This window comes from Bidens hawaiensis, unplaced genomic scaffold (assembly GCF_021521415.1).
Source record: "Bidens hawaiensis isolate Kalapana, Puna unplaced genomic scaffold, B.hawaiensis_p1.1 tig00002236_1, whole genome shotgun sequence".
In the NCBI taxonomy this organism is placed as follows: domain Eukaryota; kingdom Viridiplantae; phylum Streptophyta; class Magnoliopsida; order Asterales; family Asteraceae; genus Bidens; species Bidens hawaiensis.
Window position 1 is genome coordinate 2,907,388 of NW_027491119.1, and position 72,089 is coordinate 2,979,476.

Consider the following 72,089-nt stretch of genomic DNA (forward strand, 5'->3'; position numbering starts at 1 on the left):
GTTCCCACAAAGGCAAGCATTAAACAAGTTGCGGTGATGAAACTTTAACGTGTTGGATTTCTCTTAAGTATTCTAAATACTTTTGGAAGTTTCCTTTGTGATAATCTTGTTAATTAAATAATTATACTTAGTTATAAGGTCGACTTTAGATGATTATATAAAACAAAAAATATTTTGTTTTGTTGTATTGCCACTTGTTATAAAATAAGTTAATTATTTAAGCAAATATTGATGATGTCATAAAGAGAAGCACACAAAATTCAACTTTATGTGATACAATAGAGATTTGACTTTAAGCTTAACTAAAGGTTTATGTTAATAGGATTCATGTTACCCTTTTATTAGACACAACAATTAACTGTTTAATTATGTTTTCGTTGTCGCATATCTGGTATTGATCGAAAACCATAACCCTCACCGAACAACTTTAGACACAAGACCGCAACAAGTAGTTTCTACTCGTGTTGTGCTACATGTTTCATCTGATATATTAAACGAGCTAGGATATAATCTAGATAATGGTTTGTTCTTGATTTATTCGTTTTGTTTGTTTGTCGTGATATACGGTACAGATGTAGGCAAATAATGGTGTCGAACAAACAGTAAATACAAATTGTTTTGTTTGAACTTGCGTAGATTTATCCAAAGAGTTTGTATACTTAATAGTCATGTGAACTAACCCTTAGTTATAAGAGAGATTCTAGTTGGATTATATTTTTTTAACTGAGGTATTATAACCACTTTAACTACTCTACTGACAATGGACTCACGACGTGTCTAGTTTCACTCAAGGTTATTAATTATTACGCTCTAGCTTCACTCATGGCTATGAACGATTACACTATATATATATGTATATATATATATATCTGGAACCTACATGCTGATGCTCACGATTTCGATAGCCATACTAGTGATTTGGAGGAGATCTCTCGAAAAGTCTTTAGTGCGCATTTCGGTCAACTCTCCATCATCTTCCTTTGGCTGAGCGGCATGTATTTCCACGGTGCTCGTTTTTCCAATTATGAAGCATGGCTAAGCGATCCGACTCACATTGGGCCTAGTGCCCAGGTGGTTTGGCCGATAGTGGGACAAGAAATCTTGAATGGTGATGTGGGCGGGGGCTTCCAAGGAATACAAATAACCTCTGGTTTTTTTCAGATTTGGCGAGCATCTGGAATAACTAGCGAATTACAACTCTATTGTACCGCAATTGGTGCATTGATCTTTGCAGCGTTAATGCTTTTTGCTGGTTGGTTTCATTATCATAAAGCTGCTCCAAAACTGGCTTGGTTTCAAGATGTAGAATCTATGTTGAATCACTATTTAGCGGGGCTACTAGGACTTGGGTCTCTCTCTTGGGCGGGACATCAAGTACATGTATCTTTACCTATTAACCAATTTCTAAACGCTGGAGTAGATCCTAAAGAAATACCACTTTCTCATGAATTTATCTTGAATCGAGATATGTTGGCTCAACTTTATCCCAGTTTTGCCGAGGGAGCAACCCCATTTTTCACCTTGAATTGGTCAAAATACGGGGACTTTCTTACTTTTCGTGGTATACAGATATATTTGATAACTCAAAAAAAGTTAAAAACTTTTAGGAACTCTTAAAAACAAAATATTTTTTTAACTTTTTTTATATATTAACATTATTTGAGACTTATTTTATCATATTTATAAAAAAATTTTGATTAAATAAATATATCACAAGTTATACATGTGTAAAATTTATGTGATAAAAATTTACATATGTGTAAAAAAACATAGATATGCGAAAAAAAACTAATTTTCATAATTGTAATCGTAAATACATATGTCAAAAGTGATAAAACTACACTTAAATAACATTAACATACAAAATTTTTTATAAAAAACGTTAGTTATTAAGAGTTCGTTCAAGTTCTTAAATAATTTAAGAGTTCTCAAATGATACTGATCTTTTATATATATATATATATAACTTTTACGAAGGTAAACTAAAAAATAAAAGGGGATTCTTTGGTAAAAAAAGGAAAAAAAAAAGAATATATTTTGTAACGTGTAACATTTCATTTTCATGCATACCTCTTGTTACAAAAATATAAACGTTACCAAACAAAAACCATCACTTCCAAACTAGATGAATGAGAGGCCAAGGAATCTAATGGTCACACTTAAGTGAAACTAACCCTAGACTGCTTTATTATTCCCAAATTGCCACTGGTAACTGTTATAAAAAGACTTGCATAAAATGTGTTAGGGCTTTTATCAGTTTATATAGCTCATTAGCTTGTGAGGCCAGATTTGGTTGTGTATGCCAGTTATTCTTTATAAATGGTTATTGAACGTGTGTTAGTTGTTAGTGCTCAAAGTTATCTCAAAATCATATATTAGCTCTTAGTTAGGACCTTGCGAGTGGCGACAAGAAGAAATCATTATTTATATGATCTGATCCATACCGAAAATTTGGATGTCGAGTTAAGAAACATTCAAACATTAATAATAATAATAATAATAATAATCATAATAATATCCCCCGACCCCGCCACCATGTAAATGAGCTGAATGTTCAGTGTACTGTTTAACAGAAAGTTCATTAATATTCATGAACATAAACAATTTTTTTCATTAAACGTACAAACATGAATAGATGTTTCGTACGCTCGTTTACGCTCATGAACATTTGTTTGTGTTTGTCCATTTACGTTCGCTTATATTCGTAAATTTACATTCGTTTATGCTGATTTATATCCTTAAATGTCTGTAAATGTCATTTAAAGTTGTTTATTGCTAATATTATTTAAAAATATGTTTCATTTCCATGTTTTAGAACCTTTGTTTATCAATGATAAGCTCTAATGCTCTATATTATAAAATTTTAAATCATCACTTAGCAAGCTATGTGTTAGTTCCTATTTATTTACATCCGTCTATGTTCTTAAACTGTTATTATAAACAAACAAACAGACAAACGCTAACGAGCAAAGATCGTTTTTCACAACAACGAACATGAAGAAAAACACGTTCGCTTAATTGTTCGTAATCGTTGGTATAATGGTAGAGTTATAAATTATAATCCTCATCATATTATTTAGTGATCAATTTGACAAAGGGTATTTTGGGAAATAAGGTAGAAACAACACAAGAAACAAGAAGGTAAATAAAGAAATAGTTAATGCCGGATATTTAAATGGTGACTCAACGTTCCGAGTCCGTTAAAGCATTTATAAGCCGACAAACGAAGACCGCCTGTTTGTTTGTTGGCTTCCTTCTGATTCTATTATCTTTGGTTTAGAAAACGGCTCGGCTCGGCTTGCTCGCTTCAAGCCGTGGAAACTTCGGATCCTTAAAACTATCTATCCATTTACCATATATTCAAGTGGTTAAGATGTTTCATTTAATATGTTTAAAAAAAAAACAAAAAAAAAACACTAACATGTTTATTTCATTCAATCATTAACGTCTTTAACACAATGACGGACAGTGTTGTAAAAATTCCGATTATGCATCGATTAATTCTCGATTAATCACTGGTTTCCATTTCACTGATAAATTTTGGGCTAGTCGGCTAATTAATCGGTCAACGATCAAATCCAACTAAAATTGGCGGTTTTCGGCTAGATTCTGACAAAAATCAGCGGTTTCCGGCGAGATTTCGACCAAAGTCAGCGGTTTCCAGCGATATTCCAACAAAAACTAGCGGTTTTAAGCGGGGATTCTAGCCAATTTCCGGCCAAGATATGTTTGTGTATGTATAAAATTGAAAATTACATATAAAAATGTGTTCGTGTATATATAAAACTGAAAAATATACATTAAAATCTGATCCGATTAATCGCTAATCACCACCCCACCGCTCGACTACTGACTAGCGATTTTTACAACACTGATGACGGATCAAGGAAAATTTTTCTCACGAGGGTTCATTGTCAAAATTGAAATTCAGGATTATAAGATACATATACCTCTAAAGAAAATTCAAACGGCATGGCCGACCGCTACACCATAAGTGTAAGTCCGCCCCAACTTCAACATACCTTGAATTTCAAGTCTTTTTTATATAACTATTTATTATACGATACTAGGTTAGAATCTTATCATGGCTGATTGGTTCTTTTTAAAACGATATCTGGATATAAAATATGATTGAAAGTGGGTTGGTTAGATGGTCATTAGTTTCTCCATTTTAAACCCGGTTTGTATTAAATAGAAATCAATTTTCTTAGATAGTATATCACAAAAGATGACAGGTGATAAATGAGTTGAGAAGCGAGAAAAGTAGGTTGGGCTCACATAAGTGTGACATGTGAGGTAGATATTTACTTATTTATTAAGTATACATTGTTTTTTTTTTTTTTTGTCAAACAAATTGCTATAGGCGTGTCTTAAAAGAAACTTAATTTGGTACGTTCTTAACTGACAACTATATTGCTTTTACATACATTTTAAAATTTTGGTCGTTAGATTTGAACTTGATGTGTTTCGATACAAATCAGGTAACTTCTTTACATATAGATTCTTCGATGAAGATAAGAATATCGTTATCTTTAAGTGATCAAAGACCATGAGGAAGCCTAGTGTGGGTAGCCATTTCCTTGACGAATCAACAACCAATGTCACCAACGGATCATCGCAGGCTTATGTAAGTTTTAAATATTGTAGTGTCTGGATATCTTGCTAAATCGTGTTAAACGCTTTTAAAGTGAAATATTTCGATGAAGCGTCAGAAAGTTCAATCACATAAATTGGAAGAAACACAACAATGAATATTTACATTTTCTGTTTGTCTATAATATTTACGAAGGATTGATACATAATTATTCCTTTTGTCACTATTATAACCAGTTTAGATGATTAATTACTACAACAAATATTCAATGTATATTATATTGGTTTAGTAATTAATTATGAGTCTTCGATTCGGGTATATAGTATATACCTAGTTGTTGTGAGCCAAGCCAAAAGGTATAATAAAACAAAAAATTGCAAATAATGGAGGAATATATTTAATATTTGTAATATTATTACACACACCATTTCATCAACATTATATATAGTTAAACACACATGCAACCATGAAACTACTTTCCCAACTCCTTCCAAAAACAAACAAATATTTTATATAAAATCAAGTACAAGTTTTCCTCTTTAGCATATTTTGTATAATGACAATCGTAGCATCCGAAACTACGAAATCCGCAACCACTGACACCGCTGCCACCACCAAAACTACCATGAAAACTATGAGAAAATTTGTTGGGGTTCGTCAACGCCCATCGGGAAGATGGGTGGCTGAAATCAAAGACTCATCCCAAAAGGTGAGGTTATGGCTCGGGACTTATGACACCCCTGAAGAAGCGGCTCAAGCATATGACGAGGCAGCTCGAGCCTTAAGAGGTGAACACACAAGAACCAACTTTGCACCTATGAGAGGTGCACTTAGCTTTTCTTCACTAAAAGCTAGGCTAAGCAAGAACTTACAAAGCATCATGGCTCGCACCAACGAAAATAAGTCGTCACCAAAAAGTAGGGTTAGCGATCATTTCACTTTCGCTAGCATATTCAACTTCAAAGGCAATTACCAATATCGAAACCATAACAACGTTGTCAGTGAAATAGAAAAGGCAGTGCAACCTAGTGTGGTCGTGCCATCACAAGTTGTGTCGGACCATGATGTTGCTACAACGTATAATTCATCATGGGAAAACTCAAGTGTGTCGGATTGTAGCAATGAATGGGCAGGGTTTTCGACTATACAACATGGTTTGGACTCAGACGGGTCTGATATCGGTGAAGGTGGCTATTTTGGAGACCAAATGATTGGAGAATGGATAGGTAGCCCTGACACTAGCGATGGTGGTTCGAGAAGTAAAAGGTTTAAGGTTTCTTCGTCGGTTTTGGTTCCTCCAAAGTTTAGTGATCCGATTAACGAGCCGCCTTTTCCATGGTGAGATCGAGTTTGTAATGAAACTAATGGGAAAGTCATGGAAATATGTCATGCACCCTCTTGTGTTACATTCATCATTTCATATGTTGTTTGTCTATGTAAAAAGATGAAATACAACTATGTTTTTTTTTTACCTCTTGATAATATAAATCAAATATTTTAGTAGGCTATTTCAAATTTGAAATTAAAATATATATTGTCAATGGTATAATATAAAGAACTTTGTAATGTTACCCATGTCACCTTTTTAAATATCACATTTTTGTCAACGGATTACAATGAGACAATAATGTAATTATTTATATAGGTTAATTGTTAACCGGCTTCATCATGAACACTAACAAACGAGATTTAGAGAGAAAGAATAATGAACTTCGAAGATGAATACAACTAGAGGTAAGCAAATATGGTATTTCCAGAAACCGGAACAGGGTAGAAACCGGTCCAGGTATGGTCAACAAAAGTCAAGAACCGAGTTAGGAACCAGGTCTGGTATTTGACCGGGTATCCTGGGTTATTATCGGGTTTTGGCCGGGTTAGCTTTGGATTTCGACTGGGTAGAGGTGGAGCCCGTTCCAGTGAGTCTGGGTACATTTTTTCTTAAAAGCTTAAACCTAGTTCGTACCTGTGAGTCGGGTAGAACCGGGTCCGAGTTTTTTCCCACCTTTAAATATTGCCTTCAATAAGTTGTAATATACTAATATAGGTTCGGAAAGCCCATTAAGCTCCACGCCACAAAGGCACAAACACTGCTACAAGCCCGTATCCTTCTTACTTGCCACTAAGCCCATTAGCTTCCATTAATCATCAAATAAGTCCATAACTCCATATGCAAAATACAAAAAACAAGCATAATCATACTTGTGGATACAAATTGAAAGTGTACAAGTTATGAATATGAAACGAATTGTTTTCAGTTTTACACAAAGTTACCATGTTACTAGACTTGTGGGCTTTCTTGTTTATGGGCTTCGAGATTGTTGGGTTGCTGCTATATATGGGCTTAAGAAGTACATAAGAGATTGTTTACAAATTGTTTTGTTTAAATCCATAGTATAGTAACAATCATTTGTACGGTTCTATTTATAAAACTAGGATTGACCCCGTGTGATATACGGGCAGTTAAAAAAATAAAATAAAGTGGAATGTTGTGAATCTATAACAATTAAGAAAATGAGAAAGCTAACATCAATTCATCTTAGTTGAGTTGGTAAGTCACAAACATTTTAAAAACAAGGTAGTGAGTTCAATTCCCATTGATCACATATTTTTCATTTTAACCTTCATGAAGAGGAAGTTGTAAAAATGGAAAATACTAACAAAATCCTATCGAGTAATTTTCAAAATCATTTAGTGTTTTAAGTACTGTACTATATAGAAATGGCCCAACTCTTGTAATTGCCCTTTCGTCTTAGCGAGATGGAAACCTTCATAACGCGTTGTTGTCTCGATCATAATCATAAAAAATGCAAAACTACGCCAATATCGGGTCTTAATCGTAACGGGAACTTCTTTTTAATATAAATAATATTCATGTAATTATATATTATATTGTATAAACAGTATAATATATTGTATATGTCTTAATCGTAACGGGAACTTCTTTTCAATATAAATAATATTCATGTAATTATATATTATATTGTATAAACAGTATAATATATTATATTGTATATACGATATAACAATTGTATAACTAATAGGTTCGTTTAGGATCGCAAGCCTAATAATACTCGATGAGTAAAACTCGGGTTCGAACTCGCTTATAAATTGAGTTGGCCGTAAATTTAAACTTGACATAACATAAATGATATTATAGTGATTATTTGAAAATTTATTTATTTTTTAATTTAAGTTATATAAGGGTACAATATAATTAAAAGTAGTGTCCGTGCAGAGTGCACGACTCTCAGCCGACATCGTTTATGCACCGTCACCCAAAATCCAAAGCCCCTAGAAACTCACGTACATATATAATCAAGGGAAAATTTTCAAAATAGCCTCTTTTATAGAGAGAGTCCTCAAAATAGCTTTTTTTTTTTCAAAATCTTTTAGAATTTTGGACTGGCAAGACGCTTTGGGAAAAGATAAAAATAAAGAGGGAGCATGCCAAATTTCGAAAGAAAGTCAGGTAGGAGACGAGATTTCGGGAAATAATGAAGGTAAAATCCAAATTATTTTGTAATCTTGGAGCAAAAGTTCAAATTTTTCCAAATCTTTTCAAAAAAACCATCTTGAGAGACTGTTTTTTTATGTTTCCTGCATTTCCCGTCCATATTTTCAAATTCTTGGAAAAAGAGATTTTGAAATCTCGTCTTGAGAGACGTATTTAGGATGAATTTGTTCTTAACATACGAGATTCTTTTCTTTCTTCCAACCTTCATGCTACACACACACTTATACATACATACACATACATATATATATAAACATATATATATATATATATAAATTCCGTATATATATGTATGTATGTATATACATATATGTATAGGGTAAGGTTAAAATGAAAACTCATTTGAGTTGTGAAAATCCTATGTAACATCTTTTTTTTTTGTTACATGTAATATATGTTGTAACATTTAATACAAAATATCGAAACATCAAAAAAAAAATGTTTTGCTATTTTTTAACATTTTTTTATTATTTTTATATATGTTTTCAGAAGAGAGAAAAAATTATATTTATATTTACATTTTTTATTCACTTTAATCGTGGACCACAAGATTTAATCATTAATTAAAAACATGTGGTTGAGAATGGGTTTCTAGAGTTTTCACAACTCAAGTGGATTTTCATTTTATACTTAGCCTATATGTATATATGTATGCATATATAGGAGAAGTATAGTTTGAAAACCCTCTTGAGTTGAGAAAACCCGTGAAAACCCTATGTAACATCGTTTTTTTTTTGTAACATGTAATATATGTTGTAACATTTAATACAAAACATCGAAAAACATAAAAAAAATGTTTTGCTATTTTTTTTACATTTTTTTAGTAATTTATATATATGTTTTCAGGAGAAAGAAAGTGTAAGAAAAATTTAACATTTTTTATTAACTTTAATTGTGGACCACAAGATTTAATCTTTAATTAAAAACATGTGGTTGAGAATGTGTTTCTAGAGTTTTCACAACTCAAGTGGGTTTTTATTTTAACATAACACTGCATATATATATATATATATATATATATATATAGATATATGTATGCATACATATATATATAGATATATGTATGCATACATACATATATACATACATAGATAATTTTGTATATATATGTATGTATGTGTGTATATACGGAATTTATATATATATATATATATATATATGTATTTGTATGTATAAGTGTGTGTGTGTGTAGCATGAAGGTTGAAAGAAAGAAAAGAATCTCGTATGTTAAAAACAAATTCATCCTAAATGCGTCTCTCAATACGAGATTTCAAAATCCCTTTTTCCAAAAATTTGAAAATATGGACGGAAAATGTAGGAAACATAAAAAAACAGTCTCTCAATACGGTTTTTTGAATAAAAAAAATTTGGAAAAATTTGAACTTTTGCTCCAAGATTACAAAATAATTTTGACTTTACCTTCATTATTTTCCGAAATCTCGTCTCTTACCTGACTTTCTTTCGAAATTTGGCCTGCTCCCTCTTTATTTTTATCTTTTCCCAAAGTGTCTTGTCAGTCCAAATTCTAAAAGGCCTTGAGAAAAAAATAGCTATTTTGGGAACTCTTTCTCTAAAATGGGCTATTTTGAGAATTTTTCCTATAATCAATATTGCTAGTTTTTGACTTTGTAGTCTTTTTTACATCGTGTTACCTCCTTTTTTTCTTTTCTTTTTTTTTTTGAAATGATGACTTTCTTGTATAACTAGTATTGTTGTTTGTTATCATTAGGTGTTGTTATCGGTAGTTGAATACTTTTTCTGTTATCAGGACCGGCTCTGAAAAAACAAAAAAAGTTTGGGCCGAAGGCGAAAATTTTTTTGGCAAAAACTTTTTAAGCCTTAAATAAAATGAGTATTTTGTTGTGTTTAAACAATTTAATATTGATATGGGCTTACTTTGCTATAATTTACGGCGTGTAAAAAACTTTTGTATAAAAATAGAATTAAACATATCTCATATGAGCCTAGAACTTATAACATTTTGCTTGGAAGTAGTACCCCTTTGCCACTAGATCAAGCTAGTGGTTATGTAACTGAGTTTAAACACCAATTATACATATTGTTTTTAGTAAAAATACATATAATTTAAAAAAGTTTCGGGCATGTATAGCAGTGTGTCGGGCATGTGGCCGTCGACCACCCACCACATCTTATGGTCGGCCCTGTCTGGTATCCCACTTATATACTATGCATGCTATTTACACCTTATACTTTAAACGTTGATGTTTTGTAGACGGTGTGTCGTTCAGTGAAGTCTCTTTATTTTCTGTGATAGTCTGATAGATGAAATATTTACTCATATATCACTCTTCATGAGTCATACTATGAGTGAGGTCTTACAACTTACATGTATGTTTGCTTGTTTGTAACTTACAATATACATTATTATTACTAAAAAAACTAGTTTGGTACCAGTCCAAATATTAAAAACATTGATGACTACTGCTAAGGTGAGTGTTACTACTACCACCATAACTTCTACTATTATTGTATTATTTTTTAATTTCCATTTTGTGACAACATACCTAATCGATGGTTTTGGTTTTTATATTTTAGTTTCGGTTATTATAATTCATTTGTATGTTTGCTAACTATAATTGTTTGGAATAGTTATATTGCTTTGAGCATTCACATCGTATTCTCTATCTCTATCTATATAATTTAATCAAAACATATTTTCCTTTCAAACTTAGTTTAATTTTTAAAGGCCCTCTAACATCCTATTATTTATATCTATTTTTGGCATTCTCACATTAGTTTATTTTATTATTATTTTTCATACACTCATAATAATTTACAGAAATGTAGAAGTAAATAAAAAAAATTAAAAAAAAATTCATACTAACTTTTTTTCATACTATTTCAGAAATTGGATATTGAAGTAAATTAAGTGTTTTTATTGTATTTTAAAGATAAATCAATTTCAGTGAATGGGATATGAATGCTCACATGATAATCTTTTGAGCTAAGCAGACTATTTCAGGTTTTTTCACATTAAGATTGTTATATGAGTAATTTACTCTAAATCTTCTATATAGTTTTTATATTTCAACACATATTATCAACATGTGAAAGAAAGTTTTCTTTTTCTTATTGTTAACATATAAAAAAAAGCTAAATAATATAATTTATTAAGCATTTAAAAAATGTTCAGAATGATGCATCTAGAATATAAATACCAGCCTCATTTGAAGGAATTTAAAAGAAAATAATGTTATTAATAGACATTTAATATTTAATCATTTTTAAACATTTAAAATTAAGTTGAGTGGTCCCCACTACTTGTCCTTGACTCAGAGTCTTATAGGTGAATTTTGAAAAGTCTCAAACTATCACGATAGAACAACCACCTCCAACGGTCTGATCTCCTATTTGTCAATCGTTATTGACCGTACGATCATTTTATGAAAGACAACTAATTACCAACTACTGTTTACCCCTTCAACTTTTCAGAAGTACCCCTAAAAGTTAAAACCTTTTAGGTAAAATCATGTGACTTCTTATTGTTTAATTACATTGTTCAAATAAGAGTTTTATTAGTGTAAGTAAATTTAATTATTTTTGGTATATTGACATTGATAACAAAACTTAGTAGACTTTTTATTTTTTTTGAAAATCTATCATATAATAATAATTATGCAAAAACTAATTAGCTAACACAGGCTTGGGTTCTCCAGTTGAGACTCAAGTTCGAATTCCACTTGTGTCGCTTTTCGGTGGATATTGACAATGAAGGATTTGAGCTAGGCCTTGTGCAAAGATTGTTAGTTCGAACGTTGAGCCCACTCGGGATTGTCGTCCCACCGTGTGTTACGCCAGAGAGCTCTGCTCTTGTGGTGGCACAACGATTGTCAAGTGGCAGTCGGCGATATGGTTTACCGGGGAACGCCCAAGCCAAATTCTGAAGTCAGCGTGGACCCGGTTAAGACAACATAGTCTGGTCAAAATGGGGCATTGGGGCTCTTCAAATTTAAAGAGTGTGACAGCTTAAATAAAGAAAGTCGTCGTTCTAAAAAAACATGGAAGAAAAGGTAACTAGTAAATTCACTAATAAAGTAGTTGTTCATTAGTTGATTCTTTTAAATTAATGTTTCAGAAACTGATTAACAAACGAACAAACAGTAATTTGTAAAGTCTCACTAATACAGTAGGATATGAGAAACGAACATGAGAACAACCATTTTTATATCCTGAGTTAGAAATATTGCTTTTAATATGTAAGCTGTTTGCATCTTACCTTTCTCAGACCCTGCAATAACTTTGCTATTTGTGAGATTTACTGAGTACGATAATGATGATGATGATGAATACCCTGAGCTTTAAAAACACCTTTTAGTAGTATAAGAGCATTCCCTATGGATTCTCTAAATTATTTGAGGAGGTTCTCTATTTTTTAAAGATGGTTAAAAGTGATTATGAGAAGATGAGAGAGAAAATGTTAATGCTCATGGTTAAATTTGGAGAAAAACACTGTTCATCTCTATAATTTGTTAATGTTTTTGAAAATGGTTGTGAGTGAATGAGAGATAAAATGTAATGATAAAAGTATAAAAAATATTATTTAATTGAAAATGAGAGAGAAAAGATGTTGTTTTTAGTTAATTTTAGAGATAAAGATGGAGAATGGACTAAGAATGCTCTAAAACATAAATATAAATAACATAAATTTCTTATGAGAAAAAAAATATACTAATGATAGTAGTAAACTATCTATTATTAACTGTAGCGGTAAAAGGAGAAAGAAAAAAACATAAATATTTCAAAAATCATCGAGAATGTAAATGTTCAATAAACAAATATTTAATTAAATTTGTATGCTAAGATCATATTACACTCATTCATCCAATCTATTACCATGTGAACACAATGTTTAACCAATCAAATTCACATACTGTAACACCCCGACCAAAGGCGGATTATACATCGGGGCGCCACATATTGCTTCATTACTCGCGACACTATTGGTGTCAATATTTATTAATACACATTTTATCGCGCACGCGCAGCGGGGAAAATAAAGAACATAAATCAAACATAAATCAATATATTATAAATTATAACATTCAAACAACATTAACTTGTCTTGATACATTTTAATTCTAGGTCCAAAAGTAAAAAAAAACGTCCTACGTGTCCACAAGCTCCAAAACAGCTACTGCAAACCTGAACATGTGTTAAAATAAACGTCAAACACTTGCGTGTTGGTGAGAAATCAAGTTTAATAGATAATCATAGATAATCACAGTAAATCTGCGCGCAACACGTGTATGTCTAGAGTTTAACAAGGGTGTAATCAGATTGTGATCAAGCCTAAGATAGTTCATAGATCATAGTTCAATCCATGCTCCCAATTGAGCATAAAAACGAGAAAACATCTGTGCAAGTGTAAACAAAGAAAACCGTAAACGATAGGTCTCCCGTGTTCAACTAATGGTACCAACGGAACTGCGGAATAGGCCGAACAAAGCGGTTAATGATACACACATACAAATAAACAGCCAAGTAAACGTCCTCAACACATGGGATACTGCGCGACTAAAGTTCATAAACAAGTTTAAGACTCAAGTTTTGTATGAACACATGAACATCCCAAAGCATTTAAAATAAAAAGGGATTAGATACGAGATAACTCACATGATAAACGATGCGGTGATAGATAAAGCAAGAACCAACTTTAAACAAGCACAAGTTAACCTATAAATAAGATTATTGTTTTAATGATTTGTTTTAAGTCTTGATTATAAGTTAGCATCATTAATAAGTAAATTATAATATATATTACCGGAAAAGCAGGAAGAACAGGAAGGACGACGGAGGCAGAGAGGAAGACGGCAGAGAGCAAGGAGCAAGAGAACAGGAGAGATTAAGTGTTTGTGTGTGATGTGTTAGGAAAAATAATGCTATTATTTATAGAGAAACCCTAGGGAACACAATCCTAGAAAAGGGGAAAAGATCTCAAAAAGCAAAAGATTCCAAAAGCAAAAGATATCAAAAGATATGGCAGCTGCAGGGGGCAAGATAAAGCTGTCAGCGAACAGTAAAAAGGCATGGGCAGTTCAGATAAAGGTACTGGATAAAGCTTGGCAAAAGCAGATCTCAAAAGATAATGTCAGTCACTTTATCTACCAACCAATGGGGTTGGTACGCATGCAGCGCCGAAAGTAACTATTCAGACATAAAGCAGATTAGGTCAACAGCTCAAAAGATAAGACAACACAAAAGCAACGGCTAGATTCAACACAAGAAAACTCAAAGGGTACAGCGCGAGAAGGCTAAGGCGCGAAGGCAAACACAGAAGGTCAAGAGAGCGCGAACGCGAAGGTAGACAAAAACAACCTTAACGCGTCGCGGAAAGAACTATATTTCCATGCGCACTGCGGGAAGAACCACATTTCTTAGCGCGCCGCGGGAGGAACTAAGATTCCTAGCGCGCCGCGGGAAGAACTATAATTCTTCGCGCGTCGAGGGAACTACAAATCCTTAGCGCGTCGCGGGAAGCGTTCGTCTCGCGTAACGCAGGAACAGATGGTCTTCACGCAGGATTCCTTGTAAGGGGTCTGGCGCGTGGAGCTGCGCAGACATCCTTAGGCGGGAAGGAACAAAGGACAAGCAAAGAGTTAGAAGAAAGAGGGAAGCAAGGCTTAAGGGCGGGACGGCGACAAGAGGGAAAAGAAGGCGGAAAGAGAGAAGGAGAGGGACGGGACAGCGGGAAGGAAACGAAAGGCGGGAAGGAAAATACATATTATTATTAAAAATAAAATACAAGTATAAATATTAAATAATAAAAGAGAGATCGGGTCAGAGAAACGGGTACCTGGGTCGGGTCGGATCGGGGCAGATGTCACAGTCTCCCCTACTTTAAGAAATTTCGTCCCGAAATTTATCTCGAAGTAGGTTGCGCAGAGAACAGGTGCGGGTACTTGATCTTCATTTGATCTTCCCTTTCCCATGTAAACTCGGCTCCGCGCTTGGACTCCCAGCGAACTTTCACGATAGGGATACGACTGCGCTTGGTTTGCTTAACCTCGCGATCCATAATCTCAACAGGCTTCTCAATGAAATGCATGGATTCATCAACTTGAACTTCATCAAGTGGAATGTGAAGGTTCTCGTCAGCTAAACACTTCTTGAGATTGGAAACATGGAACGTTGGATGCACATTACTGAGCGCGAGCGGCAGGTCAAGTCTGTAGGCAACTTTTCCCACACGCGCGAGAATCTTGAATGGACCAACATAACGAGGAGCAAGCTTACCCTTCTTCCCAAAGCGGACAACACCTTTCCAAGGCGACACTTTGAGGAGAACAAGATCACCAACTTGAAATTCGAGAGGCTTTCGCCTACGATCTGCGTAACTCTTCTGTCGGCTTCTGGCAGTCAGCAAATGATCACGGATCTTGGCGATTTTATCGGTTGTCTCTTGAACAAGTTCGGGTCCTGTGATTTGAGTTTCACCCACTTCGCTCCAACAAATCGGGGAGCGGCACTTACGACCGTAAAGTGCTTCAAATGGGGCCATACCGATACTGGAATGATAGCTGTTGTTATAAGAAAACTCGATCAAAGGCAGGTGTGAATCCCAATTACCTCCAAAATCAATAACACAAGATCGGAGCATGTCCTCAAGAGTTTGAATAGTTCGCTCAGACTGCCCGTCAGTCTGAGGATGATATGCAGTACTCATGTCCAAGCGAGTTCCTAGCGCAGATTGGAGAGATTTCCAAAAGCGAGATATAAAACGGCCATCGCGATCGGATATGATGCTCAAAGGAGTACCATGGCGGCAGACGATTTCCTTGACATAAAGCTGCGCGAGATACTCAACACGGTAGTTTTCACGAATGGGCAGAAAGTGAGCAGATTTAGTCAATCGATCCACTATTACCCAGATGCTATCATGTTTGCTTGCTGTCAAAGGTAACTTGGTAATAAAGTCCATCGCTATACCTTCCCATTTCCACGTAGGAATTTCTGGTTGTTCGAGCAAACCAGATGGGCGTTGGTGTTCAGCTTTCACTTTAGAACAAGTCAGGCATCTAGCTACGAACACAGCAATATCCTTTTTCATGCCAGGCCACCAATAAGTTATGCGCAAATCCTTGTACATCTTATCAGCGCCGGGATGAATAGAATACCGAGATTTGTGCGCTTCACTCAGGATATCAGCGCGAAGATTCTCATCACAAGGGATCCAGATGCGATTGAGATAGCAGAGAATTCCACTCAGATTAGGGACAAAGAGTGCTTCCGCGCCACACGCTAACTCGGCGCGAAGGTTACCATTACTGATGGATGCGCGCTGCGCGTCACGAATACGCGATTCAAGGTTGCTTTGAATCGGCGCGAAGTGAAGTTGGGTGCGCGGCAAGATACAGTTAAGTTGGCAGGGTTTTCGGCTGAGCGCATCGGCTACCACATTAGCCTTACCAGGATGATACCGGATCTCACAATCGTAATCGCTGATGAGTTCGTTCCATCGGCGTTGCCTCATGTTAAGTTCCTTTTGATCAAAGATATGCTGAAGGCTTTTATGGTCAGTGTAAAGGATACACTTAGTACCATAAAGGTAGTGTCTCCAGATCTTCAAGGCAAAAACAACTGCACCAAGCTCGAGGTCGTGAGTTGTATAATTCTTTTCATGAACCTTAAGTTGCCTTGATGCGTAAGCGATAACCTTGCCTCGTTGCATAAGAACACAACCGAGACCTTGGTTGGATGCATCGCAATACACGACAAAATCATCATTACCCTCAGGTAGCGCAAGAACAGGAGCTTCACACAACAAACGCTTGAGCGTTAGAAAGGCTTCTTCTTGCTTCGAGCCCCAAATATACGGTTTACCTTTGTGCGTCAGAGCTGTTAAAGGCAAAGCGATCTTTGAGAAGTTCGAAATGAAACGCCGGTAATAACCAGCTAAGCCCAGAAAGGAACGGATCTCAGAAGGAGAGGATGGCGTAATCCAGTTCTTGATTGCTTCAATCTTGGATGGGTCGACATGAATACCCATCTTGTTTACAACATGACCAAGAAACTGTACTTCATCAGACCAAAATTCACACTTGGAAAGCTTAGCATAGAGTTGCTCGGCTCTAAGCTTTTGCAATACCAATCGGAGATGTTGCTCATGCTCGGTCTTGGTCTTAGAATACACCAGAACATCATCGATAAACACGATCACGAATTTATCCAAGAAAGGCCTACACACCCGATTCATAAGATCCATGAAAACGGCGGGTGCGTTGGTTAGACCGAAGGACATGACCAAGAATTCAAAATGGCCATAACGAGTACGAAAAGCAGTCTTCGGAACATCTTCATCGCGGATACGCAACTGATGATAACCAGAACGGAGATCGATCTTCGAGAAACAGGAGGCACCTTGGAGTTGATCAAAGAGGTCGTCAATACGCGGTAAGGGATACCGGTTTTTAATGGTGAGTTTGTTCAACTCGCGGTAATCAATACACATGCGAAACGATCCATCTTTCTTTTTAACGAACAACACCGGAGCACCCCAGGGCGAAGAGCTAGGGCGAATGAATCCTTTAGCAGTCAACTCTTGGAGTTGGCTGGCCAATTCTTGCATCTCAGCGGGTGCAAGACGATAAGGAGATTTAGCCACGGGGGAAGCACCAGGGACAAGATCAATACGGAACTCGACTTCACGAGCGGGAGGGATACCAGGAAGATCATCAGGAAAAACTTCAGGAAAATCACGCACAACAGGGATATCGCGAAGCTTCTTTCCTTCATCGGGTTTAACCACATGGGCTAGAAATGCAATACACTTCTTCCGCATGAGTCTTTGGGCTTCGGCGCAAGACATAAGTTTAAGACCACTGGAGGGTTTTTCGCCGTAGATATGAAGGTCACCATTTTCTCGAGGTATGCGAATCAATTTCTTGGCGCAAATAACTTCGGCGCGATTCTTCGAGAGCCAGTCCATACCAATGATAACATCAAAGCTTCCAAGAGGCATAGGGATGAGGTCGATCAGAAAATCGTTTTCGTTAAGGTTAAGCGTGCAATCTTTAATTACCGAGTTTATTAAAACAGTTTCGCCATTAGCCAATTCAACTGAAAAATCTTCTTTTAAGTCATCGCGCGGTCGCGCAAGCTTCTGCTCGAAGGCGCGAGAGATAAAACTTCGATCGGCGCCAGTATCAAAAAGCATAGATGCATAAAATCCGTTAAGCAAAAATGTACCATTAACTACGTCGTTATTCGCTTGCGCTTGGTGCGCGGTTATGTTAAAGGCTCGGCCACGCGTCACTTGGTTCGAAATTTGGTTCACCGGATTCGCTTGAGTAATCTGAACTTGTAGCCTTGGGCACGCGTTCCGGAAATGACTTGGATCACCGCAGTTAAAGCACGATCTGGGTCGTGGGTTTTGGTAAGTTGGCTGTGGGTTCTGCGGGTAAGCTGGTGGTGTTGGCGCAATCGGATTGGAGGGAGGGGTTCTACAGTACTCAACGGAGTGACCTACGCGGCCACATCGGTTACATTGTCGACACGGGACTTGAGGTGGGTGATGAAGTCTACAGGTTGGGCAAAAGGGTTGGTTTCCTGTGTAAGGTTTCTTAGTTGGCGGGGCAGGGAGTGCGGGATTGGTTAAGGCATAGTTGTGGACTGCAGGAGGTGCTGGGTAGGTTGACAGTGGGTTAGGCGCGTAAACTGGGGGTTGATAAATGGGTTGTTGGACAATGGGCGGGTTGGTAAGCGCATAGGCTTGTCTGCGCCTACGTTTCTGGTTATGGTTTGAGGGTTCTGGTTTGGTTTCTGTTGGTTCAGGGACAGTCTTGGTGGGTTTGGTCTTTTCTGTTCCCCGCAGGAACAGGGTTCCTGCTCTGACATGGTTGTCGCTGAGCACAGCGGCCAACTCGATGGCGTCAGAGAGGGTTACTGGGTTTCTGGCCCATACAGAATCTTGAATTTCCATGGGGAGACCCCCAAGGAATTTCTCTATGGCTCGGCGGGAAGGGGTAACAAGGTGAGGGACCAGTAAGCTTAGCTCGTGGAAGCGCGTCGCGTACTCGCGCGCTTCACCGCTGTATTGCTTCAAGTTCCAGAATTCTTCCTCCAGGCGCTTAACTTCGTTGGGAGGGCAGAATTCTCGCGTAAGAATTTCCTTGAATTCCTCCCATGTCATGCTAGAAGCAGCCTCTGCGCCACGCGCATGGGCTACTCCATTCCACCATGTAAGCGCTCTGGATTCCAGGACACTGGAAGCATATAGGGTTCGTCTTTCTGAGGGGCATTGGGTATGGAGGAAAGTGTTTTCAATCTTCTCAAGCCATTGGAGCATCACGGTGGCTCCTTCAAGACCTGTGAACTTCGGAGGGTTACCCGCATTAAAGGACTTAAGGTTATAACTGGAGGTATTAGCATTGTTTTGGCTCAAAGCTTGGGCTATTGCGGCGGCCATTTCCTGGGAACGTTGCTGTCTACGCATGCGCGAGGCTTCTCTTCTCTGGAATCGGCGAGATAGCGGAGGCATTCTATAAAAATTTTAATTTTAGTTAATATCTTGGTTTTAGCGCAAAGTTTTAATCTTATAAAGCTTGGTTTCACGGAGTTAGATACTATCAAAAGTTAAAGTAAAATAAATGATCCTAAATGCAGACTTAATAAAGGTAACAAATTCGAATCAAGAACCGACAATTCACGTATCACCATGACTTTCTGAATTCCCGATTTAAAATATACGAGCAAACGAGTATTGGAGATTGACGATTCATGTATCACCATGACTTTTCAATCCTCAATATAAAACATACAAGAAAATGAGTATTGGAGGTTGACAATTCATGTATCACCATGACTTTTCAAGTCTCCAACCTCAGAACATAATCGTAAATGGAAATTGAAAATCAACTATTCATGTATCACCATGACTTTTCGGATTTTCAACCCCAACAAACGAATATGTAAGTAAAATCAATAAAAATCGAAATTCAACAAAAGTCGAAATATCGCGGAATAAAATCATATACTGCGCAAGCGCGAGCATATTCATAAATAACGAGTAATTAACAATAAGCGCGCAAACATGAGATTTCTCTCATGCGCGAGAAGAGACTCTTAGGTATTCTAGGCCGTTACGTCTAACCACCTATCCTAAAGTCAACGAGCTCTGATACCAATCTGTAACACCCCGACCAAAGGCGGATTATACATCGGGGCGCCACATATTGCTTCATTACTCGCGACACTATTGGTGTCAATATTTATTAATACACATTTTATCGCGCACGCGCAGCGGGGAAAATAAAGAACATAAATCAAACATAAATCAATATATTATAAATTATAACATTCAAACAACATTAACTTGTCTTGATACATTTTAATTCTAGGTCCAAAAGTAAAAAAAAACGTCCTACGTGTCCACAAGCTCCAAAACAGCTACTGCAAACCTGAACATGTGTTAAAATAAACGTCAAACACTTGCGTGTTGGTGAGAAATCAAGTTTAATAGATAATCATAGATAATCACAGTAAATCTGCGCGCAACACGTGTATGTCTAGAGTTTAACAAGGGTGTAATCAGATTGTGATCAAGCCTAAGATAGTTCATAGATCATAGTTCAATCCATGCTCCCAATTGAGCATAAAAACGAGAAAACATCTGTGCAAGTGTAAACAAAGAAAACCGTAAACGATAGGTCTCCCGTGTTCAACTAATGGTACCAACGGAACTGCGGAATAGGCCGAACAAAGCGGTTAATGATACACACATACAAATAAACAGCCAAGTAAACGTCCTCAACACATGGGATACTGCGCGACTAAAGTTCATAAACAAGTTTAAGACTCAAGTTTTGTATGAACACATGAACATCCCAAAGCATTTAAAATAAAAAGGGATTAGATACGAGATAACTCACATGATAAACGATGCGGTGATAGATAAAGCAAGAACCAACTTTAAACAAGCACAAGTTAACCTATAAATAAGATTATTGTTTTAATGATTTGTTTTAAGTCTTGATTATAAGTTAGCATCATTAATAAGTAAATTATAATATATATTACCGGAAAAGCAGGAAGAACAGGAAGGACGACGGAGGCAGAGAGGAAGACGGCAGAGAGCAAGGAGCAAGAGAACATGAGAGATTAAGTGTTTGTGTGTGATGTGTTAGGAAAAATAATGCTATTATTTATAGAGAAACCCTAGGGAACACAATCCTAGAAAAGGGGAAAAGATCTCAAAAAGCAAAAGATTCCAAAAGCAAAAGATATCAAAAGATATGGCAGCTGCAGGGGGCAAGATAAAGCTGTCAGCGAACAGTAAAAAGGCATGGGCAGTTCAGATAAAGGTACTGGATAAAGCTTGGCAAAAGCAGATCTCAAAAGATAATGTCAGTCACTTTATCTACCAACCAATGGGGTTGGTACGCATGCAGCGCCGAAAGTAACTATTCAGACATAAAGCAGATTAGGTCAACAGCTCAAAAGATAAGACAACACAAAAGCAACGGCTAGATTCAACACAAGAAAACTCAAAGGGTACAGCGCGAGAAGGCTAAGGCGCGAAGGCAAACACAGAAGGTCAAGAGAGCGCGAACGCGAAGGTAGACAAAAACAACCTTAACGCGTCGCGGAAAGAACTATATTTCCATGCGCACTGCGGGAAGAACCACATTTCTTAGCGCGCCGCGGGAGGAACTAAGATTCCTAGCGCGCCGCGGGAAGAACTATAATTCTTCGCGCGTCGAGGGAACTACAAATCCTTAGCGCGTCGCGGGAAGCGTTCGTCTCGCGTAACGCAGGAACAGATGGTCTTCACGCAGGATTCCTTGTAAGGGGTCTGGCGCGTGGAGCTGCGCAGACATCCTTAGGCGGGAAGGAACAAAGGACAAGCAAAGAGTTAGAAGAAAGAGGGAAGCAAGGCTTAAGGGCGGGACGGCGACAAGAGGGAAAAGAAGGCGGAAAGAGAGAAGGAGAGGGACGGGACAGCGGGAAGGAAACGAAAGGCGGGAAGGAAAATACATATTATTATTAAAAATAAAATACAAGTATAAATATTAAATAATAAAAGAGAGATCGGGTCAGAGAAACGGGTACCTGGGTCGGGTCGGATCGGGGCAGATGTCACACATACTACATAATCAAATTCATATGATGGGATTAGATTACACACATTCACCCATATGAACACAATCTTGATTCTTGAAGTGCAAGTTGAGGGTAAATAAAGCAAGTCCCATATCATCAAGGACCAATATTGTCAACTTATAAACTTTAAAGGATCTATATATTAAGTTATCACTTATTCCACACTTATAATCACAAACACCAAAAACCTATGCATTAACAACTTGTACATTGTGCATTAAAAATTGTACACTCCCCTAAAACTTAATATTTTACTCTTATTATTATCACAATCCTTTCATAAAGTGAATGTTGGAGCTTGTGACTTGCTTCTGACATTATAGTGGTATTCGAAGCAGAAGAAAGAAGCATTTTTTTTAATTATTATTATTATTATTATTATTATTATTATTACTATTAATAATATTAATATTTGAATGCAATTATCCTTCACTCAGTTGAAAGCTTCAAGATTGATCATCTTGCTGGTAAAAATCCAAACTTTTTTAATTTAACTTCAATTTTCTTCATGATTCTTGATCTTGTTGATTACCCTTTTTGAATTATGCATTTGACCGTTGGGTTTTTTATTTATTATGCATTTAATGGTTAATTTATTGTTAAGATTATTTTTTGATGTTGTTTTTTCAGATTAATCTTTATTTCTTTAAAAATGATAGTTTTGATTCTAATCTTTGGGGAAAAATTGTTTCTTGATGTGTTTTAGGATCAAATATTTTGTGGGTATTTGACTGTCTTTCAAAGTCAACATTTTTTCTTCAAGATTTTACATGTAGTTCAGTAGTTGTGCTTTAATTTGGGGGTTTTTAATTTTAATTCAAATCTTTGATGGTTTTCCCCAAATTCAAAATTGCATGAAACTATTTTTTTTTGGGGGGGGGGGGGGGGGGTGGATATTGTTTAATTTATCAAACACCTGGTGGGCATATTTCAAATTTGCTTGAAACTAGTTTTTTTTTTTTAATAATTTTTGGGGAAATATTGTTTATTTATCAAACACCTAGTGGGCATCTTTCAAATTATTGTTTTTGAAAAAATAGTGTTTAATGTCTAAAATCTGTAAATATTTAGTCTTTGACTGTACCCTGTTAAGTAGAAAAAACTGTGTTTTTGAAGCTTAAAACTGGCATTTCTTCAGTACAAAGCAACAATTTTCAAATTATGTTCAAATTATGCATTAAGAACTTGTAAATTATTCTGTGATATAAAAGGGCTAACCTTAATCTTTGATGGATGTTACATTATTATCTTTAAAATTGGTAGTTGTATCAAGTTTATGCTTTCTTTATTGGGAAAGCTTTGTTTTTTAGCATAAAGTTCAAATTTTTTGAGTGAAGATGAGTTTAATAAGCATCTTTTTTATTAAAGATTTGTGCTTGAAGTGTTTCCAGTTCAAGAATCCTCAACAATCTCTTACTTTTGCCATTTTTTATTTTTTATTTTAATTCAAGTTTACCTTAGTTACCTTTTAAATGTTAACTAATCATTGATGTTATTATTGCAGAATCAATAGCTTTGAATGAATTTTGGAGCATTTGAAATGGTGGTAGGAAGCCAGTCACAATCAGGTATGGAATTGTTCTTGTATTAATTGTCTACAAGCTTAATTTTTATTTTATGGGTCCTTTAGTAGTTTAATTTGGCATATGTGTTATTAATGAAATTATGATCTAGGACCCATGAAATATATAAACAGTGGAATAAAAGAATGAGCTTTTAATTGCTTGAAAAATACATTGATAGTTTGGTGACATTTCAATTTGTAAAATACTTGTATTGTAGTGAAGGTAGATGAAGACTTCTTTAAGTCATCACTTCAAAGTAAAGTCTCACTTAAATTTCTTTACTTTTAAATAATTCACTTCCAGATTTACGATTTTAAAACCGATTAACTATTTGAATTTTTGCAGCCTGTCGCATATTTATAACGTAATCATCAAATTTTGAGCTCGAACTGTTTTTAATGCATTTGGAAAAAACGAGTACTATTTCACAAATGCATATATAATTTTTGGATAATCTTTTGAATGGTTTCAAAGTAAAGTCTCCCATAAATTTCTTTATTTCTACATAATTTACTTAGCAGATTTACGATTTTTGAATTGATAACTATATGAATTTTGCATTCCCGTCGCATATTTATATTTTATAGCGTAATCATCAAATTTTGTGCTTCAAAACGTTTTAACCCGTTTGAAACAACGAGTACTATAAGATTTCACAAATACATATATAATTTTTGGATAATTTTTTGGAAAGAATTTAACCTTTTTAAATTTTTTTCACAAAATGAAAAAACTGGCATTCATGAATATGTCATTTTCATAATGAAAAAGGTGATAACTTTCTTGATGATAGCCTTAAATGGGCGGCTATTTCTTGGCCATTGAAAGGTTTTCCTTTCACTTTCATCATCTTTACACTACAACTATCTAAAAATGCATAAAAAATGAATTATGGAAATATATTTTTGTGTATATATGTATGTTATTTCTGCATATTACTACTTTACTAGCACTTGATGGGGCATAATATACATGTGGGGTTTCCATCTCATTTGTAATAACTTTGTCTCTCTTATATAATCATGCAAGATTCTTCAGTGTTTTAAAATCTTGTCCCTTTTTCTTTATTTATTTTACTAATTTATTTTATTATTGATAAATCAAAGTTGAGTTATGCACTTATGCCAACTTTCCTTTATTTTAATTAAAAAAAAGTAGGTATTTTTCAATTTTTAATCTCAACTTAACTTGAAGATAATGGCTTCTTAAAGCTTCAAGAATCAAATTTGATTTTGGTTTCTTTATTTTTCTTGATCTTGGTTTCATTTTCTTCATATTTATGTTGGTTTCTTTAAGCTTAAAGATTCATATTTAACCGAAAAAACGCCAAGATTGGGTTTTTTGATCTATAAATACTTTATAAATTGATCCATGCATCTTTTTCGTCTTAAAGAGTTAAAGTTCCAATTTTTATCAATTTCTTTACTTTCTTTAACTTCAAAGTTTTAAACTTGATCTCAAATAAGTCAAATTCAAGTTATATGTTCCTTGGATAGATTATATATTTATATATTATCCACTCTTGATCATTTTAGTCTAAAACCTTAAATAATGTTGGTTTTTTGTTTAATTATTTTACAGATTAGACTTGTGTGAAATCTGAATTCCAGTTAGTCAAAGAGTTTGGTCAACACAAGAAAAAGTCAATGGCTGACTTCCAAACAGCTGAAGAGTGGCTTTCGTACGCCAAAGATCTCGTTCCAGTGGCGTTAGAGAAGGCCCGGGAGGTTAAAGAGTTCCCAGGAAGATGGAAAATGATTATAACCCGATTAGAACAAATCCCGTCTCGTTTATCTGACCTATCAAGTCACCCGTGCTTCTCTAAGAACACGTTATGCACCGAGCAGTTAGAAGCGATTTCCAAGACTTTAAACGAGTCAATAAAGTTGGCAGAAATATGTTCAAAGGGAAAGTATGACGGGAAGCTGCAAATGCAAAGCGATCTCGATTCATTATCGGGAAAAATAGATTTAAACTTGAGAGATTGCGGGCTTTTGATCAAAACCGGGGTTCTCGGTGAGGTAACAATGTCATCGGATGTTGTAGGTTCAAGTCATCGAAGCAGCGATATTCGGGAGTTACTAGCTCGCCTGCAAATCGGTCATTTGGAAGCTAAACATAAAGCTCTTGACACCCTTGTTGATGTAATGAAAGAAGACGAAAAGACGGTTTTGTCCATCGTGGGACGGAGTAATATCGGGGCTTTGGTGCAGCTCCTTACCGCTACCTCTCCAAGAATCCGGGAAAAAACCGTGACGTTAATATGTTCTTTAGCCGAATCCGGTGACTGTGAAAGTTGGCTTGTGTCCGAAGGCGTTCTCCCGCCTTTGATTCGGTTACTAGAATCCGGAAGCTCGGTTGGTAGAGAAAAAGCAGCCATTACTCTCCAAAGACTGTCTATGTCAGAAGAAACCGCCCGGTCGATAGCGGGCCACGGTGGCGTGCCGTCACTAATCGACATATGTCGGACAGGTGACTCGGTTTCTCAAGCTTCCGCCACTTGTACGTTGAAAAACTTATCGGTTATTCCCGAGCTTCGTCAAACGCTAGCCGAAGAAGGGATTGTGAAAATCATGATTAACGTGCTCGATAGTGGGATATTATTAGGTTCGAAAGAATACGCGGCCGAATGCTTACAAAATATGACCTCGAGTAATGACGAACTTAAACGGGCCGTGATTAACGAAGGTGGGGCCCGAAGTCTTTTAAATTACCTCGATGGCCCGTTACCACAAGAGCCTGCGGTTGCAGCGTTACGTAATTTAGTCGGGTTGGTCTCGGTGGAAACATTGATCTCGCTAGGGCTACTCCCGAGACTAGTCCATGTACTAAAGTTTGGATCGCTCGGGGCGCAAAAGGCTGCCACGTCATCGATATGTCGTATATGCAACACGGTGGAAGTCAAAAAGCTCGTGGGTGAAAGCGGGTGCATTACGTTATTAATAAAGTTACTCGAAGCTCAATCGAATGGTGTGCGTGAGGTAGCGGCTCAAGCCATTGCGAGCCTAATGACAGTTCAGCATAACCGTCAGGTGGTTAGAAAGGACGATAAGAGTGTCCCGAACTTGGTTCAGTTGCTTGACCCGAGCCCACAAAACACGGCTAAGAAATATGCGATTTCTTGTTTGGGTTTGCTGTCATCCAGCAAACGGTGTAGGAAACTGATGGTTTCCTACGGGGCGATCGGGTATCTCAAGAAGCTCACGGAGTCCGAGATACCCGGTTCGGGTAAGTTGTTAGAGAAGTTGGAAAGGGGGAGGCTTAAAAGTTTGTTTGGGAAAAAATAGTTTGTATTGTTTCTGTGTCTAGTATGAAACATTAGTGGTTAAATGTATGAATGTATTAACTTTGGATGTTTTCATAATTTCTGAAAAATAAATAATTTTTACTTTTTAAAAAAAAAATCGAGTTAAAAACGAGTCGAATCGGAGATCGATAAAAAGCTTGAAGGTGGTGAAAGACAAGCTGGGTCTGAGCCTCAAATAAAAGCTCGTTTGAAAGGGGGAGGCTTAAAAGTTTGTTTGGGAAAAAATAGTTTGTATTGTTTCTGTGTCTAGTATGAAACATTAGTGGTTAAATGTATGAATGTATTAACTTTGGATGTTTTCATAATTTCTGAAAAATAAATAATTTTTACTTTTTAAAAAAAAAAATCGAGTTAAAAACGAGTCGAATCGGAGATCGATAAAAAGCTTGAAGGTGGTGAAAGACAAGCTGGGTCTGAGCCTCAAATAAAAGCTCGTTTGAAAGGGGGAGGCTTAAAAGTTTGTTTGGGAAAAAATAGTTTGTATTGTTTCTGTGTCTAGTATGAAACATTAGTGGTTAAATGTATGAATGTATTAACTTTGGATGTTTTCATAATTTCTGAAAAATAAATAATTTTTACTTTTTAAAAAAAAATCGAGTTAAAAACGAGTCGAATCGGAGATCGATAAAAAGCTTGAAGGTGGTGAAAGACAAGCTGGGTCTGAGCCTCAAATAAAAGCTCGTTTAGTTATGGAGTTTGAGCTTGAATCTTGTACTGTAAGATCATTTAACGAGCCTACTATTTTTATTAAAAATTTTAAACCATTTTGGGATTTTATGTATTAATTTTAGACTGCATGGTTGATCTCGAGCCGAGCTTTAGCTCGTTTAAGGTAGTGCACATGAGCTTGGTATGACGAGCTTAGCCTTCACATGGTTTTTCTTGAATGATATAAAAGTAATTAAAGCGCATGTAAATTAGTAAATAATAAACGAGCCAAGTCTGATCTCGAGTTTGAAAAGTAATTCAAATTCAAAACCAAAACTCGAGCTTAAAAAAATTCTCAAAGCGAGTCGAGTTCGAGATATAGCAACTCAAAAGGAGCTGATCTTGAGCCTTGTCGAGCTCAGCCTCAGCTCGACTCATTTACAAAATAAAAATTAAAAGCGTTCCTATCATTTCCGTCACGGACATTTTATTTTACAAATTATTGTATTATTTAGTATCACGTAATCAAATTAATTAAAAAATAATTTAAATGCTCTTGTTTTTTATAATTGAATTTTAAATTAATTAGTATTATAAAAATATTATATCCAACTTATTGGTTGTTTGTGGGTTAACTTCAATACTTCATTATGGGTTATCTACTCATTATTATATGTTTTTACGAAGTTTATATATAATAATAATAATAATAGTAATAATAATAATAATAATAATAATAATAATAATAAAAATGAATACGACGGTGTTTAGTTTCTTTTGGTTGAACCAGCATAGTGATGAATCGATGTTAGGTTTACGTATTGTTCCTTAAATCCAAAGAAGCTAATAAATATATGTAAACGGTTGGTCCATGGTTCGATGAGTATATAACATAGTTAAGTAGTGTCTGCGTCCATGTTGTGAAAAGGTGAATACGAGTTGTGACCATATTAACCTCTTAACGTCTGCATTACCCTCCACTTTACGTTCAACCATCAGTTCTCCGCTTACTCATACATTAGATAAAGGGTATTAATATACACACTTATACTTTTATGACATTTATAAAATATTTAGTTGTGTATGTGTATTACAATCATGCATAATCATTGTTGTGTTAATGTTTTTAATTCAAAGTGATGATCTTGAAAAATAAAATCGTGCAAACCCTCAAAAAGCAAAATAGGTGAACACACCGAAGGGTAGACGATAGTGTTACCGAGAACCCGATGAAACCAACAACTACCCGTATACCCCGAAAGATATTTATGCCTCCAATTCAAACTTTTATTTTTTCCAAGCCATTCAAGATATTTAAAAGAAACTACTTTAGAAAAAAAAAATTAAATACTATGTATAAAGTTAAACTTTTGGTAGTTAAATAACAGGTTGTGGTTAGCTAGCAACATCATATCACATTGTGGGATCGAGGACCACATAATTTTGCACGATTAATTTTTATAACTGCATAATAATAATAATAATAATAATAATAATAATAATATTATTATTATTATTATTATTATTACGATGGAGAGATCATTACCCGAAATTTTAATTAAAGCCAAAATAGTTGTAAGATACAATAATCAATAATGTCTATTTTTACCAACAAAGTTGGGGTCCATTAACAATAGCAAAACCTTTAAAACATCAAGTGATTAAGAGGTTTTGGATTTAAGTCTTTCAAATAATAAAAATTAGCTGTTAAAAAAAATAATGTCTATTTTTTGTTCAACGCTAAATAGTGATTATTTTACAACAAATATGATTAGTTTACAATATAGATGGATGTTGTCTAACTATTTAACATTTATATATTAAAGTCACCAAACTATTAAATTTATTTTAGATCTCAATCATCACACCATAAAAATATAAAGATATGTTTAGTTTTGCTTATAAAAAATACTCAAAAATATAGGTTTTGAATTACGCGTGACTTGGAAAACTTTCTGAATCGTTTAAAACACTTTTAGATTAAAATATTTATAAGATTTAAAAAATTTTGAATAGCTAATCTAGTTTAGTTAAACATTTGGAAAATCAAAGATGTAGAGGTATCGTTTATATCAATAAAACATCCCACGTGCACGTGTTCTTGTAGTTTTGTGTTTTATATATTGTTGTTTTTGACTTGTCATTTACCATTATCAAAATGTCAACGGTTGGGAGAGTGAAATTCAAAATCTAAGATATAATTTATTTACTCGAACATCCAAAATTGATTTGAATTATATATAAATTAAATTTGTAATAATTTACACGTTTATAATTTACTAAAATTTAATTTGTTTTTTGTAATTTAGTTAAAAAGTCACGTGTTTTAACAATAATATATTCTGCTTATAGTATTATACCAGTGTATTTGGGCTCAAACCCCTAACCCTTTTAGGAGTGGAAATCACTTTACAAAATCCTGGGTACTAATACGCCAAAAGACCATCAAGTGTCAAAAAAGTCGTTTTTATATCTAAAAGTTTACACGTTGCATTTTCCTGTACTTATTGTAAGAAAATGACCCACAAAACTAAAATAAAACATCTATACATTCTATACAATTTATAATGAAATGTTGTAAATTATTCTGGAAAACATAATAGGGAAGCTCGAATTCATGATCAATGTGGTTTCCTTAAACAAATTGCGAGTTTTTAGTGAAAATCAACTATTTCATATGGGACAACAATTGAAGCAGTTTGTACAATAATTATACCTTAAGTGTTGCAATAGGATGATCAAAAGGATTGTATAATGTTTCTTGTGTGTTTTTGAGAATTAGAGTGTCTTCTTCTCAACTAAGAAGCATCTTAGTTTAGAGTAAAGTGAATTTGAAAACTCTCAGCCAATAATTAAACAAAAAAAAAAGTAAATTTCAGTATATGTCTTCACTGTAAATTATTATGTTTAAATCGAAGCAGTTGCAACCCAGGCATCGATAGCCTAGAGCCATTATGTTCGAGTTAGGATGCTTGGTCAAACACAAGGGAGTATTTGTATGCGAGTTAGGATGCTTCGTGCCTTTATGTTCGTCACTTGTGTCTCTTTTAAGAAAACCACATACTTAGAAAACTCTCACTTACATAGCAACTAAAGTATTCTCCCCTTTAATGTGGGACAACATTTCACCCATCTCCTTCAAATATTTTTAAGTTTGTGTACTTCGAACACAAAATTCCGAGCATTGATATATCATTTATCGTTATTCAGTTTTAAACACAAAATAGTTTGTTGTGAAATTCTCACATAGTAAAACACAATCCCATAAAACTAATAATTATATAAGCATCAATTGCAAGAGATCATTTTTTTGTATAAAGTTAGGGGGAAATCATATTTCTTATTTTGTGAGAACACATTATTTTGTGAGAACCTTTTGAGACGAAATTCGCATAAACGACCAAACCTCAATGACGATTTTGGCACTTTACTCTTTATTTTATTATTATTATTATGTGATGATGAAAATGAGACAAATAATCACCACAAAATTTGTTATACTAGCCCAAATTGGTATGCAGCGGAGCCCAATAGATAAAAGCCCAACAGGCCGACATTGTAAAAGACGAGACCATGACCCATGGAATTTAAGTTATAACCAGGCTTTTCGGCCTTTTTTACTTTCATAAAAATGTGTTCTAGTATTCTACAACATATTTAAATCCAAAATTTTTTTATGCCAAAATGTAAACCTGGTGGATGGAATGGATCGGGTCAAGTTGGACAGGGAATAATTCGGGTGAGTTTTTGGTGTTCGGTGTAAATGATTCAAAAGTTAACCCTTAATACACTAAATTTTAAGTCCGTGTGAAATAATTGGAGCAACTAAAAGAAACATTGAAGTGACATCGTTGGCTTGCCCGGCTTGTGGAGAAATGGAGACAGCCGAATATCTCTATGTGTCTTGCCCGGCTTGTGGAAAAAAAATACAACTCCATTTAGTAACTACTTTTGCTATTTTAGTATTATTTTCAAACAAATGAACTAATAAAAAAAAAATCAAACGTGGTCAGAAACTAAACCTCTACAATTCAAACTCAAACCAAAAGAAGAAATATTTTGAACGAGAAACAAACCACTTGTAACTGCATTTTTCAAGATTTAAACTCTTAATCTCTAGGATACATAAAAGACATGCTACATTGTTACCATCACTGCATCACACCAAAAGGCAAATTCGATTCGGTTTTGTTAATTAAAAACATGCTTTCGGAAAATCCAAAGTAAAGTTTAAAGATGAAGGTAATTTACGAATCCATTAATTAGGGGTGAGCATAAACCGGGTAAGGTGGCTAGGGATGACAGTGAAGCCCAAACCCGATGAAAAACCCGAAACCAGACATAATTGGGGCGGGTAATACCCCGCCATTAGGGTTTGGGACGAGTTTGGGATTAGTTTAATATTTTTCTTGGGTTTGGGACGGGTTTGGGATTAGTTTAAAATGCTTCGTGGGTTTGGGACGGGTTTGGGATTATTTTTAAAATTTTTCGTGGGTTTAAGACGTGTTTGGGATTTGTAACATACCCGATAACATTGACGCATTTACTTGATTATATACCTGATGCACCTGACATATCTTTTACTATATTGTATAGATAGTATATTCTAAATATATTATTTGTCGAAACTTGTTTATGACAAATATTTGAGACATTTTTTAATGGTAAATTAACCGAGTCCAGGTGAAGTATATTAGGTAAAACCCGTTCACGACTTCGCTCACCCTACCAAAACCACCTTCTTCTTTTTTTCCTTAGTCCAGGTGAAGTATATTAGGTAAAACCCGTTCACGACTTCGCTCACCCTACCAAAACCACCTTCTTCTTTTTTTCCTTTTTTCTCATTGATAATTTTCAAAATTTGTAGTATAGAAAATAGAGGACCAAACATGACCTTATCAATTATTTTTTCCTTTTTTTGCTTGATAAAAAATTAATAATATTAATAAATACCAAAAAGGAAAAAGAACCATATTTTTAATAATTATTTTATAGCTATTATGTAACGTACAAAGATAAACGTCTAGGCACAGTCGCCAATACAAATACATAAGAATCCTCTCTTTCACACACTGACTGTGTGCTCTTTTTAACGGCGATGATATTTTCATTTTGATTCATAATAATAATAAATAATAATAATAATAATCATCCTTCCGCCTGTGCTCTTCATCTAACCTTACAAGTAAGTTATTCAATTCAATTTCTATACTATAACTTTTAATTTCATGTTCGTATTATGAATTATTATTATTATTGTTATATTGTTGTGTTGTTACTTGTTAGTGTTAAGTTTGATGTAATTGCTGTTAGGTTTAATTAGTGATGATGTTTATGCGTGTTATGCTTTCTGATTTGAATTCATTTATTGATTTGATATGTTACGTAACATTATTTGATGTTTTGAGCCCGTGGATAAGTTGTTTATTACCCATTGACTTTAATTTGTTCAATTTTGACTTTAATTGATTGTGTGGATTTGGATGAAACCCTAGCTGGCATGTGACATGTGCAATTTTAGGGGTGTGAGCGAGCAAAGCCCGGGCTCGGCTCGTTTTGACTTACGAGAGCTCTTTTTTAAAGCTTGAGCTCACTTTTTTAAGGTCGAGCTCGGATCAGGCTCAGGCTCAGCTCGTTAAACAATACTAATTAATTTATATGCGTTTAATTATATGTATTTGGAAAAAAAAAACTTTAAAAACGGACAGTAGGCTCGAGTTCGGCTCATTTTTTATTTACTAATTTGTTTATGTACATTTTATAATTATTTATATATTTTGAAAAACAAACTTTAAACGAGCCTAAGCTCGGTTCGAGCCTGTGTGTAGTACCTTAAATAAGCCAAAGCTCGGCTCGTTTTGGTGTCATTTTTTGGAATTTAAAGCTGGAGCGGTTCGTGAGTCGCATTTTCAAGCCCGAGCTCGGCTTGTTTTGACTTACGAGAGCTCTTTTTTAAAGCTTGAGCCACTTTTTTAAGGTCGAGCTCGGCTCAGGCTCAGCTCGTTAAACAATTACTAATTAATTTATATGCGTTTTAGAGCGTGTTTGGGGTTGAGTTTGAAAAAAAACTTATTGGCTTATTGGTGTTTTCAAAAAGCCAGTAAGTTAAAATGTGTTTGGCAATCATAAAAATCTTTTTTATTTTAGCTTTTTGAAAGGGTTAAAAAGCGGTTTTTCAAAAGCCTCAAGTCCTGGCTTTTTGAAAAAGCTAATAAGCCAATAAGCATTTTTCAAACTCAATCCCGAACATGCCCTTAATTATATATATTTGGAAGAAAAAAAACTTTAGTCGGGGCTTGTTTTGGTGTCTTTTCTTAAAGCGGATGCTAGGCTCGAGTTCGGCTCATTTTTTATTTACTAATTGGTTTATTTACATTTTATAATTATTTATATATTTTGAAAAACAAACCTTAAATGAGCCTAAGCTCGGTTCGAGCTTGCGTGTAATACCTTAAATAAGCCAAAGCTCGGCTCGTTTTGGTGTCTTTTTTTGGAGTTTAAAGCTGGAGCGGTTCGTGAGTCGCATATTCAAGCCTGAGCTCGGCCCAGGCTAGGCTCATTTATTGTTTACTAAATAGTATACATTTTAATTATTTTTATATTCAAATAAAAAAAAACCTTAAACGAGCCCTAGATCAGTTGGAGCTTGTGAGCAGTACCTTAAACGAGCCAAAGCTCGGCTTGAGCCCAGTTGCACAGCGAAATTAATACATATCAGGCTTGTTATTTTCCATACAATGCTCCAGCTCGGGCTCGATAACCAAACAAGCTTTATTTGAGGCTCGGGCTCGATAAGGCTTGGCTCATTTTAAGCGTTTTATCCATCCGATCTCGAGTAGCTCCTGAGTGGTTCAGCGCGTTTGCACCCCTACTGTGCATATTGTTACTGTGTTTGATTTTTGCATATTGTTGGATTGTCGTATTTACACTTGAATATAGGTAGTAGATTTCTGAACCAAAACCTTGTTATCTTGCTTGATTGATGGTTTAATTTATGGGATCGATACAGAAAATAGAAAATGAGTACACTAGACGTTGCCCGAACCGAACTTGCTCTAGCTGTTCTGTATTTGAACAAAGCCGAAGCCAGGGACAAAATATGCAGAGCAATACAATACGGGTCCAAGTTCGTGAGTAATGGTGAGCCAGGCACCGCTTCAAACGTTGACAAGTCAACAAGTTTGGCTAGGAAAGTTTTCCGTCTTTTTAAGGTAGCATTTTTGTAAAATGAATCAAACGTTCTGCATACAATGAATCTGATTATAATGATATTTGCAGTTTGTCAATGATTTGCATGCTCTTATCAGTCCAACCGCTCCAGGAACTCCCCTTTCAATTGTTTTACTAGGGAAGGTATGCGTTTCTTCGATTAATAAGTTGATTTTGGATTCATTTAAAAGTTTTCTGATCTCAGTGTTTTGTTACAGTCAAAAAATGCATTGTTGTCGACGTTTTTGTTTCTTGACCAAATCGTTTGGCTTCATAGAGCAGGCATCTACAAGGTATGTGCATCATTTGTGTCAAGATTTTATTCATTTACCTACGTATGTAAAATGATTTAAAACGAATAAAATATTTATAAGTTTTATTTTGGTTACTTTAGAACAAAGAGCGTGCAGAAGTAATTGGCAGGGTGTCGCTCTTCTGCTGGATGGGCTCTTCAATATGCACTACTTTAGTTGAGGTACATAATGACTTGCAAGTTCAACATATATAGGGGTGCAAACGTGTCGAGCCACTAACGGCCCGAGTTTTTTCGAGCTAGCTCGTTTGGTTACTAAGCCCGAGCTCGAACCTTAACAAGCCTTTTGTAACTTGAAGTCTGACCTCTTTTGGACTTATATATATTAGTATACACTGCATAGCCAAGCTGGAGCTGAGCTTTGGCACGTTTAAGGTACTACATGAGCTCGAGCTGAGCTTTGGCACGTTTAAGGTACTACATGAGCTCGAGCTGAGCTTTGGCACGTTTAAGGTACTACATTAGCTCGACCCGAACGTAGGCTTGTTTTAAGATTTTTTTAAAATGGATAAAATTAATTTGAAAATGTATATAATTAATTAATAAATATTAAACGAGTCGAGCTTGAAAAAACAACTCACGAGCCGAGCTTTAGCTCTAGTAAGTCAAACAAGCCGAGCAGCCTAGTCAACCTCGCGCTCGGCTTGTCTAGTTTACGCCCCCGCATATACACATATGGTTGATTATTAAATTTGTGTTGTTTAGATAGGAGAGCTCGGAAGGCTTTCAAAATCAATGAAGAAATTGGATAAGGAGCTCAAGGGTAGTGATAAATACAAGGTTAGTATACATCGTCAACCTCTTTTAAACAAGTTTATAATTTATTTATGTTGATATTTATTCAGTTATTGACTGTTTCAATTGCAGAATGAACAGTATCGTGCTAAACTTAAAATATCAAGCGAGAGGTCATTGGCCTTGATCAAAGCCACCATGGATGTAGTGGTTGCAGTCGGGCTGCTTCAGTTGGCGCCCAAAAAGGTCACTCCTCGCGTTACAGGAGCATTTGGATTCACCACCTCACTCATATCTTGTTATCAGGTGCATTCGGTTACCACTGTAACTTTTTTTCTTCGTGAATCATTTAGAAACAGTAAAATAATGTTTGATTTGATTCTTGCAGTTGCTTCCATCGGCACCCAAGTCAAAAACAACTTGAAGCAGATGATGCCGGTTAGTCGGTTACTACGCAACCTAGCTTTCGATGTCGCTAAATAAGACTCAGATATAAATATATGATGTCGCTAAATAAGATTCAGATATAAATATATTATTTTTACATACGTTGTTCGTCTATGATTTTTTATTTGCAGTAATAATGCATGCATCAAACACTTTCATTTTAATAGATGTGTATGTCTCAATTATGTTTGTATTTTGGTTTTGCCTGTTTACGATTATTAGGTTGTTTTGGGTGTATACGTTCGTGTGACTCGATAATCGACTTGCTTATATGGTTAGCATTCTGTTAAGATTTTCGATTTTAACGCTATCAAATTTTAGTAACATCAGATCTACAAAAAAAAATGTACCCAAAACGATGACATTGTAACCTGTTGACGAACACCAAAACACATCTTTTGGTCAAAACTCGACTCGGGTATCTTACAGCATTTACAACATCAAACAGACGCCATTGTGGCTTTCACTAAGGTCTAAAATCACAAAATGTGACCAAAAACAGTCCATTATTATCGCTATGCCTATCATAACAAAGCTTTAAAATCTTCAACCAACTTACGAGGACATATAAGAACCGAGTCTACAGAAAGACCGCCTTTCGTGTGGGTACAATCGATCTGTGTCAAAGAGTACTTAACAGTAGTCGGTGTGGACGAATCATAAACCACAAAATCTCCAACATGGTGATATTCCCAGATCCCTTTTTTTACTAAGAAACACTTTGAAACCACGTGTTGACCATCCGGTGCGCTGAGCTGGAACTGGACCGGTTTTATGTCCCACCCATGAACATGGTTAGACAACCGATGGTTAGTCTTTGTGAACCTCCCGAGCCAAAGCTTGAACAACAAGGAATATGTCCCGGCTGGAAAGTGAAACTCTATGTCTCCTTCCACCTTAAGCCACCAAATTTGATGAAGGTATGCGATTGTGCGAAATCTGGTCAAAATAAGGAGTTACTTAAAAGTCAAACCTCGACGCCCAAAATGACCAAATAGCAAAATTGTTTTAAAAGAAGTTTACCTTGATTCGTTGGTCGGGATAAAATTCCAGTATCTCCGATCATCGATTCCGGTGATATTCATTGCCATGGAAGAAATTGACAAACACATCCCTCCTGTTCTTTTATCCAGCCAAAATTCCTGTAATAAAACGCCTCGAGATTAGGTGTTGCAAATAGGGGTGTAAACAAGCCGAGCCTGAGCTTGGCTCGTTTAATTTACACAGAATTCAAGCTTTGATCGTTAAGCTTTATTTCTAAAGCTCGAGACAAGCTCATGATAGGTTTACAAGCTTGAGTTTGGCTCGTTTAACTTACATAGGGCTAGAGCTCGGCTCGTTTGACTTACACAAAGCTCGAGCTCGGCTCGTTTCAAGCTCTATTTGTAAAGCTTGAGATAGGCTTGTGAGTAGTTTTTCAAACTCGAGCTCGTTTACTATAAGTTAAATAATTTTTATATGTTTATAAATATAATTATATATATGATTTGCATTTATAATTTTATATGTAACATAAATTTTTCTCATAACTTTATAAAAATTAACTATAAAAATTTAAAAATATAAGTGTTAAAATAACAGGCTTCCTAAGGCTCGCGAACCGGCTCGAGCTCAATAACTGAAGCTCTTAGGCTCGTTTATTAAACGAGCTTACTTTAATGCTCAAACTCGTTTAAGCTCGGCTACCTCGATCTTTTTCACAAGAGCAGAGCCGCTCATGAGCTACTCGAGATCGGATAACTAATCATAATCAAACCAGACCTTATTTCCGGCGTCAAATCTAACCAGCCGAGTAGTTTTTCAAGCTTGATCTTGGCTCAGGACTTGGCTAGTTTACTATTTACTAAATAACCTTTTACTTTTATACATTACTAATTATTTTTATAGATATATTTTCAGTTATAATTTTACATATAATATAACATAATATATATATCGTTTAGTAATTTTTCTCATAACCTTATAAATTATAATAACTATAAATAAATATAAGGCTAGCAAGCTGGTTCAATCTCGATAACTAAAGCTCAGGCCCGGGCTCATTTATTAACTGACATTATTTTTAGGCTCGAGCTTGGCTAGATTTGTCTTTTTCACAAGAGCTTCGCCACTCGAGATCTGGTCAATAAAACCTCGTTCAAGCAGATCCTTAACAGGCCCGGGCCCAGCCTTAAAAAATCTCATTTACTAATTGAGCCTAGGGGTGCAAATGAGCCGAGCTACTCAAGATCGGCTCGTGAAAAAGCCCGATCGAGCCGAGTTTAATCGAGCCCGAGCTCGACCCTAAAGGTAAGCTCGCTTAATAAACGAGCCCGATATTCACTTATCAAGCTTGAGCCGGCATGCTAGCCTAAACGAGCGTGCCATTTATATAATTTTTTAATATATATCTAATAATATTAATTAATATATATAATGCTATGACAAAAAAAACTAAAACTAAATAATATATATTATTTTATATATAAAATTATAATTGAAAAATATATATATATAAAAATAATTATTAATATAAAAAAAATAATTAATAAATAGTAAATGAGCCGAGCCCTAGCCGAGCTCGAGCTTGAGAATCAACTCACGAGCCGAGCTTGAGCTTTGAAAATTGAGCTCGAAACGAGCCGACCTCAAGCTCCATATAAGTTAAACGAGCCGAGCGACCCCTAAACTGAGCCCGAGCCCGAGCCCGAGCCTGTTATATATATTTAATAACTATGAATAATCTGGAGTCAGACTATTCATAATTCAGTGTTACTATATTGACTTTTCAAAGTCAAAGTCAGATAAAACCGGTGAACCCGAACCTTATTTCCGGCATCGAATTTAACGGGTCGGGTCAATCTTGAATAGATTTCATATTTCCCCAATTTGCCAGTGTTAGGGTTCTTAATCAGGTACTCATCGACGAGACGATGGTAATTAGCCGGCAATTTATCTTCCCATATGAAATCAGCAGATGAAGCCGCTCTAAATGACCGATTTAGCCTCGCCAGTTTACAAATCTTCGGCGGATCTAAATACGATAACACCAGAGCGATACAGGATTCTGGGATGTCGGACAGCTTGAGCTTTGACGGGTGGGTTGACCCGTCTGAGCATTCGGGTGATAGCAGGGATGAGTTGGCACCCATATGGTGGTTGACGGTGGTTGTACGGTGGTGTTTGGATATGGATATGGATATAGAGAGAGAGATAATATTGTTTGGGGTGTGTTTGGATGAGAGGATGGTGGGTTATCCGGTTATATTGAAATGATGACGTGGATATTTTAATATTTTAATGTTTTTTATATTTTATTATGTTATATTTGGGGTTTGGTGGTGGAAAGAAAGTGTGTGAGGTTGACGCGCGAATGTGGGATTTTTTGGTTTTGGTCCTTCGAGAATATTTGTTTTCTAAAATTTGTCTCTTAGAGTGAGGGCGTTAGCGACGGGTACCTATGAGTAGAGGTGCACAAGCAAGTTTAAGACTCAAAATCGGTTTGGGTTGAAACATGTTCGGTTTGGTTTTGCTATTCAAAAGGGGGTTGCGGCGCACCTTGTTACCCGTTTGCCTGCCACTTTATTGTAATCGTTTTGATTTTAATGATAAGTTTGGTCACCAAAAGTCAACAATGGTTTATAATTGGTTTTGGTTCGAGTTGAAACTGGTTTCTTACCATGTTACGATCGGTTTCGGTTCGGGTTTTGACTGGTTTCGGTTCGGTTAACCGGTTTGGAACCAGTTTTAGTGGAGAAAATTACAAGCCGGTTCCGAACCTACGGTTTCAATCGGTTCCAAACCGGTTTATACATAATCGGTTTTAAGGTCGGTTCAGTTAATTGGTTTATTTGTCCACCTCTATATGTGAGGGTGCCACGGGTCTTTGGGGTACACGCTGCCGTCGCAAAAAAAAAAGGTACCCTCAAGGGTGGTGCCACAGGGTTGTGTTTACCAAACAATCTTTCTTGACTTTTTCAATTTCTAAAATATCCTTTATACTTTGTCCAATTAGATAATTTATTGAAAGGAGTGACGTTAGCCTTTAGGGTAGTTGAGGGTGTAATTCGGTGTGGCATGGTTGAATCTTAGGGTGGTCCGAGTACTAAGGTTGCCCTCCTTAGTACTCGGCATTCGGGATGCATTGGGAGTACTTGAGGATTACTCGTAGAGTATTCAGCCGCTTAGACCGCATTTTACAATACTGATTGTCAAACATTATATGTTATTCCTGGAATCTATGCAACAATCTTATGGTCCTTTGTTGATAAGTTTTTTATGTTTTAGTAATCTAAATGTTTTTGTTTTCTTCATCAAATATTATTTCAAACTATTATGTAATTTTTAGTACGTCTACTTAAAATTTATAAATCTAAGCATGTTATATCTTTAAAGCAAATCACTTATTTGATAATAATGATATCGTATTTACATTTTGCCAATAACTAAAAAGTACATTCGACATGTTCAAGCTTCAAAGGATAGAGAAATACAATATTTGACATAGTAGAAGGGCCATTATGCAAATTTAAATATCTAAAAAGAAAGAAAAAGTGCTCCACGCGCTCTTTTGACAACATTTAAAACTGTATTCATATGGATAAAGTGATGAAAATATCAAGATTTTTGATATTTTGTTTAATTTATTTATTTGGTATATTAGTTTTATTAATCTCAACTATTACCTTTCGTTCGTTGCCAAGCCCAACTAATGAATTAAATATTGACGATCTCAACTTTTAACGTATTTGTTCATAATGATCCGCGACTAACAGAATCCTAACACCCGTTAGTTTCAGGTCGTTGGAAAAACGTTTTTGTCCGGAAAAGTCAAATTTGTTGCCGAAAAACACCACCTGAACACCATAATCACTACCAATTGACTTACCGCCAACCAACTACCACCACTTGAGTACCATCAATCAAATCCAACGACCTCAATAATGTGGCTTTTACTAGAAAAAGATTCTTAAAGGTCCTATACAAAGTTACCAAGATGTTTGGGACGAAAATATTGAGTTTTCGGGAAAAAAAATTGAGTTTCTCCGGCCAAAAACGTTTCTCCGGCGACCTGAAACTAACGAGATTCTGTTATTTGCGGACCGTTAGGAACAAATACGTTAAAAGTTGAGACCATTAACAGCCAATTTGTTAGTTGGAACCGGTGGTGATCAAAAGACGATTATTGGGATTAATAAAAATCAATATACGTATTTATTTTAGTGTCATTTCTCATTTAATTTCTCATCTAATCATATAGTTTGCACTTCATATTATCGCCATTCGCCAATGACCCCAAGCTGTGTTAGGAGGAGACATTCAAATATATCAAATTTAGGAGGAATTTTTGGGTTAGGTTCCAACTGTCACGAAAAAAAAAGAGGGGGGGGGGGGGGGCGGTTCCAGGTTGGGTAATGGGTTTTTTTTTCACATATGACGGGTTTTTTTTTTGTTCTCTCGTACTCGGGGAGTGGAGGTTTCTTCATGAGAGTGTTCTATGGTGCTCGAGAAATTGAGATAATCAGGTAGGCCAATAGCCCATCAATAATCTAAAATAGCCACTCAGAAAAATATAGTTTATATTATCTTATCTTCATTTGCACTCAAACTTAATAGCATAAATTGCCAATAGCATCTAAAAAATTTGCTATTATTCTTCAAATGGCTTATTTTTCATTTAAGTGATGTATCATGTTTGTTGACTAAGATAAATTTTAATATAATACAACTAATAAATGTAGTAAATTATTAAGTGGCAAATAAACAAGGGTGTAATTGCCACAAAAATTGGGCCATAATTGTGTAAAAGATAATCGGTCAACTTCTACCAGGCCTTAAAAAAACACAAGGTCACTACTTAGGGCGTTAGGCTAATCATTTTCAAAGAAAATTAAATGTATCAAGAGGTTATTAGAAAAAAGAAGTACTAAATCCTGAGCCCTTAAATTTCGGCTATGAAAAAGTAAAAATATATCAAGATGTTATTTGAAAAGCATATTTTAAAAGATAAAAACTTGGTCTCATTTACGGCTATGAAAAAAAAGATAGGTTTGGAAGATTCAATTCATTTCTGGCTTGATCATTGGGTTTGCCATGATACTCTACTTGCAATATTTTTTGAGATTGTTTGTCCTAAAAAATAACAAAAATGGTCTGGTAAGAGATAGGAAACAAGATCTTAGATGGGTGTGAGAATAGAGATGCCCTCTTAGAGGTGGGGTGGAAGAGAATCAATTCTCTTCACCGTTAAATTTGCTTGATCAACATCCTTGGTCAATAAATAAGGGTTCGTGGAGATGAGATTTTGAAGATCATAATAAACACGTGAACCAAAAAATCTGAAATTTGATGTAAAAGAAAATTCTTCCGGAAGTGTCATGAAAAACTAGACTGAATAAAAACGTTTCCTGAAAAAAAAAAGTTAGCATCTTCGTCCAGAAGCTACTTTTGAATAGGTCATTCAATCGGATTAATCCCTCTTATAAAGTTTTGAATATCCCATTTATAACATGCCCGTTTTGCATATTGTGTAGTCGCATTCAAGAATCAGACCTTGATTCATGCTTGGTTGCAATGACTTGTTCCAAGCTTTAAAGACCCTAATGAATTATATGCTTGGCTTGATAAGTGTAATAAACTGTAAAACTACTAATATAATTAACATTTTCTCTACTTGGTGGGTGATTTGGAAGAATAAGAATGACGTCATTTTCAAGTTAACGATCTAAAATCGGAGCTTATCTTTAATTCAGTCCTTCACTTTTCGTGTCTTTGGATTATAACTAGAAATAAGAAAATTAATACATCTTCGATCGAGTGGATTCAAAGTCCACTTCTTTTCATGTAATTTTGTTTATTTGATGTTTGGTTAGCTTTTTCTAACCAACATGTTTTAATATAATATGGTTTGTTGCCCCCAAAAAATAAAAATAAAATGAGCACTTAATTTACTTTAAGTCATTTTATTTAAAATTTAATTTACTAAAGGTTTGTTTATGATTTACAATGTGAAAAAAGGTATTAGAAGTGATTTTCCTTATTGAAATGATCTTTGAAAGAAAACTGATTATAAATTTGAACTAAATTTTCAGTAAAAGTTGTAGAATATTAATCTTTTGAGATAACAAGTTCTAATTCTCAAATAATTTACTAGTAAAAGGGAGTAATTTTTAATTTAATATTAACATTATGTATTGTATTGGTGAAATGGTAAAATACATTAAATAAAATAGATACGCCCTAAATTCAAAGATTTTATTTCGACAAAAAGTACAACTTTAATTATGAGAGAGCACTATATCCATATGTCCATGACTATGAAACATAATCTAATAGTATTACTTTTTAATTGTTTTTTCTTTTTTTTAAACATTTAATTGCAGACCTCGCTTTTGTGTCCTTTTTGACACTTTTACTTATAAAAAAGTATTTGTTTTCATTCAATTAATTTATTAATCTTTACCTTTGATGACCAACCCGTTTACAGTTAATAAATAACTATAACTAAATAAAGTAAAAACGATTGGTAATTTAAAGTTAATAATTCGCGGAGTTTTTGGTTCTTTCTAATTTTAATAATTATATTTGACAATGATTTGTTTTCTAAGGTGATTAAGCAACATGTTTCTAAAATATTAAAAGGTGTGTCATAGTGCACGCGTACATAATTTTAACAAATATATTAAGAGATGTTATGTTATGTGATTTGGGATCTTTGGGTTAAACGTGTCAAGTTGAGGTTTTCGCTGATGTGTTTTTAGATTAAAGGTTTGCGGCTTAATTTATTCAACCCAAATGTGACCTGTATATTTATTTGCGCCATGTCAGATACACTTAAAATCTTGTCATGTTTGAAATGTGATCCGGGTTAATCCTTTTAAGACAAATTTGCAAATTTGAGTAATATGACTAATATATGGTGACATAGTAGTAATTTAAACAGCTAATTATTTTGTCTTGAATAAACCTTTATGTAATTGGTATTTTTTTAATTATTTTGTTATCTTGTCTCTTATTCTCAATCAGCATAACTGTTTTTATGTATTTTGTTGGAGATTAGAGTAAGCGAATGAAAATATTCGTAGAATGGATAGTTGGAAATAATGATTGAAACTAGAAATTAAGAGTTGAAAATGATTTTACTTAGTTCATAATTAGAGGGACGAAAATCAAATATAAAAATTGTTAAACAAGTTTATAGGTTATTTCATTTACCGAGCAACCGGATTAACCTACTTATTAAATGGGCCATGTTTAAGTTAATTTGTTTAATAAAACAGTCTATTTGCGAACCTAGAACCTCATAATATTTATGTTTTGGAATGATTTGCCTTCTCTTTATTCAGTGGCGAAGCTTGGATGAAAACACCAGGACGGCCGGACTCAACATGTGTAAAGAAATTCATAAACTGGGCTGACCGGGGCTCAAAATCAGTTGAAAACATGTAAATTTGCATATAAATTTTTAGATAAAAACATATAAATTGCACTACTAATAAAAAAAACAGGAGTGGCCGGAATCAACCCAGGTCACAGTACAAGCTTCCCCGTGCCTTTATTTATTTGATCCGACCTAACAAACTTGTTTTCAACATATTGGATTATGCCTTTAGCTAAAAGAATGATTATAATTAATTGTGGCTTAGATTTTTCTTAATTAAAAGAACGAGTACCACTGAGAAGTTGCCACCTGTGAAAAGTGCAAGAATATGTTCTTGCCAATGAGGAAGTGAGTCATCAAAAAGCACCCATGGCCACAAGTGGCGTCTATGCCTATCCAAGAATTATTCATTTGCTACTTAAGATTGTTTTGTTGTACAATGTGCCTGTATGGTGGTACATTTGGAATTTTGGATCACCCACTAATTGCATAATGCCAAGGCAAGAGGTGCAAATGAGAAAAAGGGGACACAAGAATAACATATTATGCACTTTCATATATTTTAAGTTCAATATTAAAGAATGGTTTGTTTAAGAAATATATTAATCAGTTTATTGATACAAAGGTTTTATATGGGATAAGAGCATTTTCAGCTCATTCTTTTAAAAAATGTGAGAAAGATTTGTAAATTATATGGTATAGTTATGAGTGGTTGTAAGTAGAGGAGAGAGAAAATGTTATATGTGAAAGTTAAATTTGAGGATTCACTATTCATATCTTATAATTTTTTAATATTTTTGAAAAGTGGATATGAGTGGAGAAAAGAGAAAAAATAATAATAAAGATATAAAAAGTATTATTTAATTAAACAGAAGAGAGAAAAAATAGTAATTTGTAGTGTAATTATATGATATATATGGATATAGGGTAGGAAATGGGTTGGGAATGCTCTAAGGTTAATAGTTTAAGATTACTAAATAGTAATCATTGTTTAAGTTAGATTGTGATCAATTATTGATACAAATAATGTATGTAGGATAAGTAAATAAGGATATATAGTGTTGGTGATTATCGGAATTTACTTGTAAATGATAAATCATAATAAGCCGTGATACGAGTTATGAAATATGTAGTACAAACTCATTCAAAATTATCAAGACTTTAGGACTGGAGTATCCGTACGACTATATGGAACTTGGGAGGTTTGAGGTAGCACCCAGACACAGTAAAGGAGCTTGGCGCTTTGTGGGCAGTGGGTAGCAACTTGGTTACTAAAGTTTGCTCGGTAACAACTTTGTTATTAAAAGTCATTAGCTGATGAAGATCGGTAGCGAATTTGTGCTACTATAGGCTCTATAGCAACTTTGAAGTTCGGTAGCAACTTAAATCATTGGTAGCTACTATATCCCGACCCGACCCGACCCACGGGGAGGGCTAGGAGGGCGACGAACCCGGGCTCACTCTCCCGAGAGGCCCATAAGTGTTAAAAACAAAATTTGTATTTTATATATAATTCTGTTTTAACACAAAAATGTACAAAATGACTCTTTGATTGAATGGAAAGTGTTTTAAACTATGGAAACAAAGATTATTGGTTCAATTCCTATAATTAGTGTTATTTTTTTGGGACATTTACATATATCTTATCTCTAACTTTTCTTATTACATATTTCCTCAATTGCTAAATCTTTAATTACATATTTCCCTCCCTAAACCATGTATATTACACATCTCCTCATTTTATTAAAATTATTTTACTAAATGATCATTTTACTCTTAATGAACTAATTTACATATATCCCTAGTTTAATAGTAACAATTACATATATCCCAAATTTAAACCCAAACCAAGTCGGTTTTAAGACAAACATATGTAGATTATAACAAGATTAATTACGGCTTGCAGTCTCCATGAAAAATCATCAGAAAAAGTATACATACTAGACAAAAACTCGACAGAAAAAGAAACCCGGCATTTGGACGTTAATGCGATCCAACGTCGTAAGAATGGAAGCCGACGATGTTTGTAAATTACTGAGCGATGGAACGCCGGATGAATGAAAGCCGATGCCGTTGTTTATGTCAGATGTTTGGTTTTTTCATTAAGTATTGTGAATTGAAAAGGGTAAAAGGGCAATTAAGAAGGGGAAACATGTAAATAAATGTTTAGCTTTGTGGATATATGTAATAATGGAAGTTAGGAAGGGAATATATTTAAAAATTCCTATTTTTTTATAGAAAAAAACTTTCATTTGTGTTTTATATGAATTATTTTAATAACATGTTTATTATTATTTTTTTGTTTTGGGCTTTTGAAAAACAACCATATTAGTAAACTTGTCAAATTATCTATTACATAACTGAGAACGCAATTTTAGGGGTCTGTTTTTTACTTGTCCCAGGCTCCAAAATTTTAAGGAATATTTATCGAAGACGGCCTTGACTATATCTATCGGTAGCCAAGAAGCTAAGTAGCAAGCAAGATGCAATATCGAATTTGTACTTCAGTGAGGTCTTAGAACTTTGATAACTACTGAATCTGCTGCTACCAAGTGGAGTTTTTGATAAAAACTGAATTTTAGTTGATACACTCTAACTACCATAACTAGTTATGACACGTTGCAACATTCCGCTCCAACCGGCGTAGTTGTTGGACACTTATTTTAGAAAATCATCTGTAGTTTGTTTTCAGGACATCGATTTAACATTTCGAGTTTTACGAAGAGAAAACTTCTCGTTTCTTTGTAAATTACTAGTGTCTTATCAGATTATTAATTTTGTTTGACACAATAAACTTTAATCTAACAAAAAAATCTCAATACACAATTCAAAAAGATATCAAGAATATATCAAACCTGCAGACTCAACATATTCATATCATGGGTGGTTTAATTATAGAGGTAGATTAGAATCCCTCACTTAGTAGTTGAGTGGTAGAAGACTCGGGTTTTTTAATGGAGACTCAAGTTCGAATCTCACTTGTGTTATTTTAGATGGATATTGGCAATGAACGATTTAAGCTAGACTTGTGCAAAGGTTTCACTTATCAGTTCGAACCCCGAGCCCACTCTGGTTTTCGTCCCACCTTGTGTTACGCCAGAGAGTTCTGCTCTTATGATGCAACAATGACTGTCAAGTGGCAATCGGCTGTATGGTTTTCCGGGGAGAACGCCCAAACCAAACTCTGAAAGTCAGCGTGAGCCCGGTTAAGACAACATAGTATGGTCAGGGTAGGACAATGGAGCTCTCAAAATTTGAATAGTGCGGTAGCTTAAATAAAAGAAAAGTTGTCGTTCTAAAAAAATTAAAAAAATAGAATTCAATGAGAAGGAAAGAAATCAAAACTTAATATAGTGTCGATGAAGTCTGGTTATAAACTTAGAATTAGAGGTGTATAAAACCGGTTTTAAACCCAAACCGAACCGGTTTATAAACCGAACCGGTTTGGTCAATGGCTGGTCAAAACCGGTTTGACTTAAACCGGTTCGGTTTATAAACCGGTTTAGACACAAGATAGGCCGACCTTGTCACGTCGGTTCGGTTCGGTTTATAAACCGGTTTTAACCTGGTTTTAGCCGGTTTTAAACCGGTTTTTCTTAAACCGGTTCGGTTTTAAAACAGGTTTAGTAAATCTTAAGGGGAACCGGTCCTAAAACTGGCGGTTTGGGTCGGGTTGGGAACCGGTTTGGGTGAAACCGGTTTTAAACCCAAACCGATTCGGTTCGGTTTGCCTAAAACCGGTCCCAAACCAGTTTTTTTGTACACCTCTCCTTAGAATCATAGTTCTGGGCCCAAGAGATGCGGCCCAAACTTGTTTTGTAATGGGCAAGGGCTTTCTTGTTTTTGAAGTGGGGTGCTAAGTTTGGTGAGTTTTGGGCACAGACATACTCAAAGAAAGGATTGAGATCCTTAGATTGTCGGGGTGTAAGAGGTCGTTATGGAATTGTTCCAGAGAAGTAAACGATTTGGAAGAGACCATTTAGGAGCATAATGTGGCTTGGGTTGACTCAAGGGTGGGTGAAGCTTATGTAAGTCTTGTTACTTTGTAAATGCATGTTTAACCAAGTTACACAACATTAAAGTACTGCTTCTTTTTGTATTCTCATCACATAAAACATATAATGAATATGTTATTGAGAAATATGGAGAGGTAATAGCTTACATATAGAAATTGATATGGAACTATTGTCATGAGCTAGGTAAAAAGCATAGATTATATGGGACCAGCAACATCACTCGCTTGAATATCGTGATGACGAATGCATCTTCAATGCCCGAGTACCATAGTTTGTATCCATTGGGGATAAGTGATGAGGTATGCATTCTCTTTCATTAAAAAATATATTTTTTCATGAAATAAAAAGAAATAACGGGCTATATAAACGAGTTTACATATATTGACTTAGATTTGCTTGTAATTTGTTAAAACGAGCAATTAAAGGTCTTAATCTATTTGATATCAATTTGTTATTGAGGGTATCCACTAACTTTATAAGTACAGGTATATGGTTGGACAAACAAATTATATGAGTTGGAACCGGATAAAGTAGAGAAATATGAATGACGGGGAAAATTGAAGAAATCGGGAGGCTATACGTTGAAATGTACGAGACTTCAGTTCCAGTTCACAAAATTTTCCAAGTTAAAATATGTTGTCATTTATTGTATTGATAATTTGGATATTTATTGTGCTACATACTTACATTTGAAGAAGTTGGGTTATTTTTATTTGGTTTGAATATCTATGTTTTTGTATATATTTAGATTTGAATATAATGTTTACATAAAAAAATGAAAATAATATAAAAAGAACGTTCTTAAAAAATTATAGCTAAATGTATGTTAGTAGATAAGTTTTATAGCAAAACTGGTAGAAACACCGAATCATTTTGTAGCTAAATCCGTTGCTAAAACCTTGTTGCAAATGTTGTAGCTAAGAAATCCGTAGCGAAATTTCATAGTTAAAATCTGTAGCGAAATTTCGTAGTTAAAAATCCGTAGCAAAATTTGGTAGCTAAACAAACGTAGCAAAATTTCGTAGCTAAAAATCCGTAGCAAACATTTGGGTACCAATTTCTGTAGCTAACGCAGCTAAAGTAGCGATGTCCCATTTTGTAGCTAAAACCGTCGCAAAATATAAAGCCGTAGCTAAAATCTGTAGCAAATAAACTAGCTACGAGACTTGTACCTACGAACCAAATCCATAGCTAATCGGTAGCAAAATGGGAGTTTGCTACGAATTTGCTACAGATGTGGCCGTACCAAATACCTGATTATGTAGTTGTGATACAAAGTCACGAGACCAAGTTAATATTCTAGAAAAAGGACATATCCTTTTTGTTAAGCAACACGTCCCGTCTTCATACAAAAGCTAACGGTTAAACCTGAAATTTTATGAAATTAGTAATTGTAAAACCACAACCTATATAAAATGCGCTGATGCAAGTATGCAGCAGACCACAGTTAATAAAATAGAGCCACTGCAATATGCAGTTTAAAAGTTCTCATGATGAAAGATATACCAAGGGTTTGGAAATGCATAATATAATTGAAAACAATATGCCACTCAAGCTTACAAGAAGACAAGTATCAACACAAGCTTATTGTTTATTCTCATTTCATCTATTATGAATCGATTGTTTATTGTCTATTAATGTTTAATTTATGACTAAAATTAACTATAATCCAACACCCTATTTTATAATGCAAAAGATTACTCAACTGCAACCGGTCAACCTAGAGACCCAAATGACTTTTGAAGAACGAGTTCATTTTGAATCGATTAAAAATTTTCGATCTATTAAATACAGCCTACATCTAGGTTTATAAACTTACCAACAAGGCAGCAAAGATGAATCAATTAAAAAATATTAAATATATAAAAAAAACAAACTACAATATCACTAGGCTTGTTAAGGCTCGTGAGCATAAACATTCTAAGAAAGCAAGGTGCAGGCTCGATAACTAAATGAGGGTCGTTTACGCTAGGCTCGGCTAGTCGGCTCGTTCAAGTTTTTTAACGAACCCATCCCAAGTAGCTTGTGAGCCAGCTTTACTCGTTTACACCCCTAACTGCCATGAAAGGTTCGATTCTAATGTGAATATGTGATTATATATTCCGCAATAGATAATCACGTCTTCAATGGGATTTCATTTTCAAATTATGGGAAGGCCTAACATTCCTCATGTCATGTTTGTTGATGTAATGATCGTGGGCGAATGGTCGGTCAATGGGGTGAGCAATCACCGAACCGAAGTGAAAACTGACAAAACCGAACCAAAATTAACCGGTAACCAACAGTTATTTATTTTACCCTTAGTTAACCGAAATTGACCGACGCATTCATATTTTCATATATTTATAGCTTTTATATCTCCATTTCATGTTTTATACCCCATTTCATGTATTTATATCTCCATTTCATGTATTTCTAAGTAAAAACTATAGCCCAAATTTGATTTTGGTTATTAACCAAAATTGACCGAACCGAAAACCAAAAAATTGACGGAATAAACCGAACTGATTAACAGCAAACCAATTTGTTAATTTGGTTGAGGCTAATAACCGAACCAAACACCATGCACCCGTCATCTATAAATGTGACTAATCTCAAACGCATACTCTGTTGTTTTCACTTTGCCTCGGCATAAAGTTAATTTTAAGTAAAATCAAAACATGATTACATTTACAGAAACTAATCAAATATAATAAATCTGATTAGGACTAGAAACGCAATACCTTTATCAGACGCGCGTTACATTATCCTTTTTATCTTCAAAAATTTCACCACAGTCCGTAATTTTTACCAGACTAGTTAAACAAGGGCTAATAATATAAATTTATAATCAAGTCCACTATTGAATTATAATGATGTGAATAAGTCAGACTTGTAAACTACCTGTCAACAAAGAAAAGATTCTTGAAGACAATAACGAACTTAGAATCAATCCTCTGTGGGCAATGTGCCACATATGGCATATCGCGCTTAGAACGTATATGTTTATTATTTTCAGCTACAGAACTGCAGAAAGTAATAGAATTGGTATAACTTCTTAATGAATTTTATTGATAACATGGGTACAATATACATTGGATTCATAATACGAACACAATGGTATGCAAATTTAATTCAAATATAAACTAAAGATACATTTCGAAGTCCTTTGCTGATAAACGCAACGTCCCGTCTTCTCATATATCCAAAGTCAATACTTCAGAAAAGTCAGCGATTGTTAAACCTGAAACATCAAACCTCAATTAAGAAACTGGAGCAATATGCACATGAAAAGATCAAGGCTTTGGAAATGCATAATATAAAAACCAAAATTATACAACACAAGCTTAAGTACTGTTGCCAATATTATACATATACTCAGCAAGAATTTGAATACAACTAACTATTATTTAGATTTAGAAATGGTTTATAACTTTATAAAATATTCGGCTTTCATATCTCCTAACTGTTTATGCTAAAAACCAAAAATCTAATATGGGATTTGTCAAGAAACTGTAACACTATCAAGCTATACATATATGATAGATCATAAACATATACCTTTAATAAGTATCCTTACTCCTATTGCTTTATTTACCAAAAGAGACTCTAACATTAGCAACATACTTTAATTTAGTTGTTTTTTTTTCACTAGGTAGTAAAACCTCTCCTATAAAACAGTTTAAATTAATAACATATCAGCCATTTCAATTCAGTGTTCCTAAAACATAAAACAGTAGCATTTTGAATTCAACCTAACAAAAGGACCACATTTTTCCTGTTGAATATGTTTTATTTATAACAAAGCATTTTAAACACTTAGAAAGCCGGGGAATTTCTCGGTTGGACCTTGGTGAAATATGTGCTAGGAAACACTCCTCTGTATTCAAGACACCCAAAACAATTACCAATGTCCTTGATTGAATAAGATATAAATTTCTTTCAAGGCGAACGGGTAATCCATTGGTAGCATGGAGTAATGTAACAAAGCCAAAACATAATACAAGTTTGGGGTTGAAAACCTTTTAGGAATCCGAATGAGAGTTTGGGGTTGATTCACGTTGTTTTTTCACTGGCCCATCGGGACTCTCATTAGAAGATATAGCTCTCTTTTCAGCATTTTTCCTTTTCGCCTAAAAAAGGTGGTCAAAATGGTACATTTTAGTAAAGGTTTTACTATGAATAATCAACATGTTAAACGTGATTACACTACTTCAATAAAATCTGATTATATAAATGAACTGACTAAAAACGCAATAACCTTATCAGACTCTACTATCTGAGGAATTTCACCACGGTCTGTAATTTTTACCAGCCCGGTAGGTTTTCCTGTATATGTTGCCAACTGCTCAATCCTTTCAAGCGCTCCCATTCCTTCTATTACCTTTCCAACAGCAACATACTGACTGCAATACAACCAATCAAAGAACGGTTAATAACGACTAGTTAAACAAGGGCAATAATATAAATTTATAATCAAGTCCACTATTGAATTATAATGATGTGAATAAGTCAGACTTGTAAACCACCGGTCAATAAAGAAATGATACTGGAAGACAATAAAGAACTTAGAATCGATCTTCTGTGGGTCACGTGTCATATACAGCATACCGCGCTCAGAACGTAACTTTATATCGTTCTCAGCTACAAAACCGCAGAAAGTAATAGAATCGGTATAACTTATGAATGAATTTGATTTCGATATATCCAATAGTAATCTACCTATAAAGCAACACAATTTTCCACATGTCATTCAATTACAACCTCCACATAGGATGCCAAGTATACACATTTCCATTTTTACAATTTCCCCTTCATGAATAATAAAATGAAAAATATGTTGTTAGTGGGAATCGAACTCACTACCTTACATTTAAAATGTTTGTGGCTTACCAACTCAACTAGGATAAATTGATGTTAGTTTTCTCTTTTTCTTAATTGGTATAGATTGATAAGCTTCCATTTTGTTTTATCACCCGTGTATCACACGGGCTATATCCTAGTAATAGGTTATAAAGCAAAACACACAAATCTTTTTTAAGTCGTCCTTCAAAAGTTCCCCCGTAACTGCTTTCCCCTCCGGTGCCTACAAGCAAACCATCACTCGTTACAAATCTGGAATGTGCTTAAAACAAGATTTAAATAATAAAATACATACCATCATTGTTGTGGATATCACCTCCCTGCAAGCAACAATGAAAAAGTTAATTTACATTAACACAGGGCTCATTTATTATCTGTTTGAAAGAATCCTTATAGTGTGCATGATTAATAAAAAAAGAGCCTTAAATTGCAAAGTTGTGTAAATCTGAAGTTTGGTGACCAGGATCGATAAACATAAAAAACAAATTGAGATCATAAGCTTGATCTCGTAATTCTCATTAGCTCGAAAATTACAATACTCTTGTTCTTAGTGATATAACCCACAAGCTCGGGTATATATACTAATTTAGATTAGAAAACCCAACTAGACTTGAATACAAATACCATAATCATATTCAAATACTAATTGCTAAAAACAAATCTAATAATAATTAATAAATAAATTCCATGTTGTCCAAGTCATTGACTCGACTTGTTCACCAAGTAATTATTCCATGTAAACCAGGTCACGTGCTCAACTTGATAAACAAGACACCAACCCATCATAGGCTCGATGAGTCAGCTCAACGGAAATTACGTCTAACAATATCTGATTGAGATAAGAATTGATATAAGAAATCATACTTCAGCGAATATGCCTTTTTGGATACAGTAGAATACACTATCTTTGTAATGCAATGGTTTTCCAGTAGTTTTTCCAGTTCCACTCTCCCCTACAGATATAATATGTATATTTGACTAATTACAATGCAATATCTAATAATATTCATTAGTGAAATAGCACGCGTGCACACACACCTGTGCATGGTGCTCGAAAATTTTCAGCTGCTTTCGGCATCACGTCCTTATAAAGCTGCAAATATCATAATGCTAAGAAGCATACGTACATACATACATACACACACATAGTGTCATATCCAAAATTGATTAACCGACCGACATGATGAGACTGACCTCAATTACCAATCTTCCAGCAAAAGTTTCATTAACGGATATATCCATGAACACACAAGGGTTATTCTTGTTTCTCATTTCTATATCATCCTAAACCATACAACTAGCATTATTAGTATATATATATATATGTACAGCGGAAAGTTAACGTACAAATTAAATTAACGTAAAAAGTGTATGTACCAACGGACCTGTGGTGGAATCGATGAGGACGAAAGTTGCGTTCCAGACTCCATGTCGCAGCGGATTTTGAGTTATAGCGAGGAAGACACATTAAAGTGTATGTACGAACGGACTGTGTTAGTCTTCTCTTTTTCTTAATTGGTATAAATTCACAACCTTCCATTTTATTAGTTTTAAAATGCAAATACAAATTACTCTTACTAATCTATGTATTTTAGCAAATTATTTATATCTTATGAATCCATAAGATATGTTAATATGTATATTATTAAATTTAACTTTTTTATTTTACTTTACTTTTTAACAACCCTTGTATCACATTAAGACTTGTGTTTCCTGTCTTCATTTTGTGTATAACTGTCACCAGATCGGTGTAGGTATAAGCACAACAAGATTGTGTTGATTGCGTCCATATGTCTCCTGCATAAGGCCTCACCGAATACAAGAATCCTACTCTTCTTGGATTGGTTCTGAAAAATCGGATACATATATACTGTGTTAGACAATATACGGCGGTTCAATAAAATAGGGCAGCGCTACGGAGATACAACAATACCTAACTTATTAATCCTTGATGGGCTTTTTTAGCCAAAGCCCAAAAAGAATAGGTCATAAGCCATCAAGTCAAGTCTGTGTAGAACACCTTTCTAAGATAAAGCCCAATAAGCTACCTAAATAACTTTTGTACTTTATTTATTTTTGCTTTTATATAATATATGGTATTTAACTTTTTTTTAAAATTTATCGGCTATGAAAAAATACACATATAATTCAAAAACCTCTTTACCACATACAGAATTTTTGAAAAACTATTTTAATAAAAGAATAAAGTACTATTTATCAAGTCCGTTAAAAACTAATGTAACGTTTAAAGTATAAAGATAATGGAAAACATAATTTCTATTCAATTGATACATTGTGTACATATAGGGAGAGGCACACAATTACAAAAGCTAATAAAGGGATATACATGAAAGTTACAGTAACTTTGACTAAACATTGATTTTAGAATATTTCAATTACTAGGATAGAGCCCGTGTGATACACGGGTTGTTAAAAAGTAAAGTAAAATAAAAAAGTTAAATTTAATAATATAATATTAACATATCTTATGGATTCATAAGATATAAATAATTTGCTAAAATACATAGATTAGTAAGAATAATTTGTATTTGCATTTTAAAACTAATAAAATGGAAGGTTGTGAATTTATACCAATTAAGAAAAAGAGAAGACTAACATCAATTAATCCTAGTTGAGTTTGTAAGCCATAAACATTTTAAAAGTAAGGTGTTGAGTTCAATTCCCACCAACAACATATTTTTCATTTTATCATTTATGAAGGAAAATTGTAAAAATAAAAACTTGTACACTTGGAATCTATGTGGAGGGTCTAATTGAATGACAAGTGGAAAAATGGTGTTCCTTTAATATATAGATAGATTTGAATAGATCAATCAACGGGATTTGATGTTGATGCATTTGTGTTAATACGCCCCCGCAAGATTGAGGTTTCGTCAGAGACTCCAATCTTGGATTGTAATCTTAAAAATGGAGCTTGAGAGAGTGGTTTAGTAAGAGGATCCGCTAGTTGATTCGTTGAAATTTGAAGGGCTTTAGTTTTTTTATCAAGTATATGAAAATGAATAAAATTTTTAAATTTTGCATGTATATGAAAACTCGTCGTTCCGACAAATCTCCAAATTATCATCTTTCAAGTTTACCACTTGAAGGTGAGTACTTCATACCCCATTTTCCATCTTTTATTTTGGGGGTGACATTTCATACTTATTCAACAAAATGCTTTATATTTGAATCTTAAACCACAAACGTAGTTGTATACTTTACCTAAATAATTGCTCGATTTGGTGTTCTATGCTTATATGCCTATGTGTTTATCGCTTTTGGTTGGTGGAACTATAAAATCCTTGACTATTTGGCATCCCATTATAGCAAGGTGTCGTTAACGTAATGCAATTAACGATAACTATAAAATCCTAGACTATTTGGCATCCCCTTATAGCTAGGTGTCGCTAATGTGTTTAGCGATATCTATTTATCCAAATTACCACTTTTATTTATCGTTTCGTATGCAAGTTTTGTGGCTATCTTTATTATATACTAATATGATTAAACTTATGAATTGCTCACCGACCCTTGTGTTGACAAACTTTATTTTATGAAACGTTGCAGGTTTGCATCTTGGTTGATTTATGATTGTGAAGAAAACGACATCAAAGACCTTAGGATATTAGTAAAAATGAACAATATCAATTTGCCATATTTTGTGATATCTTGTTTATGGTTATTTTATGGATAATTGTTATGTGACATTTTCGATGTTGTGAAATGAAATGAGTTTATTAAATACTGTCACTTTAATTAGTGTCATGTGCTTATGGACAATCATTACACCTCGTCATGTTCCGCCGCCTTTGGTCGGGGTGTGACAGTGTAGGCATCTGTGCCAATACATTATGTAATATATCTCCAAACTGAATATCAGGCCTCATAGTAGTAAGAGTTGGAGGCATTGGAGACGTAGGTATTTGCACAGGTGTTGGAAAACGAGGAAAATCTGGTATAATATTAGGAGTAGGAGATCGTGGAATCTGTGTACCTGGAACTAGAGATGCAGTAGAAGAAATAATAGGAGTAGAAACAGCAGTAGAAGGTACAAAAGGCTGGCTTGGTATCTCAATACCTGAACCCCTTCTAACTCTTTGTTTCTTGACTTTCTCCCCTTCTTTTGTCATTGGTTCTTTACCTTTACGCTTACGCTTCTAGTCATAATTTAACTCAGGTTGTGGTCCTGGACCACCATCACCACCATCATCTCCACCTACATTACCATCACCATCTTCACGTTCCGAATCGGAATCGTCATGAATCCAACGATCATTAGATGGCGTGACATAATCAACATCTGCTAAATGACCAATCAAACGTTTGAACTTAGGTCGATCTGCCAGACTCTGCCCTCTATAAGATCTCAACCATCTCATAGTTTCTTCGTTCATGTGTTCAAGCTTCATAACATCAGCTTGATCTTTCTCCAAGTCTGGTACCAAGTCGTTGATCATCATTTGCAGAAAATGAGGATACATTAAGAATTTGTGTCTGCTGGTGATATTCTCCTTCAGATGATAGTAAACCAATTCAGAGAAATTGAATGGTTTATTTAGCACTAGGGCCATGAAAGCAGATTGTAACATCACCCTACACTCGTCGAAACCTCCTTTCCGACCACCCAGGCAATGTATAAGAACATGAAGCAGATACTTGTATTGTTCACACAAGTTCGCTTTGTTGTACATTGATTTACCTAAATCTCCATTATACTTTACTCGGCCGAATAATCCTCTTATCAACACTCGATCGAACTCACACCTATCATCAATAGTATCATGAAAAACCAGTGAGTCTCGAATAACTCCAACATCTATCACAACCCGCTTATTCTGAACAACTGCTTCAATCTGATTTTCTGCTTCATTAAAGCTGGCAGTATTCCAGAATTCCCTAATAATCTTTTGATATACAACTGTTCGGGTAGAGATGGCCTTGTAGATTCTCGAGCGGATGAGAAAACGAATCATACCCCCATAGATAGGAGTATCTTCAAAGTTCAGCGCTACAAATGCACATATGTTGTGACTTTTATTCCAAGATAGTGCCATATCTGTTTAGAACAAACATACATTAGTTAAATATTTCAAAATAAACAAACTGTTTAACAAATGACAATCACATTCGTTAAAAACTGTAAACAAATGGGACATTCGTTAATCATGCAAAGGTTTATTCGTTATCTTTAACGAATTATCCTTAATCGTTAACTTATTCGTTACAAGTAACAAATCAAATAGAACGAATCACTCTTAACAAATCCAATCTGATTTGTTATGACTTTAAACAATCCATTCGTTACTTTAACAAATCATACAGTCATTCGTTAACTGTCTTAACGAATCAGCTTAGAATGTCTGTTTGACTAATCTGAGAGTCAAAATACAAACAATTTTGACTAATATTAGTCAAAATCATCGTGTTCATGTTAGAACCTGTTGAAATTCCAAACAATCTATACGATTAACCATTGAGTTTGTGTTCGGAAACTAAATGCATGTAATCATCCATCAATTATCAATGCAAAAGTAATCTCATATATGAATATCATCGATTTCTTTATTCAATTATTTAATGAATCAGTTTGACACTTAAACCACCGATGAATCTTCGTGAAACACATATGATGAGTATTGTATTTACCTGCTGATCACAAAGATAACAACCAATTAGGCAAATATGCAAGTAACGGATTTTGAGAAAATGTTGGCAGAGTTTTGTTAGAGAAGACAATGTAATAGGAATTAGGCGAATGAACCGTCATTCGTCTAACCTTGGGATTATATCCAATAATTTCACGCGAATCAAGGTCATTCGTTCAAAATTTGAACTAACGAATGGCCTCATTCGTTAACTGTTGAATCTCATTCGTTAAAAATTTTAACGAATCTTCTCTCATTCGTTAAATTGTTAACGAATAACTAAGTCATTCGTTAATCTTTAACGAATAATACATTAACCATTATTATTCGTTAAGTGTTTAAACGAATGTCTTCCATTCGTTATGCACAACGGAAGCGAATGTCTTTATAACGAATGAGAAACTCATTCGTTATGTTTAAATAACGAAAGGCTATACATTCGTTAAACTTTTTAACGAATCACCATATTCCCTAGCAAATGAGACAAAATTCTCATTTTAAGGAATTAAATAATCAATTAAATCCAAGTTAGGTTTTAATTTCATACATTAAAATACCCGATCACCGTGGATCGGTAATACTTAACTTAAACGGATTTTTACATTAAAATCATCAATTGTTACCAATTGAAAATACGTTAAGCACGATTTAACTTAAACTTTTGTTCCGAGGTTTAACTCTTTTTCCATTTCTCAATGATTAATTCGCTAGCTTGGCAAATCGAAACTAAAGAAGAAGAGAAGAAATATATATATATATATATATATATATAAAGAATATAAAATCTTTTTGTATATTTAGAAAATTTTCAAATAGCAGTAAATGAAAAGCAGTATATATTTTTGTGAGTTTAGCAGGGAATCATATTGACTAATAACGTCCTAGACTACACTTCAATTTTGACATTATTATGCACGTAACCCAAAGATGATTGCAGATATAATTGTCCACTTTAAACTTTAGACAGATCCGTCCGTAACTTTACGATACATTTTAAGGTTCAATTAAGCACAAATCTTATGTGGAACCCACTTGTCAGACACAGTTTCATATCTCTTATACATTGAATTTCATATGTACGTTTTTCTTCTTTGAATTGATTAGCCGTGACTCATACAAAAATAACAAAAAGAAAATAAAGCAGAAAGTTAAAATTTTCCCTTAAGATCGGTATTACTACACGCAGATAAGGTTCCATTTTAACAAAAATAAAAAGATAACAAATAAGCAGAAGTTGCATAAAATCTTAACTCTCAATTCGGATAATCCCGTATTATCGCGCGGAGAAAGTCCAAGATTTTATACGAAACACCAAGAAAATAAAGCAGAATATCCAAATCTTAACCATCAGGTCGGATAATCTTATCGCGCAGGAGAGAATCCAAGATTTGAATAAAAATAAAGAAAATATAAAGTTGAATTTCTTTGCAAAATTAAAAATAAAATAAAGCAGAATTTTCTTCAAAAATGAACGCATGCACACACAATAATCTTAAAATCTTTTGATACTTAATACAGATATTAACTATGCATCAAGATGTAACACCACTAGATTTGGCAAGCATTTAGGTTTATATCTTTTCAGCACTTATGCGATCTGTTAAGCCTATCATACACATCATACAATTGATCTTACGGCACTTTTTAGTCTAGTTTATTCATGTGTTAGGTCCGCTAAGTCAATGTACTATCATTTTCCCTTTTTGCTTCAAAACTCAATTTTGAGGAGCATTTTTCAATGTTTTTGGATTTTTCAATATTTGAATGTTTTTGGATTTTACAATATTTGAATGTTTTTGGATTTTATAGAATTTTTCTGTACAAACGAAACCACACTATTTTTGCATTTTTCTATTTTCTCCCCCTAAAAACAGTAAAAAATGAACTAACAAACAAAACAAAACAAAAAAAATGATCTAACCAAGCTTTTGAATTTCTGTGAAAGATTTTAAACCATTTATACCAAGCAAGTATTGAAAACGCGTTTTGTCAAAAGCTTTTGTATAAAGGCCAGCCTTTTGAAAATCCGTATGAATTTTATCAATTGATATTAATTTCTTTTCATAACAATCACGAATAAAGTGATAACGGATTTCAATATGTTTTGTTTTTGAATGTTGAACCGGATTTTTGGTGATAGAAATTGTAGCAGAATTATCAATAAAAATAGGAGTAGTAAGAAACTTCAAACTGTAATCCCGCAAATGTTGCTGGATCCAGAGAACCTGTGAACAGCAACTCGAGGCCGCCACATACTCCGCTTCGGCTGTTGAAGTTGAGACCGTTGTCTGCTTCTTACACTGCCAGGAAACTCCTGCAATACAAGCACATAACATAACTGCTGATTTTGATTTTCTTTCAAGGTAGATTGACATTTAAGATCAAATTCCCTTTCTTCGATATTGTTAATGAATTGTACAGCAGTCAGTTCAGGTTTCTGAAAGAAACCGTTCTCTTTAAGCACGAACAAAAAAGTTGAATAATCTGTAGGTAAAGCATTCTTTAAAGTATCAATCTTATCTTGTTCAGTTGACTCAAGATCAACAGATGACATCTCAACAATCAAATGGCTGAAATGGTTGATCATTTCTTCTACAGTTTCATTTTTCATCAGGATAAAATTTCTGAATTGAAATTTCACCAAAGTCTTCTTGCTTTCGAGAGTATTTCCCAAACTTCTCGTTTTCAAGGTAGTAAACAGTGAAGCACAGACTTTGATCGTACTATATTGATGAAAAATATGTTCCGGTAAAGCCATAGTGAGTGTAGAATATGCTTTCGTTTCACTTTCAAAGTCCTTCAACTCATGTGTCTCATAATCCTTAAAAGGTTTTGGAGTCCAACTTGTATTGTCATTACCGATCAGTGGTGCAGCATAAACATCATCAAGAAAACGAACACTGCTAGGATGTACGGATCCCAGATGTGCACGAAATCTTGGTTCCCAACGGGCAAAGTCCGATAGTTTCAACAGCTTAGGACACTTATTATGACTGCCAATCTCATTATCCATCGTCAGCATCTGTTGTAATAAGACATTCTGTGATGCTAAAGCATAATAAGATGAATTCTGAGCAGCCATGATAAACTTCAGGGATTTAAAATGATAAATTTTCAAAGTTAATTCGTTTACTATTCACACGAATGAACAAGTAACGAATACTTTAACAAATGGGATATTCGTTTAAAAAATTTTGCTAACGAATGACAGTTAACGTATGTGGCTTAACGAATCAGGCTTAACGAATAAGGTTGAACGAATGAGGTTTGAACTTCACGAATAAGATTGAACGAATGAGATTGAAATTAAAGCGAATGAGTGGTTAGGTCTTAGCAAATGAGTGTAAAAAGTGTAACGAATCAGTCTTCATCCTAACGAATAAGACTTCATCTTAACGAATAAGTCTTCCACGATTCAAACTTCCAATTTCAACTTCCAACTCGTCTGAATCTTACTGAAACTACTTAAAACTTATATCAAAACAATCCAAAACCACATCCGAACCTATCTAGCCATGTCCTAAGTCACAAACCTTCTTTACTCAGGTTCAATTTAACACTTCACCTATCTCTGATATTGAACTTCAATTAACTCACAAAATTAATCAATTCATGTTCAAAATTGATCAATTGAATACGATTATGTATCGTAGATCAGATCCAATGGCTCTGATGCCACTTGAAGGAACCTTGATACGGATCTAGATCTTGATAACAACGATACACATGTTGATTGATACGATTAAGCTGTAATACGTTATGGAGATGACAATTTGACAGAGTAACGAGAGAGAATGATCACTGAACTGAAAACTTTTTTTTAATGAATTATTTACAGACTATATATAGGGGATGACCACATTTGTTAACTTAACAGTTAACGAATGTGTCATTCGTTACATTAAACCATACGAATGAACTCTTCATTCGTTAATACATTTAACATATAACGAATAGCCCTCATTCGTTAAACTGGGTTAACGAATGAGCTTACAATTAGACGAATGTGTTACGTTCGTTACAGGGTAATGAATGTAACATTACATTAGAGCAAATGGCTCATTTAGCCATATTTACATTAAGACCCCTATACTTTTACTAAATACATTAATGCTCTGATAAAGACTGACACGTACAAAACGTGTATCAACAATTATAATCATTAATGTCATTATAATTTAAAAAAAATTAACACAGATTAACATTTTTGAGAAAAAAAAAATAAAAAACATTCACAACAGTTAAAACCAAACCATTAAACCATCAAACCACAAAATACGATTGGTCCGTCGAATCACTCAATCCACTCGTCCCCCGGTTCACTTTATCCTAGAATTTTCGTTTAAACCATTTAAACCAGACTATGAACTGAACACCCTTGTAAACCAGTACAAATAACGGGCCATGGGAACAACATCTCTCGCTACCATGAACATAACCATGTCGTGTCTAGTTCGTTATGACGGCACCGCTAGTCAAGGACTAATTTGTAATTCAACAAATCAGCAAGGACTGAAATCGTCTTTATCTGATACTCGAGGGGCCTTTCAAGTACTTTAAATGTTGTTTATTATTATTATTATTATTATTATTATTATTATTATTATTATTATTATTATTATTATTATTATTGTTATTATTATTATTATTATTATTCAGCTTCTTCATCATCATCATCATCATCAGCATCATCATCTGTGTGAGAGTGTCACCTATAAAACAAACAAACAAACAAACCTATGGTTGATGATTATAAACCTGTAAGCTGCTAATTATACTGTTAACATTAGTCAATTTCCTTCAGTGTTCTCTTCTTATTTATGCTTTAATTAGTGATTGTCAATTTGTAATTGACACGATTAAATTCTGTTTCGGTTTCGGTTTCGGTTTCGTGTTTAATACGGTATGTGTTTAGTGAAATTAGGGCGAATTTGTTCATTGTTGTTGATCTTTTATTATAAATGTATTACGTCCCAATTTTAACTGTAGTTTACAAAATACAAACTGGCGGTTTGGTTATATGCTTCTTTGTACAAACCGAACTTGCAGTTTGTTTTGGTTTTGCATGTCATAGAAACCGAATTTATAATATTTTGGCGAAAATGTATAATAATCAATTAGTTATTGATTAACGAAATTATTTAGGCTCAAATTTATTATTTTGAGCCAATATTTTTTTCGGTTAGTAGCTCGCACCTTGTTCAATAAAAGCTCGAATAAAGCTAGCTAAAAAAACTTAATTTGAAACGACATGTGCCGTGCCAGCTCATTTTTGTAACTGAGGTTAGCTCGAGCGATGCTCGGCTCATTGGCTCGTTCTTAAGCTTGTTCAACTTCAAGCTCAAGCTGAGTCGAGCTGCCTTGTTTGATTTCAAGTCCGAGTTCGGGCTGAACCTAAACAGAACCCAATCCGAAAACCAAAAAACCAAAACCAAAACTGATGGTTTTCAAAGATTAAAAAACCAAGGTTTTGGTTTTCGGTTCCCAAAGTGAACCATGCACACTCCAAAATCTGATGCTGGAACTCTAGAAGGGTTACTGTCTAGTGTTTTGATTTGAGAGTGATTATCAATAAATGTCATTTTCTACTCCAGTATCACATAATCACATTCAAAATGCACATCCAAACACTCCTAAATTTTTACATATGATTTCTGTTTTAAGTAATACAAGCTCACTTGAATATTTGCAGCAGTCAGATGGATACATTGATGTTGGTGAGCCCGAGACTCGTAAGTGTGAGATCAAGTTGGTTAGTAACCCTTAACAAATCATTTCCGTGTATTATTCTTCTTTATTTGTGTTTTGATGATCAGTTAGTTGGTATTGAAATACAGAGAGTAAACCCTACAAGGCGAAGGGAAAAAGTATATGTTGGTTGTGGTGCTGGTTTTGGTGGTGATAGACCATTGGCAGCTCTTAAGTTACTTCAAAAGGTTAATGATCTTAACTACCTTGTACTCGAATGTTTAGCGGAACGCACCCTTGCCGACCGCTACCAAGCGGCGATGTCAGGCGGCGATGGCTTTGACCCCTGTAGTATGTTTTTATTCACCACATTTCTTCTCATTTAGATTGCAGATATAAGATACACACACACACACACATCACATATCTATTGAGCGTTATCTGTTATGTTTTATGACTATGCAGTTTCAGAGTGGATGCAGTTGCTCCTTCCTTTGGCAGTTGAGAAAGGTGTTTGCATTATTACTAACATGGGTGCAAGTAAGCAACGTTAATCATATTCTTTTGTTTTCTTAAATCTTTTGTCGGCTTTTTTAAAACTCAATTTTGTTTTTCTTAAAGCAAATGCATTGGCTGCTCAGGATAAAGTTTTGGAAATTGCAAGCAGGTTGAGTATTAAGATTACTGTAGGTGTAGCTCACCAGTTTGATATTGCCAAAGCAGGTCTCATACTCATGTCATTCTTATAACTTGAATTTGTGAAGTTGATCTGTTTTTTTAATATATATATCACCTCTAACCATATTCTTTTAAAATTTCTTTTACATATTCAGGTCTTTGTTCAAACTTGAGAAATGCAAACGATGTAAGAATTCAGTACTCAACTCTTATAATATATCTGCATTTAGCAGTAACTTTCAATGTCATGATTGCTACATTCATATTTACATTGATGCATACAGGGTATAAGCATTTATCTAGGGGCAGCGCCTATTGTGGAGTGTCTCGAGAAGTACAATCCGAATGTTGTCATCACTTCTAGGGTTGCTGATGCTTCCTTATTTCTAGCTCCAATGGTATAACTATAAAATGATTTTTCCCCCTTATATATGACATGTTTATCATATTAAAGAAATCATCATTTTTGTTGGTGTAATGGTGTTTTTCAAGGTTTATGAACTCAGGTGGAACTGGGATGAATACCAACTGCTAGCACAAGGCTCGTTAGCTGGACACCTTCTAGAATGTGGCTGCCAACTCACTGGAGGATATTTTATGCATCCAGGTGCTATAATGAATTCTAGCTCATTCAGTTGCATACACTTTGACTTTTAATGTCAAACCTATAGCATTTTATTCTCTGTAACATCATGCGTTTCTGTATATTTGCAGTCCCAGAAATCATTTATGTTTGTAGTCGGTTATAACCTTCTAATATATGTAGTTGAAGGTGCACAAACCGGTTTAAAACTCAAAACCAGTTTATGGTCGGTTTTGACCATAAACCAGGTTACGATCGGTTTCGGTTTGGTTAACTGGTTTGGTGGAGAAAATTACAAATCGGTTCCATACCGACGGTTTCAATCGGTTCCAAACCGGTTTCTACATAATCGGTTTTATACCGGTTCGGTTTGATTTTCGGGTCGGTTCGGTTAACCTGTTTCTTTGCCCACCTCTATTTGCAATACACTCAAAAACTCAAAAGTGTAACAATACGCCAAAACTAGGGATACGTATTTAGCGTGAAGTTGATGATTTGATATTTTGACGTTTGACCTCAAAAGTCAAATTTGTATTGTGATTGCAGGAGACATATACAGAGACATGTCTTTTCAAAATCTTCTAGAACTTTCTCTTCCCTTTGCTGAAGTTAGTTATGATGGGAAAGTGTGTGTAGCAAAAGCAGACGGGAGCGGTGGTGTGTTAAATTTCAGTACTTGTGCTCAACAACTTCTTTACGAGGTTGGGGATCCAGGTGCTTATATTACACCCGATGTGGTGAGTTGCATCTCTACATTCTATTTTTTATTTATTAATTGAATATAAAATGAAATGAACTGATCGGAACATTCTGTAAGCAGGCTATAAACTTCCAAGACGTTTCGTTTCACTCATTATCAACCGATAAAGTTGCTTGTACTGGAGCTAAACCAGCTGCAACATCTGTACCCGATAATCTTTTAGCACTAGCTTCAAAGGTATTATTGGAATATTATTTTCTTTTTCAATCTGGAATCTCATTTTATGTAATTGATAAGTTAAAACCCGTGAAATAACATTATAAATAAGTTGAGGATTCTGAAATATTTGTATTTGAATAAAAATGTGATTCTTGTAGTTAGGCTTGGCTTGTAAACAAACCAAACGAACACGAGCAAAATATGTTCGTTCGTTTACTTTAACCGAACAAACGATCAAACACGAACAATTAAATGAACACGATTTTTTTGTTCGTGTTCGTTTGTTAAGAAAAGGAACATGCTTATGTTCGTTCATTAACAGTATAAGCAAACTGTTCAGGAACGTAAACGGACGAACATAACTGGACATAGATGAACGAACGTAACTGAACTAAAACCAGCTAAAAGTAATGTGAGGAACAATGCGGTTGGGCCTAAAATGTTATTAAAACTAGACTAAGTTAACAGGCTAAAAAATTTCAAATGAATATTAACGAACATAAACAAACGAACTTAAACTATCGAACATAAAAAAAATTAATTGAACATAAACGAACACAAACAAAACATGTTCGTTCGTTTAACTTTAACCAAACAAACAATCAAACACGAACAATTAAATGAACAAGATCTTTTTTTTCATGTTCGTTTGCTAAGAAATGGAACATGCTTATGTTCGTTCATTAACAGTATAAACAAACAGTTCACGAACGTAAACGGAGGAACATAACTGGACATAGATAAACGAGCGCAACTGAACTAAAACCAGCTAAAACTAATGTGAAGAACAATGTGTTGGGCCTAAAATGTTATTCAAACTAGACTAAGTTAATAGGCTAAAAAGTTTCAAATGAATATATTAACGAACATAAACAAATGAACTTAAGCTACCGAACATAAATGAAAGTAAATGAGCATAAATGAATTTTAATGGTTCACAACTGATGTGCCAAACGGTTCACAACTGTTCACCGAATGCTCGGTTTGTTTAGAGGCCTACTGGTAGTGAATAAATTTTGTGATGCATGATTAATCATTTTGTTGGTTTCAAATCTACAAGGATTAACTAGAATCTTGTTTATGTCACGTGTTTGCTTTCAGGAAGCTGGATGGAAAGGATGGGGAGAGATATCATATGGTGGATATAAATGTGTGGAAAGAGCAAAAGCTGCTGAATTTTTGGTAATTTATACTCTAAATATAATGAATACGATACGGTCCTACTGCTTATGTGACAGTTGTATGTTATCATTTTGGTAGGTGAAGTCATGGATGGAAGAAGTATATCCAAGCACCAGTGCGTGTATAATGTCGTATATAATCGGATTAGACAGCCTCAAAACAACTAGTCTTGAAAACATCGCTTTTGCAACTAACGACATTCGGTTAAGAATGGATGGTTTATTTGAGCAAGAAAAACATGCTATTCAATTCACCAAAGAGTTCACCGCTCTTTACACGAATGGACCGGCTGGTGGCGGTGGTATCAGGTCTCACCCATTTCTCACTTACATTTTAACATTAATGATTAATCACATGTTAACGCTAACAGGACCCGTAAAAATGAAAATCTTAAACTCGTGTATTACAAAATGCAGCACAGGGCACAAGAAAGAGATCCTGCTTGAAAAAGGATTGGTATGTGTCTGAAATCTCAACCCATTTTGACCCATTTCAAAAACCCATTGAAAAATTCAAAAGAATAATTACAAAATCATAACTCAAAATATAAATCAAAAACTAAAAAGGTAAAAAATCAAAAAAGCTTCCTCCGTTTTTCTCATTCCATTTAACAAAAAAAACTAGAGAAATGTCAACCCATTTTGACCCAATCATTTCCTTTTTTTAGTTTGACCCATTATATACATTTTATTACAACCCATTCAACCCAATGGGCCACATTTGCCACCCCTACTCTTAATCATCAATATTTAACTTATAATACCAAGAATAATTAGAACTATAACACTTTAAAGTACCATTTTTGTAAGTTACTGACAATCGCTTATTTGTTTAAATAATCAGGTCGGGCGTGAACATATTTATTGAAAAATATCAGCAAAGCAAAATCAACCAGCAAAAGCAAACGATCAAAATAACATATTCCATACCGAACCAAGATCTAATCATCTAAACGATTTATCATCTCTCGAGACTCACGTCTCACCTTCACCTGCGCCTGCACCATCAAACCAAAAGGTCCATCTGTATGACATAGCCCATAGTCGAGCCGGTGACAAAGGTAACGACATAAACTTCTCCATAATCCCACATTTCCCACCAGACGTTAAACGTCTCAAAACCGTCATAACGCCAGACTGGGTCAAAAGAGTCATGTCATCTCTTCTAAACCAGTCATCTTTCCCAAAAGTAGATGATATAGAAACGAGAGACAAATGGGTCGATGAGCATGTTGGTGTGGAGGTTTATGAGGTACGAGGCATCTCTTCGTTAAACGTTGTCGTGAGGAACATTCTAGACGGTGGTGTTAACTGTTCTAGGAGAATTGACAGGCATGGGAAAACTATATCTGATCTCATATTATGCCAAGAGGTTGTGTTGCCCATATGATCAAGTGTTGTGTCGTATATTTTATGTATGAATTATAAATTATGATTTGACTTTCATGTATAGTTGGATAGTGGACTATGGGTTTATGTACGCTTCATGGCAAGTCTTTGTTGGTTATACCTGGAACCGGTTCCTACCCGGCCCGGTTTTGACTTTTGTTGACCATACCTAGAACCGGTTATGGTTCTTGAAAATACCCGGGTCCTCTAAACTGAACAAATGTGTTGTGAGCTTCAAGCTTGCTGAACATATTAGTTTATAGTTTACGGATACGTTACACTCGAAATGTTACATTTAGTTTAAAATAAGAATATAGGGTAGTTGCATATATCCTCTTTAAACTTGAATAAACACCCGAATACCTCCTTTAAGATGTCATTGAAATCTTGTGTTATGGAAAATAAGATATATTACAAGTTTATAAATTCTTCAAATATGCTTACTATAACTATAAGAGCATCTTTAACAGGTGCTTTTGACATGGTTTTAAATATGGAGAGTATGATGTGTGGGAGAGAGGGTCGGTTTTGTGACATAGTACCGTCAAACGAGTTTGTGTGAGTTAAAGTAGGAGAGAGTGTTTTAATTAATTTTGACAATGTTGTTGGGACCTGATATTGTGGATTTATGGGGCTCTTAGGCTCTTCACTATGGTGGGGCTTTAAAGTTTAAAGGCCCTTCTCGTCATCGCCACGTAAGAAGCGAGGCATCGAAGCCCCTCTCTATAACGCCTCGTTGTGGTTTAAAGCCCTACTTCCCCCCACATAGCACCGGTCTTCATGAGCCCCCCCCCCCCCCGAGCGGACGCCTCTTTCTTATTGCCCCTCGGCGGTGTTCAAGCTAGGGCTGAGCTTGGTTCGGTTCGATTCGGTTATTAGGCAAAACCCAAACCGAAACCGAAGTAATCGGTTATTTGAATATACAAACCGTTCGGTTTTTGATTTTCTGGTTTTTCGTTTTTCAGTTAATTTCGGTTTCGGTGCGGTTATTTTCGGTTTTTTTTCAATTATGTGAAATGGGAAGATCTAGGATAGGTGGCTTGACATTGCCAAAAAAAAAAATTAAAACAATGAAAATGCATATTTTAAGCTTGTATAAGAATGTGTTACACTGCCACAGTCCACATATATATTGAATTCAAAAAACAAAAATAGGCACGCGTTACGTGAAACTATACAAATACAAAGTTGCTAAATAGAGTTTAAAAACTAAAAAGCATTAAAAGTTTAGTCCCGATCTTCATTCATCATCTTATTTATTTATCTTAAAGTTTAGTCCATTCCTCACAACTTGATAATCTTTATCATCTATCGGTTTTTTTCGGTTTTCTAAAAATGGATAACCGAATCGAAACCGAAATTTCGGTTTTTCAAAAAAACAAAAAATTAACCGTCGGTTAATGGTTCGGTCGGTTTTTTTGGTGCGGTTTTTTCGGTTAATTCGGTTTCGATTCGGTTAATTCGGTTTTCGGCTCACCCTTAGTTCAAGCCCAAAGGCGCCTCAACCCCGCCCATAGCGAATGGTCTTATATAGATTAATATATTTGTATTTCGTCAATCTTAAATGTCTAAAATCGACATAAAGACTTAAATTTATTAAAAATCTATAAAAGATATTCAGAGAATATAATAAATGAAATCGGATATCATTTATGTTGAATACCGTATACACATTTATTTGTGTGTTTATAAACCAGATCTTTTTGAAAAAAAAAAAGACAAAATAAAGTCACATTTATATAGATTTCTTTTATTAATGATATCTTTAGGAAATAGAAAACACCATCCTAATTTCATTGCATATAAATTCAACAAATTGTCCGTTATTTTCTCAAAATTGTTTAAAATCTCCAATCACGTGTTGGAACTTTATAAATTCATTGAGAATTCAACCTCTAAACAATAAAAACCAAATTGTTTTTGTGTGATTTTTATTCCTTTATGTCCATTCAAAAGGAAAGGACTTATTCAATCATTCCTTTCCTATTGTTAACAACTTTTACTCTTGTTTGAAAACCAAAGAACAAAACCGAAAGCCAGGAAAATGTTGTTCACGGGCACTTTAGACAAATGCAAAGCTTGTGATAAGACGGTTTATTTTGTTGATTTATTGAATGCAGATGGAATCACGTATCATAAAACATGCTTCAAATGCAGTCATTGCAATGGAACACTCGTGGTTCGTGTTTCAATCCCTTACATATCTTGATTAGTTAGCTCTATATTAATTTAATTAAATTAATTCTTATATATATGTAACTCGTATTTTTATTTTTATACCTCTCTCATGTTGTGTGGTTCAATATTGTTTTTCATACATAAAAACAATGGGGAAA

At 34.6% G+C, this 72,089-nt stretch overlaps 6 protein-coding genes and 1 pseudogene across 8 annotated transcripts in view; 5 read left to right on the plus strand and 2 right to left on the minus strand.

The window, feature by feature from the left end:
- The first annotated feature begins 5,083 nt into the window (after nt 1–5,083).
- Nucleotides 5,084–6,071, plus strand: LOC143612448 (uncharacterized). The gene has a single exon (XM_077086437.1). The coding sequence runs from the start codon at nt 5,151–5,153 to the stop codon at nt 5,934–5,936; it is 786 nt and encodes a 261-aa protein (XP_076942552.1). The 5' UTR covers nt 5,084–5,150; the 3' UTR covers nt 5,937–6,071.
- Nucleotides 6,072–25,395: 19,324 nt separating this feature from the next.
- LOC143612945 (uncharacterized) lies at nt 25,396–27,133 on the plus strand. Its single transcript, XM_077086798.1, has one exon. The coding sequence runs from the start codon at nt 25,438–25,440 to the stop codon at nt 27,076–27,078; it is 1,641 nt and encodes a 546-aa protein (XP_076942913.1). The 5' UTR covers nt 25,396–25,437; the 3' UTR covers nt 27,079–27,133.
- A 5,627-nt stretch (nt 27,134–32,760) lies between these two features.
- LOC143612458 (peroxisomal membrane protein 11C-like) lies at nt 32,761–36,478 on the plus strand. 2 transcript variants are annotated; one of them, XM_077086446.1, is made up of 8 exons: nt 32,761–32,931; nt 34,756–34,957; nt 35,025–35,099; nt 35,174–35,248; nt 35,350–35,430; nt 35,974–36,048; nt 36,136–36,309; nt 36,392–36,478. In XM_077086446.1, the coding sequence occupies exons 2-8, from the start codon at nt 34,766–34,768 to the stop codon at nt 36,425–36,427; spliced, it is 708 nt and encodes a 235-aa protein (XP_076942561.1). In that variant the 5' UTR covers nt 32,761–32,931; nt 34,756–34,765; the 3' UTR covers nt 36,428–36,478. The 2 variants fall into 2 exon arrangements, with proteins under 2 accessions (XP_076942561.1, XP_076942559.1); XM_077086444.1 differs by lacking the exon at nt 32,761–32,931 and having other exon boundaries at nt 34,737–34,957.
- A 437-nt stretch (nt 36,479–36,915) lies between these two features.
- LOC143612472 (F-box protein PP2-A13-like) lies at nt 36,916–39,581 on the minus strand. The gene is made up of 3 exons (XM_077086453.1): nt 39,255–39,581; nt 37,474–37,592; nt 36,916–37,389 (listed from the first exon to the last, which is right to left on the minus strand). The coding sequence occupies exons 1-3, from the start codon at nt 39,579–39,581 to the stop codon at nt 36,975–36,977; spliced, it is 861 nt and encodes a 286-aa protein (XP_076942568.1). The 3' UTR covers nt 36,916–36,974.
- A 13,248-nt stretch (nt 39,582–52,829) lies between these two features.
- LOC143611355 (peptidyl-prolyl cis-trans isomerase cyp5-like) lies at nt 52,830–55,097 on the minus strand. Its single transcript, XM_077085570.1, has 8 exons — nt 55,053–55,097; nt 54,862–54,951; nt 54,706–54,760; nt 54,532–54,620; nt 53,963–53,987; nt 53,331–53,448; nt 53,051–53,210; nt 52,830–52,937 (listed from the first exon to the last, which is right to left on the minus strand). The coding sequence occupies exons 1-8, from the start codon at nt 55,095–55,097 to the stop codon at nt 52,830–52,832; spliced, it is 690 nt and encodes a 229-aa protein (XP_076941685.1).
- A 9,865-nt stretch (nt 55,098–64,962) lies between these two features.
- LOC143611362 (uncharacterized) lies at nt 64,963–69,784 on the plus strand (annotated as a pseudogene). Its single transcript, XR_013149758.1, has 13 exons — nt 64,963–65,067; nt 65,153–65,354; nt 65,469–65,543; nt 65,625–65,726; nt 65,837–65,868; nt 65,966–66,079; nt 66,174–66,288; nt 66,811–67,001; nt 67,085–67,201; nt 68,285–68,365; nt 68,444–68,673; nt 68,782–68,821; nt 69,209–69,784. The product of XR_013149758.1 is annotated as an uncharacterized LOC143611362 (transcript).
- Nucleotides 69,785–71,797: 2,013 nt separating this feature from the next.
- LOC143612484 (LIM domain-containing protein PLIM2b-like) overlaps nt 71,798–72,089 on the plus strand; it is a 3,935-nt gene continuing 3,643 nt past the window's right edge. The window contains exon 1 of the mRNA XM_077086462.1: nt 71,798–71,932. Coding sequence (XP_076942577.1) covers nt 71,798–71,932 — 135 coding nt within the window. The remainder of the gene's footprint in view (nt 71,933–72,089) is intronic.

Bases quoted from the DNA above. Each gene is read 5' to 3' on its own strand.
- LOC143612448 (XM_077086437.1), top strand. From the start codon at position 5,151: ATGACAATCGTAGCATCCGAAACTACGAAATCCGCAACCACTGACACC.
- LOC143612945 (XM_077086798.1), top strand. From the start codon at position 25,438: ATGGCTGACTTCCAAACAGCTGAAGAGTGGCTTTCGTACGCCAAAGAT.
- LOC143612458 (XM_077086446.1), top strand. From the start codon at position 34,766: ATGAGTACACTAGACGTTGCCCGAACCGAACTTGCTCTAGCTGTTCTG. The intron at 34,958-35,024 runs GTAGCATTTTTG...TGATATTTGCAG, and splicing joins AAGTTTTCCGTCTTTTTAAG to TTTGTCAATGATTTGCATGC. The intron at 35,100-35,173 runs GTATGCGTTTCT...GTTTTGTTACAG, and splicing joins CAATTGTTTTACTAGGGAAG to TCAAAAAATGCATTGTTGTC.
- LOC143612472 (XM_077086453.1), bottom strand. From the start codon at position 39,581: ATGGGTGCCAACTCATCCCTGCTATCACCCGAATGCTCAGACGGGTCA. The intron at 37,593-39,254 runs GTTCGGGTTCAC...GTTTTATTACAG, and splicing joins AATTCGATGCCGGAAATAAG to GAATTTTGGCTGGATAAAAG. The intron at 37,390-37,473 runs GTAAACTTCTTT...TATTTTGACCAG, and splicing joins ATCCCGACCAACGAATCAAG to ATTTCGCACAATCGCATACC.
- LOC143611355 (XM_077085570.1), bottom strand. From the start codon at position 55,097: ATGGAGTCTGGAACGCAACTTTCGTCCTCATCGATTCCACCACAG. The intron at 54,952-55,052 runs GTCCGTTGGTAC...TGTATGGTTTAG, and splicing joins CCTCATCGATTCCACCACAG to GATGATATAGAAATGAGAAA. The intron at 54,621-54,705 runs GTGTGTGTGCAC...TTATATCTGTAG, and splicing joins TTTTCGAGCACCATGCACAG to GGGAGAGTGGAACTGGAAAA.